We start from the raw sequence: 72,089 nt of genomic DNA, 5'->3' as shown, positions 1-72,089 counted from the left end.
CTTCCAGATTTGGAAGTGCGTAAGAGTCTTTTATTGTTTGCAAGTTCAGCTTGCGAAAGTCTATACATAGACGCACATCATTGTTCCGCTTTCTCACCACAACAATGGGAGACGAGAAAGGTGATTGAGACTCTCTTATCACACCTGCAGCAAGCAGCTCCTGCAGGTGTTTCCGGACAGCCTCAAGATCTTGAGGGTGTATAGGGCGTGCACGGTGCTTGAAGGGAGTCGGATCATTAAACTTGATGGAATGTTTCACCTTGTTCGTACACCCAAAGTCAAGATCATGAAAAGCGAATACTTCCGGAATGTCATTGAGTTGCTTGGTTATCCTCTCTTTCCATTCATGTGGAATCGGAGAGTCACCAAAATTGAAATTCAGCGGTGTCTTACTTGTGGCTGACTCATTAACACTGGTGACATTATGCTGGGACATGATACAATGGAAAGCTCCCAGCTCTGCAATGACACAAGTAGACGGGATAGTAACATCTTGTTCTGTTTCATTTGTAATCATAACAGGCACTTTGTGTGGAGCTCGGGAAGGAAGTGTTATCAAGCAAGTTTTAACACAAAGGCCACCAGGCAAGGAAGACTGAGAGGGGTGTTCAACTATGGCACACGTGTCTGCTGCAGTACAATGAACGTTAGCAGATCCCTCTAAAACTACTGTTTGGCCTGCTGGAACTACAACTGTAGCCTTGCCTGACAGGGTAACTAACCCAATGCTCCCATCTTTGTTCTGTGTATGTCTTAGTTCTAGAGTTTTCAACAGGGCTCTAAACCCGCAAGGACTAGGTAAGTAGTCAGAAGTCTTAAGGTCCAAAAATTTTTCATAAAGGACATCAAGCGTGTTTGTTCCCACCAACACTGGGGTCTGACTGTTTGGATGAGTGTCTGGAACAACAAGAGCTAAGGTTGGTATGTCCATCTCTGCATCTAAGAAGTCTTTTGGAAAAGTAATGCATGTCTCTATATAACCCAAATAGGGGACGGGCTGACCTGCAGCACCCTCCACTTCCAAAAGATCATAGAGTGGGTTAAGATTTTGATCTGGAAAGTTCTGTTTGTAGAACGACTCAGCGACTGTGGTCACTTGTGACCCTGAGTCCAGGAGACAATTTACATTAACGCCAGAAATGCTAACTACTGCTGTGCATTTAGAGCCAACCAACCCTTTTGGCAGACTATACTTCTGTGGCTTAGTGACAGATTGCTTACAGTTAGCATGTTGCATGTACTTAGTGGGACATGATCGCCTGGCTGCAGTCTCCATTTGCCCCGCAATAGAGACTGTTTTCAGTTTAACTGTTCCTTAGTGGCTGGAGGGTTCTCAACCTCCCATTTCCTCTGTTTCTCTTTAAACAGTTTGCGCTTTTCAGCAACTAGGGCTGGGTTTGGTTCATTTTCGCAGTTTGGCTTGATGTGGCCATCTTCTCCACATTGGAAACAGTACCACGGTTTGGGTGGGGTACTTTGAGTTTTAACTGTTCGTTCTGAGGGCTCCTTGCTCACTTTGTCTGGCTTTCGGTTTTCTTTAGACTTGGTATGGGAGGCATATCTGGAATTCTGCGCTTTTGATTTCGCGGTCAGCTGCACCAGTTGGGCCTGGAGCTCTGCAACTTGCTTTGAGAGTTCTTTAATTGAGCTTAAGGTGGTTGTGTCTTCATTTTCGTCTAAGCAGCCTTTGACTGTTTGGAGGTGGTATGTCGCTTTTTGTTTCGTGATGTTCAAATGTTGCTTCATTCGCATTGTTTTGGTAGCATTTTGGTCTTCTTCTGTGCGTAATAAGAGAAGCAACTCAGGAAAAGATGGGGGGTTTATCCGTTTTTGTTTTAGTTGAAGTGCGTTTAAAAGGGAATCATCCCAGCAACCACGACAGAACTGCGTGACAAGGAGTCTGTCAACATCATTGCTTAAAGCACCACCCCGTTTTACAGTGTGAGTTAAAGCTACCTGAAGGCGTTGTACGTATGACGACGGTTTCTCACCTGGATTTTGGAGGGTGTCAAGAAATTTGGCGTAAAGCTCTCCACCATCTTGAACTGTCCCATAGGCAGAATCCAACATTTGAAGGTAGTCTGCAGGTGAGCTGTCTGGGTTCAAGTGCTTAACTACGTCAGCTGCCGGGGGTAAGAGAGACTCAAGAATCTTTCGCGATTGTTGCAGTTGCGACATGGAAGTGTCACTCAAGATTAGTTCAGCACTGGAACGCCAAGTATCATAATCTGGCTCATAGGTTGGCCGGGGGTCCTTGCCAGAAAAAGCTCTGAGTTTTTGTGAAAAATGTTGCACTGAATGATCATCTCTTCTCACAATGTGCTCAACTACTACACGCTGCACCTCAGGAGGGTTTAAATCAGGTGCAGGTATGGTGGGTACACTATGAGCTGGGTTTCTTGCAGTGTGATTTGACTGGTTCGATTGCTGTGCACCATCAACACTGGGTTCAACAGCTGAAGGCTGAAACTCAGCCAAGGGAGATTCAGGTAAGTCAATTTGCTCTGATTGATCATGTTCAGGCTCTTTGATTGATTCAGCTATCTGTGACATCATGTCTTTCAGAACATCTGCAAACCCTCGGCCGCTCATTTTGGCTAGGTTTTTTAACTCAGTGAGATATGACTTGGTTGTATCATTCCCCACACATCGCGTGTATACGCTTGCAAGAGACTGTATTCTATACTTAACCCCGCTATCGGATATGTGGTTGTAAGGTAACGGCTCAAGAGCATCAACAGCAGTACCTGAATTGTACTCAACAACAACACTCGAGATAAACTCAGATTTACCATCATCTACCTTTAAGACTCTTGAGATTGACCCATACTGTTTTAGGAATTCAGTCACCTCATCAATTTGCTCATCTCCAGCTATTTCGCTCACGATCACCGAATTTGGGACTTTAACAGATTCACGTTCAACAAGACGGTCCATTTGGGGTGCGTTATATACTTGTAATCACATGAGAAAAAGCCTCCTGGCTGGCTCGCCAAGACTTACTGTAACCACTGACTCATTTTAAATAGTTTAGGACAGCCAAACTACGGACCAGTTGCTAGGTTCGGCAGGGCTACAATAGAAAGCGAGGCGAATGCAGAATGAAATGGCTGGAGACAGGAATTTGAGCAGCAACAGTTATTATTTTGCACAAAAATGAAATAAACAAGACACAAATTCCACATTGACAGTAGTAGTGATAATAACCATAACAATAAGAAGAAGAAGCCGGCAAAACAAAAATAACCCCAGAAATAGTCGTTTGAGCTCAATATTCAATTGTCTTTTTGTCTTTGGTCATTTGTCAAGTCAAAAATTCTTAGTCTAGTTCTTGTTCTCTTTCGTTTGTGGTTTGTGTGTTACCACTTGGGAGTCTCCGTCGAGGAAGAAGAGTAAGTTCCTCTGCAAAGTTCAGTCTGGGCTCAGGCTCGCCATCTCCATCCGGAGAGAATCCATTGGAATCCAAAATCTTAGTTCCTTCCACACGGACAAGGGAAAAAAACCTAGCCTGCACAACAATATTAACATTATTGTACACAGCCAGCTCCGTTTCTTCTCTTGTATCACAGCTATAGCTTTAGTTCTCTATCTCTTTTCACATCTTTCACATTACCACAGTAATACATTACATGCATGCTTTGAATATATCTCTCGTTATACATGAAATTATTTTAACCATGTAAACAACAAATGAATTTCTTGTTCTCTTTTTAACCATGAAATTATGATTAATAGGTATAACCAGCAAGATAATACATTTTTCCAATCATCCTTCGAGTATGCTAAACAAATCCTACCACAACAGCATTTCAACCGTTTTTAAACAGCAAATTACCACTCGCGAATCGGTATGAACAGAAGAAACAACTTTTAGCAACAGACTAACACATTATTAACTTTTCAAACCCATGGGCTAAACTCACCAAAATGTTAGAAAATTCCGCACGAGCTATCCGTGACCTGTCTCATCTATTTCCACGTGCGAAAAGATCTAGCTCATGTGAAATGATGGTCTGGTGTTTCGGAAGACGGGGCTAAAACCACCTTCAACCAATGAAAAAGGCATTTATCCCTTGTGATCCAGCAACAGAAAATAAAGTTTGCTAGAGGATCACACTTCCTTTTTTCAAAATAAATGTTTCTTTTCAAAATAAAATAATGAAAATACATTTATACAATCAAAACGAAAACAAGAAAAAAAAAATAACAAAAGGTAGTTTTCTCTACTGGGTTACAATTAGCAGTAGTTTTGTAAAAAAAAAAAAAAAAGAAGAAGAAGAAGAAGAAAGAGTTGAAGTTAAGTTAACCAAGGAATTCCAAAAACTGGCTAATGGAAATCAGTGAAATGCAGATTCTTTAGCTTATTTCCTTCTATCCTCTTTAAGTTTCAAAGTTTGCAAAAAAAGAAAAGAAAACACATATAGCAAGTTAATAAAAGGTAGATGTACTGTAGCTTTGTACTGGTGATGCCTTGTTCAAAGATTAAATATACCCATATTAGATATATCCAGCATATCTAATAAAAATGACAGACAGTACATCTCTAATTTCGCCCCAAGGAAAGATATTGAATTACACCATAAACTGAGTAATACTGGATATTTTTTAATCAAATCTTGTTTTATATAGGCTTTTCTTTGTCTATTGCCCACAAGCTTCCAACGTATTCAAACCACTCAATATTTGATACAATATGCCCCCAAGAAAGAAAGTGAAGCGGAGAAAAATCTGGAGGCAGAATCAAAACTAGGATGCACAAGGGGCTGAATCAGTGGTATTTGATTTGAAGAGCGATTGACCTCATGTATAATGCAGAAATTATCCCTGGTGCCAACATGATGTCATGATCTGAGAGGAGTATGTAGCGAGACTCTCGACATCAAATATTCATCATTACATGCACGTACACGCGCACACAGACAAACACACACACACACACGTCCATACTGCATGTTAATTTCAGAAGTCTTGGGTTATACAGATAAATCACACTTCTGCGATTAAAAGCAAAAATCACAACATAATTTATTTTTACAAGGTTCAGCATACACAAGGCTATTTGATAAAACTGCCTGATACCTTTTGGCTTCCTTTGTGTTACCGTGAGGAAGAAAGCCTAAAGGCAGCACAAACATTTAACTTTGATTAGAATTACAAGAGTAAAACAAAACCTGGCCGGGAGGGAAAACTAAACAAAAGCGTCTGCAGAATCCAGCCCCTCATTTGTCAGTCTGTGCACCTTTGACTCCTTGCCACATCTCCTGACCTCGTGTTTTAGTGCAGATGCGTTTAATGAAGAGACACAAGGAGAGAGTAGCCAGTGCAACAGGCATTTAACAAAATAATTTATCTATTTTTTTTCAATTTCGTAGACATGAATCGTTACAAATTTAATGGCTAAACCTAACCTTGCAGCTTTTATGCCTGAAGTTAACCAAGCAACATATTTGTAATAAATTCCATATTCCAAACTCTATCACTTGGTCTCTGGCATAACAAGTCAAGTCGAAGTTCTCTTCCGACCCGCCAACTTTCAAATGTGGATCAGAACATCAAAATATGCCCAGCAACACAAAGCGATACACTAAAGCTTGTGACTATATATCACAAACTGCCATGAATGGGTTATGATTATTATAAGTATAACAGTTGTTTGGTTTTGGTTTTGGTTTTTTTGTTTAAAACCAAAGTCAGAGGATACACATAAGCAGACATGGAAAAAGATAGTAGTAAGCAGAATAACAGGCAGGTAAACTGGCTGGGAAAGCAGACTGAGGGACTGACATGGGAGACACGGGACTACTATGAGGAGCTGAACAGCAAATGAGACACAGGTGGAAACGATTAAGGCAGAGCAGATAATCACAGAGATGGGAAAACAAAGGACCAAAGCTACACAAAGAAAGCAATTACTGAAGGAAGAATGAAAGTGATTACAAAAGAACAACATGAAACTGACACTGACATAAGTGTTTGGGCATTTTTGGAATATGTTTATTTTTTCCTTTCTCCAAGGACAAGTGTTTTTTTTCTCCTCCTGCCCTGGTCCAGATACACCTTAAGGACCAGCTTGAGCCTCCATTCTCGGCCATGCCGTCTGCTACTCACCAGTGGTAAACTCCAAATGTTGTTTTTTTTCTATCATCCTCTGTGCTAATCCTGTTTTCTCCTTGTCCCCAGTTGCTTTAGTATTCACTAATTACCAGAACTCACCTGGCTCCTCGACACTGCTCCGTTCCTTCCCACGACTTCTGTTTGGACTTGCCTACTCACTAATCACATACCTGCCTGCCCTCCTGGACTGGGGAGCATAATCTGTTGGTTTTCCTTGGCTCAAAAACCCTCAAACCCCACTGCATACCTCCTCCTGAGAATGTCAGCTCACAAGTGAACAATCATCCTTTCCTGCCTCTCATACTATAAACTATATTAATGGAACACGCATCTCCAGACCTTTGGAATTAACTCTGCTCTCCTCTTCCCTAGTGCTTTCCCTCCCTGTGACCCTGAACTCTTGTTCTGACCTCTCCCATATTAGCTGGTTTCTCAAAGTCAGTTGTTTCAATAAAGTTTTTGCATCAACTAGAGTTGCCTAGTTTGAGTCTGCATGAGTTCCGAAGTGCATAAAGGCTCTTTTGGCGAGAGAGATCTATGTAAATATATAGTGAAGTGATACATGGGGTATTTTGTCTCTTTCTGTATGGCTACAAATTGTTTTGTCAGTAGGTTTAGTTTGGCAGTCAGTATCACCCTGACCAGATGGTACAGCTGAGCTGAACTGAACATAAATGAATCTAAAGTAGTGACATTATGGAGTGCTTTGCTGCCAGGACTATAATCACATCAGGCCAAACCTGGCACCGATATATAAAGAATATCATGTGCAAGAACCCAAAATCAGATAAATTTCACAGAATAAAACTGCAAACAGCAAAAAATAAGACACACTGTGATTTGTTTGTAATTTGAGTAAGAAAACCTAAAAGAGGGGAGTGTAGTATCTGCCATGTGACCTTCTCTTCCCTCCCAGCTAACTTCCACCAAAACTGTAGCTCGTTGGCCAACAAAGACCAAAAGAAAAAAACAGTCTTGTTTATTTAAGCCAACAGCAGAGAGAGGGAGACACTATTCTGGGATGTGGTGTCTGTTATTCACTTTGCCAATTCACTGGTTTCAATTTTTGTGTTAAAGTTGAAAGTGTTAATTAGGGTGCTCAGGGATGTCTTTAGTGCTCTAGTCTTTTTCCATAGTTGCTGGGTAAATTGAGTGGGCTGTAATTGTGTGTGATGGCAGTTGATGAGGTTGTAAGCTGTGATCCAGAATGATTATGGCATTTCTGGTCCAGCCATTTTCATGCTGACACTGTGTTGTTTGAGCTGCTTATGAGAGGCAGTATTATGTAACAGTCACCACTTCTTTTCTTTCTTCCATTTTTTTTTTGTTGTTTCTTTTGTTGGGGGAAATTACAGCTTGCGATAGAAGTTCAGAATGTCTGATAAAAATCAGCAGAGATGATATGAGGGAATCTTTTCATTCATTTTCCACCATAAATTTTCTTGTAAACTTTTGCACTCCAATCATTGCAGAACATTTAATCATGTAGCTCTACAAAACAGGCACTAAAGAGACTGCAAACCAAATACTTTTCTTGTACTACTCAGGTATCACTAAACCAATCCCTCCCCAACTTCAAAATGCACTCAGCACTTCTTCTTGATCCTATGTTTGACACCTTAATTAATCTAAAGGTGGACCATACGATGGAATACCCAAATGGTCATAGCAGAGCATTCAATTCCTTGTGTTAAAACAAAAAAAGAAAGAAAAAAGGAGAGTACAACCAGCATGCCAGTACCACCATGCAATACTGAAGATAAGAGCCACAATATACAGTGCCTTCAGGATCTTAGGGAGGATCTTTTATGCCCCCAGGTGTATTGGCACTGTAAAAACTTTTTAACTAACTCTAATGGCCAGGGGTGAGGCTCTCCCCTGAGCCTCCAGATTTTGCTCCTATACTGAGGATCTGACAGTCAGATTCAGGAGTTCCCCAGACCGTTCTTTCCACAAACAGTCTGTTTCCTTGGAACTATTCAGGATACTTCCAAAAATACTCATTGGTTAATTGATTGTTAAATCCTAACATCTGTAGTTTTTATGGACATGTTTTAGTTCAGATGAAGTTTCCTTTAACATCGAAATCTACAGGTAAGATGTAAACAACATTATTCAAGGTATTAACAGGCCAGAAGTAAACCTATCTGGTTAGAATGCAAAGTTTTGCTTAGGTAATGATCAAACCTACCAGATCCCAATCTTGTTAAAAATGCAGGCCCCGCCCACCAGGACCCAAAAAAAGATGAACTGCCAGCAATCCCCTCCAAAGGTCCCATCTCCAAGCTCTGCTGGTCAGAGCTATTTGGATGCAACGGGAAAGGCAGGATTTTTAATGTAGTGGTTAATAGCTTTATGATAAACTGCCATCTAATATTACATGAGATGCTTGGTTAGCGCAACAGCTGGACTGTGACGTTAAGATACTATGGTCTATGTTAATCACCATAAGCATTCATTCATAGCACTTTAACTCAGCGCTATCTGTTACAAATATCTGTTACTCCCATTGACAGAAAGAACACACACACACACACACACACACACAAACTCACACTCATGAATCTCTTGCAGACTGAGACTCGGATGCCTCATTGACTTGCCATTAAAAGAAAGAGCCTTCATTAGTTAGGATCTCCCTCCGTAAAGGATACCAACTGTGCACATTTATGTGCAAAGGCATGCATGTGTGTATCAGAGGTTTGTTGTCTGAGGCTTTTGCATCTAACCATTCAGTCAGTTTCCAGCACAACACGTAGCCAAAAAGGCGTATTCATTAGCAAGAGGGGGACCATTTCCCGGCACTTGGAAATTCAGTAAAGCATACACGACCATGGCTGGAAGCTGAAAGTAAAAACAGATTGGGGGAGATTCAGACAAACGGAATGGAGGAATGCAAGTGGAACATTGTAGAACATTCCAGAAAGGATTGTTATCAAGAAACACTGATCCAGTCATCAACACACAGGATCAGAAATTATTTCAGCCAGAAAGCTGATGCATTTCACTGGCTAGAAATTTTACAACGAGGAGGAGGAATGACAGAAATTATGTTCAGCAGCCTGAAATAAATGTAATGATAAGTAATTTTCTATATCAAAGAGTGATTCTTACACTGCTTATCTGGGTCCAGGTCGCAGGGGCAGCAGCAGCTAATTAGATCCCTAATCCGCCTCAACTGTTTCTTTTTCGTTCCAGCTCTGCTCGTAGCCCCACTCTTATAACCCCACCTGAATGACTTACTGCATCTCTTCACCTTATCTGTAAGGAAGAGCCCAGACATGCTGTGGAAGTTCATTTCCACTGCTTGTATCCACACTCTCATTTGATGGATCATTACCCAAAGCTCGTGGCCATAGATGAGGGTATTAAGGTAGATTGACCAGTGACTCCACAGCATTGCTTTAACTGTTTAGCTCTATCTTCACCATGATAGTGTTTGTATCGCTGCTAACACCGGACTAATATAATATACTGTACACAACTGTACAGAATAGAATAGAATAAAATAAAATACTATATACAATAGAATAAAATAAAATAAAATATACAATAGGATAAAAATAGAATACAAATATACACTGAGTAAAAATACAAGTTTGGCAGAAAAGAGTATTGCACTTAGTCTTATTGCACATGTGTGGGTTTGTGTGGGTTTGATCAGCTGCAAAAGTCTTTGTTGTGGAGTCTGACAGCCGTGGGGAGGAAAGACCTGCGAAATCTCTCCGTCCCACACCATGGGCACCACAGCCTGCCACTGAAGGAGCTCCTCAGTGCTGTCAGAGTCTCCTGCATGGGGTGGGAGATGTTGTCCAACAGGGATGACAGCTTAGCCACCATTCTCCTGTCACTCACCACCTCCACTGGGTCCAGAGGGCATCCTAGAACAGAGCTGGCCCTGCGGATCAGCCTGTTCAGTCTCTTCCTATCCCCGGCAGAGATGTTGCCACCCCCAGCAGACCACACCATAAAATACGGCTGAGGCCACCACAGAGTGATAGAAGGTCTTCAGGAGTGGGCCATTCACTCCAAAAGACCTGAGTATCCGCAGAAGAGGAGGAAGCCAGAGTACCTGGAGAGAAACCACCCAAACACTGGGAGAGCATGCAAACTCCACACAGAAAGGCCCTCCAAATATATAAAACTTTCCCACTCTCCGTCCGGGGAGTCTTTTAACCCTCAAGCTCAGGTCCTCTGCCAGAAGCCATTTTCATTTGCTTATCCAACTCAAGGTTGCAGAGGGGCTGTAACCTATTCTGCTGGGTGAATAGCAGGATACATCCTGCACAGTTCAGCCTATCGCAGGGCTAACGTTGACACGTTGGATCTCTATAATGGCTGTAAGTGTGAATGTGAGCACATGTGGTTGTCTATCTCTCTGTTAGACTGTTAACCGTCCGGGGTGTCCGTCTCACCCCTCAACAGCTGGGTCTGGGCTCCACCCCATCCCCGATGATAAGTGGTTAAGAAAATGGATGGATGGCATTTCACATGAACACCCAAGAAAAAATGTACACACATATCTAACTTGGCAATTTATAACATTGCATGGCTTCGAAAGAAATTGGACTATTTTTTGATCCCCCACTAAAAACAGAAAATTACTGTTATTTTGTAGAGGCTTCAAAACAGTGTTTGTCCAGTCGAATGCTTTTAATGTTGCACAGAGGCAGTATTTTGTTTGCACAAAATATTCCATTTCCCTTAGAAGTAAGTAAATACAGTTTTATTTATGTATGATGCAAATGCATGGCAATTTAGCATTAACAGGACCAATTCATACAATCTACAACAATGTTGTGCTGTCCTAATGAACTGAGGTCTTTCCTAGTTGTGCTATTCATCCCATGTGACAAGATTATATGGCATTATGCAGAGTAACTGACTACACCAGAACGTAATGTTCTTTTTTTTAGTGTGCTTTTACATTTTGGAAGAAGTACAAATATATGGAGAAAAAGCTGCATGTTTAAACGGTGTAAGTTGTGCAAAAAGTATGCCGGAGAAAGAGAAAGTGTTAAAGCTAAACACATGAACTACTACAGGTGCATGAAAATTATCATCATGATTGTTGGTCCACCTTGTACAGCCTATCAAAACCATGCTATGTAATGATATTAAAGTTTGAGATCAGTCAAGACAACACAATTCTCAGTGCCAGACAAATCATGGGTGGTAAACAATAAGTGAATCAGGACGGTAGCAGATGTTACAGCGTGAGCTGTCCAGAAGCCGCAATGCGGTTGACAATCTGATTACATTACATGTGACAGATGCATATACGTATGGTGATGGAAATTCTGTTACACAGACACCTGTGCCCTGCTTATGCTTTACCTGAGTCAGTCAAGATGTGCTTTCATCTTAACTGATTTGATATTTGTAACAATATAATACCAGCATTAAATTAGTATTGGCTCGAGAAGCAATAATTCTATTGAAGCAGCCACCTCTGTACTGTTGTCATATTGAAAGGAACTGCACAGACAATTCCTCCTGACTATAGTCTGGCAGGGGATTTTTCAAATGTGATGGCAGAGTGGGGCACCAGGGACCAGCGGGAAAACACAAGAAAAATGGCATTGCACAGGATCCTTCTATATTTAACACATTTGCATTGTGGGTAAAAAGATATATTAATCTTTTACATACTTTTAATTTGAGCTTTTATTTTTACTAGATTAAAAATAACAGTATTGTGTAAAAAAAAAAAGAGAGATGCACAAACATGTCTAAACAAAATCCTACGTAAGTAAAACTATTAGTAGCAAAATATAGCTAAATTTCATCATCATCATTTGTATGCTAATATATAATTTTAATATTGAAACTGCTGCTGGACAATTTAATTCAATTCAGTTTATTTTTATTGCACCAAATCACAACAACAGTGGCCTCAAGATGCCTAATATTATAAGGTAAAGGCCAGTGTTGGTCAAGTTACTTGAAAAAAGTAATCAGTAACTAATTACTGATTACTTCCCCAAAAAGTAATCCCGTTACTTTACTGATTACTTATTTTCAAAAGTAATTAATTACTTAGTTACTTAGTTACTTTTTAAAAACACGATTTACAACCTGAAGAGGTGATAAAGCGATACATCTTTCAGCCCAATTCTACTTTTTCTGCATAATCCATCATACAAAATGTAATCAAATGGAAAAGTCTGTTTTTTTTAACTTGTTTTATCAGTTTTAATCTTTTAACTTTATGCATCAAGCAAAAATTTTATTATATGCAACATTCTCTGACTTGAATAAATTAGTTTAACATTTAAACCCATTTTCTGCACATTCCAGCACATAAAATAAAATATTTTTTGTGTTTACACTCACTCTTTCAAATAGATGCAAGTAAAACACAGCAGAAAATAAATAAAGTCAAAGACTCAGCGGTCCTGTTGCTCTATTTTCACATGTAAAGCAGGAGTAGGGTAGACGGAGGTTTACCCTGGTGCAGGTGTGCCGCGGTCAGTTGAAGAATCAGCGAGTTTCTCTGTGAGTTTCCCATTACGCGTTACTGTAATCTGATTACAGAGATGGGCGTTACTGCTCATCTCTGGTAAAGACCCTACAATAATACAGAGAAACCCCAACAATCAGACAACCTCATATGAGGAAGCACTTTGGCGACAGTGGGAAGGAAAAACTCCCTTTTAACAGGAAGAAACCTCCGGCAAAACCAGCTTAGGAAGGGGCAGCCATCTGCTGCGACCAGTTGAGGAGAGGCAATGTCAGATTGAAAGTTACTGCTCTGTAGATGCCCTTTTTTGTTATGAAAGTAGGTGATCGGTCGTTAATTAACTAACTAAGAGTTGGCAAGATTAATATCGAGCTATAATATCTGCAAACATGTACAGGTAGTGCAGAATTATTAGGCAAGTTGTATTTTTGAGGAATAATTTTATTATTGAACAAAAACCATGTTCTCAATGAACCCAAAAAACTCATTAATATCAAAGCTGAATGTTTTTGGAAGTAGTTTTTAGTTTGTTTTTAGTTTTAGCTATTTTAGGGGGATATCTGTGTGTGCAGGTGACTATTACTGTGCATAATTATTAGGCAACTAAAAAAAAACCCAAATATATACCCATTTCAATTATTTATTTTTACCAGTGAAACCAATATAACATCTCCACATTCACAAATATACATTTCTGACATTCAAAAACAAAACAAAAACAAATCAGCGACCAATATAGCCACCTTTCTTTGCAAGGACACTCAAAAGCCTGCCATCCATGGATTCTGTCAGTGTTTTGATCTGTTCACCATCAGCATTGCGTGCAGCAGCAACCACAGCCTCCCAGACACTGTTCAGAGAGGTGTACTGTTTTCCCTCCTTGTAAATCTCACATTTGATGATGGACCACAGGTTCTCAATGGGGTTCAGATCAGGTGAACAAGGAGGCCATGTCATTAGTTTTTCTTCTTTTATACCCTTTCTTGCCAGCCACGCTGTGGAGTACGTGGACGCGTGTGATGGAGCATTGTCCTGCATGAAAATCATGTTTTTCTTGAAGGATGCAGACTTCTTCCTGTACCACTGCTTGAAGAAGGTGTCTTCCAGAAACTGGCAGTAGGACTGGGAGTTGAGCTTGACTCCATCCTCAACCCGAAAAGGCCCCACAAGCTCATCTTTGATGATACCAGCCCAAACCAGTACTCCACCTCCACCTTGCTGGCGTCTGAGTCGGACTGGAGCTCTCTGCCCTTTACCAATCCAGCCACGGGCCCATCCATCTGGCCCATCAAGACTCACTCTCATTTCATCAGCTCATAAAACCTTAAAAAAATCAGTCTTGAGATATTTCTTGGCCCAGTCTTGACGTTTCAGCTTGTGTGTCTTGTTCAGTGGTGGTCGTCTTTCAGCCTTTCTTACCTTGGCCATGTCTCTGAGTATTGCACACCTTGTGCTTTTGGGCACTCCAGTGATGTTGCAGCTCTGAAATATGGCCAAACTGGTGGCAAGTGGCATCTTGGCAGCTGCACGCTTGACTTTTCTCAGTTCATGGGCAGTTATTTTGCACCTTGGTTTTTCCACACGCTTCTTGCGACCCTGTTGACTATTTTGAATGAAACGCTTGATTGTTCGATGATCACGCTTCAGAAGCTTTGCAATTTTGAGACTGCTGCATCCCTCTGCAAGATATCTCACTATTTTTGACTTTTCTGAGCCTGTCAAGTCCTTCTTTTGACCCATTTTGCCAAAGGAAAGGACGTTGCCTAATAATTATGCACACCTGATATAGGGTGTTGATGTCATTAGACCACACCCCTTCTCATTACAGAGATGCACATCACCTAATATGCTTAATTGGTAGTAGGCTTTCGAGCCTATACAGCTTGGAGTAAGACAACATGCATGAAGAGGATGATGTGGACAAAATACTCATTTGCCTAATAATTCTGCACTCCCTGTAAAGACTGGGAGTCCTCTAGCACAGCGGTCCCCAACCCCCGGTACTGGTACTAATTTTATTTTGTTGTATTTATCCGCGACACCTTAAAGGCCAGTCCGTGAGTTGTTTGGTACCGGGCCGCGAGAGTAGAGGTGAAATGTATGGTTTTCAGGGTTTTTATCAGTTTTCAGCGTTATTTTGTTATCGTTTTTATCGTCAACTCGATTTTCCTGGGTCTTTTCACGTGTGTTATGAATAAATCTTTTTTTCGGTACCGGTACTAGTTTTATTTTGCTGTATTTATCCACGACACCTTAAAGGCCGGTCCATGAAAATATTGTCGGGCATAAACCGGTCCGTGGCGCAAAAAAGGTTGGGGACCGCTGCTCGAGCACAACCGCAGAGCTAAAGATACAGAGAAACAAACACGTTTCCCGATTGTTTTCGTCCTTCACCAGTCACAATCTTACAGCCTTTTTAACACATAACCAGATGCAGTCAAGTCTTAAGCATACTTGTCTTTAACATATTGCACAATTAATTTCAGGCTAATTAACACAGCAGTTTGAGGCTCAGCTACACAAACATGCAAATAATGAATTGCAAACAAACAGAAGTCACACACATGTTTGCATACGCACACGCAGACAAATGCATTATGAATGCATGGCTCCTCTACCCCACACACAAGCACTAGGGAATAAGGTAAAACTCAACAAACCTTGAAAGTTATAAAAAAGTAATAACACCTTGAACATAAAAGCTTGAACTTGAAACTACAAAAGATTGCTTCACACAAAGCATAGCACAGCTCTATAATGCAAAAAGAATAAGAAAAAAAATGAAAGCAAGCTCTCTTTTCTTACTGTCCAGCTCACTGGAACTTTGTTGTACAACAATTTAACAAACCACTCGTTCACAGCTGATCCTGAAACTTGGCTAAGACCCCAGCTGTTTGGTCACCCTCTCATACTTTGCCGTGCAAACTATTAAGAACACAAGTTCTTAGTTTAGAAACAGACTGACCTGGTGAATCCAAGTGGATCTCTCTTTCCTTTTACTTTAAATCCACTCTGATAATCAAGGAAAAATGTGAGTAAAAGAGAAGAGACAGAATAAATTAGGATTAAAGCTACAAAGACATGGATGGTGCATGAGTCAGTATCTGTGAAAGACTTCTGAAACATAAAGATTAAGTCGCTCATCTGGGCATTTAACCAGAATTCTATCTGCAGCAGTCATTAGATTTTTAACTTTTGAAACCTCTGTCTTAAGAAAGCCGTCTGGTTGCTCTTCTGCAGACATATTTGCTCTTGTAACTCAAGAATTTTAAAATGTAAAGCGGCATTAACGTATTTTTTCATGAATAACTGCCCAACTGACTACATGTAAATTGAAGTACATAGCCCATATAGGCCAAGTCACAGAGCATCATAAATCCACTCTGCAATTCCTTTCAGCTTTGCACAGTTTTTCATCACCTTTTGATAGTTGTTTTGATTTAATGCCCTCAATTTTAATCTTTTGATGTAGCCTTGCTGTTCTTTTCAGATACATTTCAAGTCACTGCACAGAGCGGAAAAACCCCATGTGCACCACCTGCCCATCACTGAGCAGCACACAGACAAAGCTGATAAACACAGTGGAGCACATTGTGGAGCATTTGGGGGCTTAAGAGCTGAAGATTTACTTCGGCACTTGGTGGAGAGCTTATTATGAAGGGTGAACATTAGATTAGATTTGTCTGGTAATTAGAAAAAAAATGCTCGAGATGAAAGCTAATGTTGCTGCATGTCAGCTGAATGTGGGAAAATATTTGGTAAACACATCAAACATGTTCACCGCCACATAAATAAGGTGATTTTTAAAAAAGCCCTCCACGGAAAATCACGTTTTTAACCTTGCTAGCACGTCCATATGGTGTTTTTTAATAATCTAGGAGAAATATCAGCATATTATCATACTGTATCTGCCAAAGCCATGGCTAATCTGTTTTGCCTTGGAACTGCAGCTTGAAAACATGGATTCAGACAGATAGTTGTCTGTCCGATCCACCAGGTTGACAAAGACATCAGTAAAAGTTAGGAACACAATGTGCTCTTTTGAGTGCTTCCCACATTCAGCTACTGACAGTCAAATAATAATAAAGTTCATTTGTATAGCATGTATCAAAACCAGCATTACAAAGTGCTTCCTAGAAACAGCATCATGAAGAAATTACATAAAAGGCGACACAAGACTGCAAGATCCAATGTGATTCCAATAGAATAGAATAATGAAATCTATTCTAACTTTTTACAAAAAACCACAAAAACCTAAACAAAAAAAAACAGCTTTATGATCTAAATGACTCAAAACCAGTGACTAAAATGAAGACACTGGTGAGGCGAGCCAGATTTCCTCAGGCAGGTCATTCCACAACTGAGGAGGCCTAATCGGCAAACAGTCGATCGCCTTTTTGTCTAGCTTGAGGTGGGAATAGTTAACAGGCTTGTACCTGTGCCCTGGTTGGTACGGAAACAGCAGTTTTAGTATATATTCTAGAGCCAGGCCATGTAGGGCTTTAAAAGTAACATGTAAAATCTTAAAATTAACACTAACAGTAATAGGCAGCGAGTGCAGAGTCATTAAGACTGGTGTGATATGTTCAGTTTCTTTTACACAGTTACACATATTCAGTTTTTTTGTAAGAAATCTGGTTGCTACATTTTCCACCACCTGACTTAATTTAATGCTTTCTGATTAATACCTGTTAAAAGACCATTACAATAATCTAACCAGGTGGAAATGAAAGCATGAATGATAGCCTGATTGGGTGATCATGTTTAAGTGTTTCTCGAAGGTGAGATTAGGGTGAAATAGTACACCCAGGTTTCGGACAGCTGATTTCACTTGAACGGATTAAGGACCAGGATGGAGCTTATAGAGAAACCTTAACACTCTTAAAACTCTGGAAATAGCATAAATAAGTTTCATTGGTATGTTTGTATGTTTGACTTAAACTTGAGAAAAAAAAAGATTTACAGTGCAATGTCATACTGAAAGGGGAGACGTAGTTAGTGTAGCAGGTTGATATTTCTGTCACGGTGCGGCATGGCACACCGTGGAAGGAGTGGGTAAGGAGGACCCAGGCGTGGTACTCTGTGTATAAACAGTGCGTTTATTTACAGTGATGGAAACAATAACAGTAAATCCCCGTGCTCTCCCGTGACTCCCGTGTCGTGTCTTCCCAAAAAGTCCGTGCTCCGTGTTCTCCACTCTCGTGTGTCCACACACACCCCGTGCCTGCTGCCCTCCGATGTTCCACGCTCCTCCTGAGGGGAAAATGACAGAGGCAGCCGTCAAGACACTTAATTCCAGTAGGCATACACTCAGACTTTAACTAAGCAGAAGACTAACGTGGAGTCTCATGGAATGATCCCGCGTCGGTGGGAGCTCCAAGACTCTCTTAAGTAGCTCCCCCGACGAGGCCTGATCAGCAGCAGGTGTGTGGCTTCGGGTGTGGCCAGTCCCCTTGCAGGACCACACCCTCCAGGCCTGACGCCGCCTATAAACAGGTGCTCAGCCACACACACATATATATATATACACACACACACAAGCACAGAGAAGGGAAGCAACACCAAAATACATATAATAATACTAATAATATAATTCATAACTGCTCAGGGATCCTGGGTCGCTCAGACCCAGGACCCTGACAATTTCTGTCTAATATCACACTATAATGGAGACGTATTTGCCACTCAGTGGGATGGCGCTTAGTTAGAGGTGTTAATCACAAACAAACAACAACAGTAGTGGTCAGAAGTTTGGGCATAAAATCCAAAATAAATACAAACTTTTGCACCCAGTTCTTGTGTTTTTAAAGTCATTAACGATAGATGCTGCACAGTCATTCCTCGGCCATAATGAGTGAAGCACATTACAAAATCTATGGGAAAACAAGGCTGAATATGCTTGGGGACTGTACAAGCGTTCATATTGACATGAGTGTGAGTAATTTTTATAGCATATGTTACTGTAACTGTGGCTATTCCCATTTTGTTTCTAATATACTCATTTAAAACCTGTCCAGCTGCCTGTACATATAATCTGAGTTGGGCCTGCAGCATTACAAACAGGTTACATCCACTGGTTTGTTTCAGCTTCATTGCCATTTTTGCTAGGTGTAACACTGTTTTGCAGCCACTTCATGATGATCTACTGACTGTCTCATTGTTCCCAGCTGCTGGCATCAAGACTGTAAGCAAATTTCAATGCATACAATGACAGGACACAACCGGTAAGCCACTGGTTAAAGATTCATTTCATTCATTAAACTTAAGCCCTTGAGATGGCAGTAACCAAATATATAGTATAGGGAATAGTAGTATATTTGATCTACTGTAGCCTTATTAATAATCAACAACAGAAACTATTAGCAGTAGCATTATCTAGCAGCCAATCACAATATTTTTTTCTTGATCATTTCTTCCTTTTATATTTGAAATTACTTCTTAACTTTTTAACACATTGTTTAAACACGTTAAAATGTTCTGGTTCTGGTATTGTTTTCACAAAACATCTGATAAAACATGGGGTTAAATAAAAAAGATTGATGTTTAAGTAATGGGTGCTCTCATTGTGTTGAGTTGATACACTTGGACCACAATGTGCACCTCTAACAAAAACAAATTTGTCCAAATGTATTTATGTACAAAGTCTCTGATGCTTTTGGAATGCCTGAATAGTTAAGGCAACGCAGTTTCTGCTAGTGAAAATCAGCTGTTGATGTTGTTTCCATGCTGTATCGTTCTTGCTTAATTCTCATTTTTTTTCCACTTCTTCACCGCAGTCATCTATTTTTCAGCTCAGTGTAAGCACATTTCTCTTGCCTCATGCTTACATCCTTTGTGCATGCATTACCATTGACAGTTTCTCAGATAACACTGTTTTCTTCCCGCCTCATTTGATCAATTTCTCTTATGTTGCTAACTGTATCCTTCTTCAAACAATTTTACTATTGAGCGTGTCTTATCGAGAAATTGATATGCCCATAGTGTGTTTGTGAGGGTGGAGCTTCTCAACAAGACTGCCCATAGGAGCTAGTGCAGGAAGATTTACGCTCAGTTTCCCCATGACTTTTATTATTTCATAAACGTTTGTGTGCAGAAACGTACAACTGTGATTTCTTTTATTCACTCACGTCAGATAAAAGAAGAAATAAAAGACCTTTCTGTCCATGACTGATTGCGTAAACTAGAAGTAGTATTGGTAGTATTATTCTAGTAGTAGTATTCTATTAAAACAGCATGTTTCATATGGCATGCTGCCGTGCATACTATTAATACATTATTACTTGGCTTCCTATCAAGCGAAATTTGGGTCCTTCTGCCCCATGTTTTTTTCCTGTCTGTTTACACATGCACACTTTAAATAAACCTGTGTTCTTTGGCAAGAGATTGGCTGCTCCTGACTCTATTTTTACTGCTCTGACATCAATTTTGACTTATCACTGTTATGATTCATCTGATTTATGATCTTAACAGTTAAGTTTTTTCTTCTTATTGACCACCTTGGCTACCTTGACGTAGAAGAGTTAGAGTGTTGTGTGATGAGACTTCATTAGCACTTTAGCAAGAACAGCCTTGAGCACATACACATTACAAAAACATGATTTTATATGATGTATTACTGTAACTGATTCAATTTAATATCCATCCATCCATTTTCTTCCGCTTATTTAATTCAGGGTTGCGGGTCTTTACCTCACTACACGTACAATTTTGTACGTGTAGTGAGGTGTTTTATTACTGTGGTATTACAACTTTTACTAAAGGAACAGTTGTGCAAAGTTCCTCCACCACTTGTCATTGTCAGCTAATGCTAAATATTCTGATGAGTACTTTCGAAGTAATAAGATTTTACAGTTTTTCAGGCATTCATGCATCTGCAGCAAGATGAGGCAGCCCGTATACATAAAACAATAAAAGACCAGTGTCACAAAATCATGATATGTTGCAATCCGGTCTGTTTTGCTTTGCAGCTCTGTAATATTACTGTGTACTAAAACATTAGCTAGACTAGGTTAAAAATGGAGATCAAGTACAACCTCAAAGCAACAAATAGTTCCATTCTTTTGTTTTTGTTGAGATTTGTGAGGCCTGCATTTCCGTTCCTCTGAGATCTATTAATTCTCACGGCAGTGCGCTGCATAGATCTACTAAGATCTTTATTTGTATCTTCTGAGAATAATAAATCCACTCTCTGTCAGATGTAAAAAACAATGACCCCAGGTTCAATCTTCAGATACCTGAACTTTGACCTTCAAAATGCCAGTCCAATTAGAAAGAGGGGTTGTGATTTACTGTCATTTACAAGTGTCAATATCTGCGTGGTTAAACATTCATGGTTGTGTTTTAAATGGGTACTTCAGGGCTTTTCTAGGACACTGAGATAATTAAAACGTGTTGGAAAAAAGGGTGAAATGTTGTCATTAGTCATTACATTACAACCCCTCTGATATTAGTTCCTGTTCTGTCTCCTAAAAGAACAGTTAATTTTGTCTTGCCACCTCGGTCAGTGGCTCAACAGCCTGTAGAACAGAATGTTTTCAGCACAATATTGAGCTATCCTTTAACACTTATTGATGAGCTTCTGTTTGGGGAGTGCAGACAGCACATGTGAGGACAGCTTGACCTTTGTAATAGTGATGGGGGATAGATAGATCAGCAGATGAATAATAGATAAATTGAAGCTGTACTCCCGAACCTATGTTCAGAAATGATCTCTTCCCTGATTCCACAAATGCTACAGCAAAGCCTCACCCACACAGGCACACACATGCACAAATGGGTGCACACATACGCACATTCAAAGTTCAGATAGAGAGGATGCCGTCATCTTCTTTGCATGTCCTTCTCGCCTGTCCGCTCATTCTCCATATATCAGCCATTTCATTTACTTTGATTTGGTTTTGTGTATATAGTATTATCACCCCCACGAAGAAGATACGCCACAGTGTGGTTTCCTGCTGCGATGTCCAAATAAGTTGCAAAACTCATCTCCCTGTAAATCTGTATCACGAATTTCAACCAGCGCACTCCTCTCTTTTTTTTTTCTTTTTTTCCCCTCTGTGTGTATCAGCAAGTCTGCAAGCAAGGAAGGTACCGTGTGGACAGCGTTAGTGTACAGACAACTGTGAGAAACTGTCTGCTGGTATCTGTGTCTGTGGAAAACAAAAGCTCATTTACAACATGCACTCCGAATGAACCTGCCTCAATCTATGAACTCCTTCCTGAACATCTCCCCTTTGAAAATATTAATGGGCACATGAAAAAAACAAGAACCGCCAAAAATCGTCACAAAAAAAGACACACAGGAGAGAATATGTTCACATCACAACATTGAAAAAAAACAACCTTTCTTTCATCTGATTTGACATAAAAGAAAATTGCACTGATGTGGAACCCTTATAGATGATATCATATCTCATCACCTTAGTTACTGAGTCACCCTGTTTCCATGGTATCTCAGGGGGAAACGGTTTCAAAAGCAGATTTGATTGGCCGCTGGGACCACTTCTCTGTGTACTGCTAATTAGCACTTTCATGGCTTTCCTGAGGTCTGTAATAAAGTTGGTGGGACAAGCGCTCTTTACCCTGAAACACATATACATGCACCCTCACACACACACGAGGTAAACCCAGACAAATAAGTTCTCACTCCGGTTTGTATTTTTACTCAGTTGTATATAGTATTTGTATTTGTATTCTATTTTTATCCTATTGTATATTTATTTTATTTTATTCTACTGTATATAGTATTTTATTTTATTCTATTCTGTACAGTTGTGTACTGTATTTATTCTTATTGTATTCTAATTTTTGCCTCATAACTTTTGCACTGTCCACTTCCTGCTGTGACAAAACAAATTTCCCACGTGTGGGACTAATAAAGGTTATCTTACTCCGGTTTAGGGACGTAATCAGGGAAATAGTAAAAAACATGTTTAAAAATGAAATAAATAATAACAGATCACCAATTAAGGCAAAATGAAGAGGAATACTGTAAAGCAAGACAATCCTGGAAAATAAAAGAGTCACTCTCCCCACCAAAGCTGACTCTGTTTACCAGCTGCTGGTGTGGCTGTCGTTTTCATTGAGTGAGCCTGCCTCAATAAATAAATGTTCTTTGGGACACCCACTGAAAAACAGGCACAGAACTTTGCAGGTGTGTAGTTAAGGAGAAATAAGAGTCACGGGAAACTCAAACCCCTTCTCCCCACTCTCTTTACACATCCTTTTTTTCTTTAAATGGGAGCCATATCAGCTTTTCCTCCATTTTGCCTGCTCTGTCTGGCTGGACAGCTTTTTTGTACTGTTCCTGATTTTTGTTAGATGGTACCTGAATCTCCCCATTACGCAAAAGCCGTCCTTTGCCGGTGCTCCTTGATGCACTCTCACAGCCGAGAAAAAAGGTTCTGTTTTAGAGATCTAAAAAACATATCAGTGTTAGCAGGTTGGGGAGTCCTTTGTGTGTTTGCACTTTTCACTTTGTTTTCATATTTTGTTGCTTCCACTGGTGAGGTTTAGGTCGACTGAAAAATACCCCTTTCCAACAGTAACCCTGCATGTTGACAAAGCATGAGCCAGGAGTGACAGACCCATCTAAGGAAAGCTATAAACCAGAGCGTCAGGGTGCACTGAAAACAAAGGACACCTTGTGAGTAAATAAGGCACGCTAGCGGATCTGACAAAATAATGGGAATGAAAATAGGCTGGCCGTGTGCATAAGGATTTAAGGGGGGGGGAGCTTTGGTCTGGTATCTTCTGGCATCTTATCTATTTCAAAAAAAAGAAAAGGTAGGTTGTTGATACTTGAAACAGTTGTTCCAACAGAACAATGACTTGAAAAACATATCAAAACTGGTTTTGGAATAGATAAGACAGGCTAATATTGAGCTTCTGGAGTGGCCATCCAAAAGCCCCGACCTTTACTCCGTCAGATCCATGGCAGGAAACTAACTAATTTAAATGAACTCTACTAATTCTCCCAACATGATCGGTCTAATATCCAGCCAGAACGTATTTGTGAAAAGCTTCTTGACGGCTACCAAAAACACCTGGTCAAGGTGAAACTTACTAAGGAACATTTAACCAACTATTATCACTCGGCTGTCAGGGTTCGTTTAGCTAATCTGTGCAGGTGAATGAATTTACCCTGACTAAAGAAATCAAGAGAAACGCTCCGGGCTACTCAGTCACTAATTCCTGTTACTGTACTTTTATTACAAGTATTATACTGTAAAAGCAACAGGCTGCATCCAATTCATGTTTGTTTGTTTTTCCATTAAAGATGAATGCTGTACAATCATTCCACCCTGGAAAAAGAACAGTTCAAAGAACTCATTAAAACATTTATTATTGCGATGATCATGCCCATGATGAGTGGATGTAAACTTCTGACCACAACTGTAGCTAACTAAAACACAGAAATACTATATGTTAAAAGCTGGTAGTCCTGCAAATACTAATTTGCATTGCAATTCCTCTGTCTGTTAAATACTTAGAGTTTACAGATGGTACCACCATGCAAAATATAAGACTTTCCTCCTGATAACTTCATTAGCATCAATTAGTGTCAGTGGATCTCATTTCAGAGTGAAAGCCTTGGCAGACATTAAAGGCAGAGCTCAGTCTAACAAACAAATTCACTGAAGCTTCTTTTTTTAAACTCTGATGCACTCCATTGCATCATCCTGTCCTTCAATCAGTGGTTATAAGCATCACACAAAATAAACTGCCATTCTCTGTGGGGGTACATGAAACAAATCAATGTCTAGTATGATGAAATTCATATTCCAAAATCAATAAGGGCTTATACATCAGGGTCCAACAGCTTCTTACTCTTGAAATTCTGCATGCTGTGGATGGAGAATTCAAGGTCAATTTTTTTTTCTTCAAAATGAATTTGAAAACACTGCAGCAGAGTAGAATTTGTGGGATGAGAAAGAAAAAGTGGAAGATGCAAAGAATCCATATGTATGCTTTAGAACAAACAGCTGAACCGATTGTACGAACACAGGGATGGCGGTTACAGAATGCAGTGAGAGGAAGCAAAATCCAGAGATGTCGACCGGCAAATGTTCTGTACGTTTGCCTCTGTTACATATACGGCAGGTAAGAGAGATAATAAAGACAGGGCGGGGGAAGAAAAGTGAAACAGCAAAAACGATGTAGACAAGGAGATGGATGTTTATCCTCCCCGTGATCATGTAGCCGTCTGTCTCTCATTTAGCCCAAGGTTCTGATTAAGTCGTTTGTGTTTAAAGAGGAGGAAGCCTCTAATTCCCCTCCTTTCATCTAATTTAATTATGTGCTGACATTCTCCCTTTCTTCCTTGGAAGGATAAAAGCAGCTTAAGCTTTTATGTGGAGCTTTAATGACAGCGGCGGGGAAACTTTACTCACTGATTGCTTAGCCTTAAGTGTGTTTAGCCTTAACACAGCGCTGCACCAAACACGCTTGTATACACACACACACACTGAGTTCCACATGGTCTTCCCACATGGGGACCCAGCAGCTTGCATACAAGCTCGTAGAAAAACACAAAAAGTCTTTTTATGTTTAAGTATAGTTCAGTCAGGGAGACAGAAACACTATGTTCTGTTTAAAACACAGTTGCATTACTGCCATGGGGTTCATTTTTACTCCTGTGTTTTGAAGTTTTTGGGTATGGTGGTTCATCGGTTAGTTAAAATCAGCTAGCGAGGGGCTTGCTTGTCCTACATGGACTACATGTTCTCTGTGTGTTTCTAAAGGCCCAAACAAAGCATTTTAAGTAAAAGAACCAAAGGTGTGAATGTTTTTGTGCCTGTTAGCATGCCAAAAGGGCCAAACAAAGCAATTCAGCGGCAGGATTTCAAATTTTCACCCTCTCCAATATCTGGGAATCCAGCAAACAAAACTTCTGCGAGAACATCAGATACACTGCATACCCATTCACTACCTCCACCACCTCTCTCTGTCTGCCTTGCTACATTAAGGGCACACTACTTCCTGTATTCTCTCTGAACTATCACACCCACTGAATGGAGCTGAATGTTTCATAACAACATGAAGGGAAAGTTGAAATTACATTAAAAGGAAGCGGTGCGTGCAAATGTACAAAGCAAACAGGAGTATTTCAAAACAGCTGAGACTTGTACTAAAACATGATGGAAAATAAAAGGTCATTCTCAAGCCCGTCTCAACGTTTCTCTTCAGCAGCGGTAAATACAAAATGCATCCTTCAGAACTTTTTGGTGAATGCTGCAATGAATACCATGACTGTAAACTTTGCCCCAGATTTCACCAAAATACTAGTACATGTAAAAAAGTAAAATAAATAAATAAATAAATCTTACTTTGTTCTTAATTTCATTCACAAAGATTAACTTTCATATGTTTTGTATTAATTGGACAGAAAGCAAAATATTTCAACCCATGTTTAGGTTTAGATGTTGAACTGTTTTGATTATAGTTTATAGCTTGTGAAAATCAGAAATCTAGTATTTTACATTCAAACAGTGTCTCTTGGTGGGCTTTGGCACACTCAACTAAAATTATGGCGAAGACTTTTGATCTGGCAGGTTTTACAAATGACAATAATCGACGCCCTCGACACAGAAGGTAAAAAGCAGTTGTGTGCAATACTGCCAATTTTGGATAGAGATTCGATACCAAGTAAATATAGCGCCAGTATCCAATATCTGCATGCTTATAAAGGGAGCTTATGCATGGGAGAGCAGTGTGTCATAATTTACAAGATTAATCTCATACAAATGCCAAATTCTGAACACATTTTAATCACTTCTAAATTAGTTAAGACTTTGGGTCAACTTATGTTGTTTAGGGCTACGACTATCGTCTATTAAAAAGTTTTAAAAAGCGACAACCAAAACAATAAGTACATTTTTCATAGTGGATGTTTGAGGTATACTAAAACTAAACGAAACTGATTTAACCTTAATTCAGTGGGCCACATACTGAACTTGGAGGATAAAAACAAAGTATCAATCCAGTCACATACCAATGGCAGCGTTGGTACGAATATTTAGATTAATTCGCCCACTTCTACTGAAAAGGTTGGCAGTTAGCTGACATGTTGTATTTAAGTGTATTACTAGAGAGCTGACTGGAAGGAAGATGTTCATTAGAAAAAGGTGTAGAAGCAACAGGCATGACTGCCTTTGGAGGATCATCAAGAAAAGTAAAGTGAAGAACTTGAGAGAACTTCATAAAGAGTGAACTGAAGCTGGTGTCAGTGTATCAAGAGCTACTACACAGAGACATCTTCAGGAAAGGGAATTCATTCCTAATATCAAAGCACTCTTGAACCACTGTCAGATGCATCTTACCTGGGCTAAAGAGAAGAATAGCTGTTTCTCAGTGGTCCAAAGTGTATTTGGAAATTAAAGTCCGGTCTGTGGAGAATCCAAAGAGAAATTCAGCATGAAGTTTTTTTGCTGGTATTGGTGATGGTTGGTGCACTGTCCGAGTCAACGCAGCCTTCAAACACGAGATGTCAAAGCACTTCATGTTTCTATCTGCTGACAAGCTCTATGGAGTTGCTGGTTTCCTTTTCCAAAAGGAACTTCACGCCTACCCACAGTCTCAAAACTGCATTCAAGCAGTTTGCTGACTGATCGGCCAGCCAACTCACCTAACCTAACCTGAACCTCAAATAGAATCTATGGGGTATTACCGAGAGGTAAGCTGCTCTTAAAGCTTGCTATGCTTCAGTAACACATCAGCAATGCCACAAGCTGATCACTTGATCACTGCCATGCTACACCACAATGATACAGGTAAGCTGAGGTAAAGGAGTCCCTACTAAGTATCAGGTGTTTAAATAAACATACATATTTCTCAGAAGTTGGACATTTCTGTATCGTAAACTTTTCTTTTCTTTTTAGATGCATTAGCACCATGCACACAACAGTCAGCTCACTGACCCATTTCTAAGGCTTTTGTAATGATTATGCTACAATGAATTTGACCAACTATAATATGCACGTTTTTCTGAGAAGCATCATAAATGACAAAATCAAAATCAAAAATTAAAATGGCCTTAAATATTCAGTGTCACTTTTATATTTTGGATACAGCAGAGATTTCTTTATGGTTTAGATTTCAACGACATTTTTAGTTTCTTCTTCTTCAAAATCTCCCAAAAGTTTCCTGAAAGTTTGTCAAATCCAGGTGGATCCAACTATGCTAAAACATCTGCAAGAATATCAAGGAAAGATAATAAAGGCAACAAACACATACAGGTACACAAATACTCATGTGAACTATCACAAACGCTACTCTGCACACAGAGAGACGATGTATATTCACAGGGAGCTTTGTTAAAACTCTGGGAAGGTCTGAACTACACAAAAGTAATCATTAAAAAGTGAGTTGCAAAACATCAAATCATCAAATTACTGTAGAATTTCAGCTGAACAGTGAACAGCATAGACTGTATTGTAAGTATCAGCTGTATAAACAGCACTACACGGGTGGGTCCTGCCAAATCAGCAGCTATATCTTTAATTAAGATGAAGGGAATGGATATAGTAAGAACGACAAACAAACAAGTCATTAATCACCTCATTGGCAGTCTCACACACACATAATTCTAAGTGGCAGACTAGAGGAATGTGTGTGTGTGTTTGTGGGTATGGACTAGGAAAGAGTCAGAAAGGCAAAACGAGCAATTGGAGACAAATCTGGACCATAACAGTGAAGCAATGCAAGAGAACACATTTTTTTAAGGCCACAAATGAAGGAATCTGAGGGACTAAAGACCAAATGAAGATTAAAATACATGATTTTGGGATAACTGGTAAAAAAACAAAACAACAAGTGAAATGGTGTGAAGAACAACAGGAAAACTGAGAAATGTTGTTGTTTTTTTTGTCTTTTTAAAAAAAAGCAAATCGGAAAATAAAATAAAATGGAAAAAATACAACTGAATCCATCATATCAGTATTGTGTCTGATTATATTACACAACCCTCAGTGTTGTCATTTTTATCAGAGATGGACATGGCCAACATGGCATCGCACTCAGGTCAATGAAGACTTCCAATGTGGATCTGGTCATCACCATCTTGGTATTTTGAAATCAGATGTAATGTATTGGACATCACACAATAGGCTCATACAATATTGAGGGTAAGCCTACCTTATACTATGTACATTAATAAATTAAAAGGATAATGTTTTTTTAAAAGAACATTATATTCAGTAAGGTAGGATTGAGGCGGAACATGTGTTGCTTCTTTGGCACCATCTTTGCTGGCACGACTGTCGTAGCAATAATAACCAATCACCACAATGCAAGCTAGTCAGTATTAACATATCTCAGGGATTTTAAATATGTCACTAAACTTCTTTACACTGACAGAGAGAGGAGTTTCACTAGTCCAGCACGTTTAAAATCAAAATGGGCTGCATGTGGCACATGACATTAAATGAGTTTGATCCCCCTCCTCCAAGAATATTCACATAACAGGATTTCACTGGCCAACAGCCGTGCTAGACCATCTGAATAAACATGATTTGACTAGGTGCTCAGAAGTTTAATTCCTCTTGATTTTCAGCGCAAGCAAAGCAGTCGATCCATAATTTAGTTCAGCAACAGGCTCTGTTTAAAATTAATGAGAAGCAAGGCTGCTGAAGCCTCAGACGTGCTCCTGTGAACCCTGCCTAAGAATTCAAACTAGCAACTGAGACCATAAGCTCATCAGGAAATTGTTAACTGATGTCACAAAACAACTAAACCAAGGGTCATATTCCTATAGACTTTTACACAATCTGATTTCTTCAGCTTCTTGCCCCATTTGCTATTAGAAATAATGCATTTTTAAAGAAATGAATGCTTATATTTAACTTTTCAGACCATAAGTCCCATCTTTCATATACAACACTCAACACTGGTAATACCAGTTTCCCCAGAAAGGACCATTTTCTTTGGTAATATGCTACAGCTCTTGTTTGTGTCATACAGACCAGCATTCAGCAGCATCATCACGCTGAAGTTAATGAACCCAACTGGCTTTGGGAGGGATATGGAACATCATACCCAATATATCAGTCAGTCACACACCCCACTGTTTCAGTCTTGACACACTCATAATAACACAAACAGTGACTTGGAAAGAATGAAGCAATTGCCCATTACAAATTTCTCATTGAAAAAGTAATACCTTAGGTGGTTGTTGTTGCCAATTTCAATGATTCTGTTATTATTTTTGAAGGGCTCTACTGCCCCCACCCCACAACCCTGAATTGGATAAGCAGTTAGGAACATGGATGGATGGATGTTCTCATGCTTTTTATTAACATTTAAGCCCTTACTTCTCTTTTTCCAATATGAGCGCTACAGACTAATCATCTTTTTGACATTTAGTAATGATGATGAGACACCACTGTGATGGCTTACAGGTACACATGATGAATTAGTTGAACATATGCTAAAAATAGCCGCAGCTGTGCATAACAGACCCTTGTTAGTCAATCTCACATCCATTCGTGGATAATTGTGGCAGTGGAACTTAAGCTTCTGCACATGTACCCATTTCCACAAAGAATGAGAGTCTGATTGAACACAATGAGGCATATCTGCAGCTTTATAAATCTAATAAAAAGGATGCATGTTGATATTTCTGTGTGAGTGTGGAGACAATGATACTTGACCAGGCTGCAGAGCTGAAAGGAACATCATCATCATTGTTCTACAGAGGTACAATGGCTGAAATGTAAGCATTTCCCATTCTGCAGAATATTCTTATTGTGTTTTGATTGGGTGAAATATTTATTTATTTGCTGAACATAGTAGTTATTCATTTAACCAAATATTGGACGAATGAGTGGCACATAGAAGGTGTCCTGCATTCTCTTGGAGACGTGAAAAAGCCTGAAAGTCATGTCCTACACAGTCTGGATAGGAGTGAAATGTCTTTTCAATACAGGTAATGTCTGCATTGGACTTGACACCAGGAGTCCACATTCTCTCTTGTTTTTGTGGAACCTGTCTCCCCACACATCTAGTCCTGTTGCCAAGGTAAAATCAGCCTGTCCACTTAATGCAGAGGCTAAACTAAACCCTCCATCAAACTTGAAGCTTCACTCAAAATAGCAAAGCAACATAATGTTCTTTGAATTCATAACTGTGGTATAATTGCTGAATTTCAAACTTTAATCCCCAACACTGCTGGAAAATATAATCACTGTTTAAATACACAGCTGTACATGTAGGGAAAGCAATTACATGCATTAAAACGCCGATACATTTCCCATTTCCCCTCTCACATAAATAAAAACAACAGCAAATACACTTAAACCTTCCTCTACTGCAAAATCTCATGCATATGCACATCCCCCCTTTTTCCTCTTGACATTTTTAATTTAACATTATAAACTAAAACTTTTTTACCTTTTGTATTCTACACTTGGCAATGTCATCCTCAAAACTGGATCATTTTATAAATGAATGCATTATAATTTATCAGCTTACATTAACACACATACACGTACGCAGACAGACTTTGCAGAGAGAAACTAGTCTAATGGGGTCTGAGCAAGGGATGCCTAACGAGGAGCTCTAACAGGTGTTTCTCATTAAAGCCAGAAGAAACAAATCCACTGCAGGAGAGAGAGAGTAAGAGAGAGGAGGAGAGAGAAGCAATATATCCCCGTGTTATTCATTAGTGTCTTATGCTGCTGATATTAATGATTCACTATCCATAATATCTCCCATACTCACCACATACACACACAAAAACCAAGCCCGGGCTCATAAACACATTATATCACCCAGTATCACCTCATCTCTCCTTTGCTCTCTGGCCTTCTGTACTCTCTTAACATACACTCACCGTCCTCTTCATTAGGTATACCTGCTCATTAACGTAAATAGCTATTCAGCCAATCACATGGCAGAAAACTTTAAACTCTACTTTAGACGCGGTCAAGATGACCTGCTGAAGTGATGGCTGCCTCCAACAGGATAGCGTGCAAATGTCACAAAGCTCAGATCATCTCAGACTGGTTTCTTGAACATGACAAAGAGTTCACTGTACTCAAATGGCCTCGACAATGATGAAATAAAAAATCTTCATCAACACGAGGCTATTATGTTAATCTGTTAATAATATGTTAATATACCAACATCTCTTAGGGTCTCCAAGGAATGTTTTCAGCACCTTGTTGAATGTGTTGCACAAAGAATTAAAGCGTTTCTGAAGGCAAAACTGGGTCCAACCCGGTGTACCTAATGAAGTAGTAAAAGAGTGTAGTTGTCTTTCTGCCCTCTGGTCTTGTTGCTTGTTGCCTCCTGGGAACACGAGGCGGGTCTGGGCCCGCGCTGGAGAGTCGGCGCAGTGGCAGGATGGCCGCTGTGTTGCCTGGGATTACTCCTTATCCCCTACCCAACCCTGTTGCTGGTCACGTGCTCTATAATGTTGTACTGTGGACATTTATGTGCTTTCTGTGCAGAGGAGTTTTTTTTGTTTCCTGTTCTCATGCTGTCCTCCTGTAGCCCAGCATGAGTAGAGGTCTCTTTTTTTCCTCTTGTACTTTTCCCATTGTAGTGTACATTTCAGTGGTTTTTCTGTGATGCAACCGTTCTCTGACTTGTATCCCCATGTGATGTCTGTGTTGTGTGTGTAAGGTCGGGGGGCGGGTTCATTTCACTGCAGGGCAACCTGCATGTGGCGAATAAAATTTGAACTTGAACTTGAACTTGGTCTTTACTTCATTATCATTTCACCTTACTTACATCTGATATTTTTTTAAAGATCCTCCTGCCAATACTCTGCTAATGGAATCTTTCTGAACATCAATTCCTTTGTTTCACTTTTGCTTAATGTGATTCCCACCATCTGTGATGGGCGAGCACCCCTTTTTTCTAGCGCAGGACCAGGCTGAAGACAGAACTGAGTGATGTTGAGTCAAAGAAAAGCTGTAACTAACAGCACATACAGACAGTTTGCACACAAGCACTCACACACACATACATTTCTAACTTCTGTCTGGCACATGGTTCTTTTCTCTCAAGGCCACACATTTTACATCTACCCTTTACCCATTCTAATTAACCAGCTGGACCAATCCTTCACCCAGAGAGCTTCTCAGATTAACCCCAAACACCTTCAATCTGCCTTCATCCTCCAAACCCACACATTTCAACTGTATCATCTCCTGTCCCTCACCTAACAGTGGCAGCACTTCGCTGCACATGGATGCCTCCTCACCATTAACCACTGAACTGGACTGCACCAAAACCCACGTGCAAGGCGGAGGAGAGAAGGGAGGAGGGGGTTGGAAGGGGGTTGGAACTGCTCGTTAAACACTTTGAGGGTCGGCAGAATTAATTACAGTGATGTATCGATTTGTCAGCGGGTCCCTGTGGCTCAACCACTGCACCGGGAGACTGCCACCGAACTGGGGGGGGACAAATGGAAGGATTAAAAGTAAAAAAGAAAGATGATGTGGGAAAACAAGTGGAAGCAATAGAAACCAGCCTAAGGAAAAGAGAAATAAAGGAGGGAGAGATGGAAGAAGAAACCATGGTGATGGGTGGGGAGGTCTGACTGGCAGTAGTTAGGGAGAAATGGCTGTTCATGGAGTGATGGAATAAGTGTAAGAAGACAAGGGCCAGGCGGAGCTAGAGACAGACAGAGGGAGGAAGAGAAGAGTTGAAAATACATTTCCTTATCAAACTGGATGGCCCTCTCCCTCCTACTGCAACCCCCATTTCTTTCATGTCCTCTGTTGACCTTTCCTTAATTTCTATCCTCTACCTTCTCAACCCCTCTGTTCTTTATATTTTCTCACTTCATCTCCCTCTCTCCTCCCCTCCATTATAACTTCCTCTGGCTGAACCTTTTGTCCAGGGCACACTGTACTTCCATCTCTAGCATATGGGGTCATTTAAGTATAGATGAGGCCCATAACCTTGAAAGTTATATCAAGGCACAACTAAGTTAAAGCTGGGCGACATGTAAGGACATGGCCACGGAGAAATAATAACACTATCCAAAGAAGAAGCAGGGTTTGGGTTAAAGAAAATATGAGCATAAACAAGATTTATTATATTCTGCTATTTGCCTGCAAAGTTATTCCATACCTGTGCTATGTGACATCCATTCACAGCCCGGGACTAATAGCGTAGGCACATACAGCCATCGATACAACTTACAAGCTATGAGGCATTTTTTATGTTTCACAATGACAACACATATTCTCCTTCACCTGTAATGAGGTGGCACGACTGCAACCAACAACATAGGACAGGATTAGATGGCAAATATGCCTACGGCCTGACAAGCACAAAAGTAAAACAAGCTGCTTGTTCATACAGCTGCAAGCTACACAGCATACTTGAAATATAAATGAGTGCGCTTCATTTCTTTTTTCGGGGGGGTCAAAGGTGACCGTGGTGGTTAAGCACTCTCTGCATCAATACATACATACACAGACACAGTGCCAGACCTGGGGGTTAACAGGATATAGTCATACTGTTATTTTAATATTACGTAATGCAGGAGTATTTTATAACCACAGTAACATGCTTTTGTTTTTTTTGTCTTCCTTTAATCTAGTCACTAATCATCCACATTAAATCCACTGAGGGGTGAAGTGAAGAGGACTCATACAAATACGCTGCATTGTTGGGAAACATGGGTCCTGGCACCAATTTGGATGCTTTCAGACAAGATTGCTGAAGACCCTTCTAAGTTTCTTCTGGGATCATAAATTTTATGGAACAAAACCTCATAGATGGTAAGGATGTGTTGCTGCCATCCTGTCGCCCAGTCCCTAAGTTTATTCTCACGAGGAAGGGCATCTTTATAAAAATTCACCGTGCCTAGCCATCTATCTTCGGTAAGTCTGATGTAACTCTCCAACACATATTCTCAAGATCAGATAGGAGAGACACCATTTCAGGTACAGATTAAGAAACTAATCTCAGAGGATATTCTGTCAGTTTGACACCTTTAAGGCTTTCAGCAAAATGGAGAGGCCTCCTCTAAATGCATAATCCTCTACACCTACAGGAGATTTTCGACTGATGTGTTTGACAGCACTCTCCACTACAATCATCAAAACACCAGATGATGGACTATCATTTAGAGGGTGCTTTCTTCCCTGCAGTAGAGTTCCAGACAATCAATGTCAATGTGCAACGAAGCAGTTTTGGTAGCAGCTCTGGTGGTGAGCCAACACCTTAATATATCAGTTTCTGCTGTTTTTTGCTTTAATCTGCCAAACGTCTCATTTTGTACAAAAGTAGCATCCGTGACACCAAAGGGCTGCACGTGTGGCTCACACCAGTTTACTCTTATCTCACTTTTAAATCTGGGCTCACGCCTCCTTATTAGTTTGTTCAATGACTGTTCAAAATAACATTCAGGGAACACTGGTAATGTCACTAGTCCTTTAATTGGCTATTTAGCTGCAACATCCTAACTGGTAAACACAGACAAGTATCACCTTAATTTGTTTACATGCCAATGCGCTACTTTGAGGCAATTCTTCACTACCACTGCTAACAGCATTTTGTCTGCCCATGACATTTTGGCAATAGGGCAAGTTTATTTTATCAATATAACTAATTTATTGTCAATAGCTTTTTAAAAACTTTAAACGCTGAACACATTCAATTTTTTTTTTCTTCCTAACTGTCATTTCCCTGATTGTATACTTCTTTTTCATCCTTCCTTGCTGACTCTTCCCAACCCCAATCTAGATGACCACAGAACAATTAAAAAGAAATTAAAGACTACATACGTCAGCATTTAATATTACAAATGCGTCCACTAACACTTCATAAAAAGTGGCGAATGAGTAGAGTAAATAACACTCTTAAATATTAGTGCCTTTTCTGCAATTTTGCCCATTTCTCAGTTTCTTTGTGGACTCAAAATGTTGCTTGCGTATGCAGCTGCCATCCTTCGTGGCACAATAAAGGCGACTTGTGAGACTCTGTAAACAAGAAAATCTTTTCAGGGCATTCTGGGTGAGGAAATTGGAGTGGGTTTTCATCAGAAGACAAGCGAGGAAGATATCTGGAAGCGGATCAAAATTCTTCCACGGTACAACCCAATGAAAATAGCCACTAAAACAACAAAAACATGTACACTTAAAGAAGAAGAAGAGACAGTTAAAGACGGGGAGGGAGAGCTGTAGCTGAACCAGTGACCAGTTTCAACTGTTTTTTGGGTTAGAGCTAAAGATTGAAATTAGTATTAAAATAATGTATCAGAAGTCAACGGGAAAACAAAAGAAAAAACAAAACTTGTGAATTTACCCCTAAGAATTATTTAAATGATGAGTTACTTTCATATTCTGGCATTTTGGTATTCCTGTTTTTTGTAATGCACCCAGTCTGAACTCCAGTTCCTGAGAAGGGTCAGTTAATATAGTGGAGTTAAATGTCAACTCCTCCAGTTTCACTGTCTTTCTGACAGCATCAACATCACACACAACTCCAAATCTTACAAAGGTCAGCTCTCTTTTTCGTCTTCCTGTTTGCATGCATGTGTGTGTCTGTGTGCGAGGGAGAGGAGGAAGAGAAAGAGGATCGAGAGGAAAGGAGTGCAGAGATCTCAGAGTTGTTTAAACCCAGCCTAGCAGTTCGATATCCATCAGATTTATGTCTCTGTTATTTTCCTCTCCTAAACAGTAAGTGATAAACTCAGTGAAGGACACAATAACAAAGATCTACCTTTTCACCTCTCTCTCCTTGTCTATCTCTTGGTCTCTCTGTCTTTCTCTCTCTGTCCCTGTGCTATCAATCAGCCTTGCGGTGATTGCTGTTGGATTACAGGGCTTTTGCTGTCTGCTCCCAGCGATTAACGTCAGGACAAATAAAATAGCCCTATATCCCTCCATAGTGACTGGAGTTAAGACTAGAGCCGTGTGCACAGAGAAACGCATTTGCACACACACACACACACACACACACACACACACACACACACACACACACACACACACACACAAAATAACATGCAGTGCAAAAATTACCCTTCATCCTAAATGCCATCAAAGTTAGCATCTATCCACAGCGGCTATAGATCTCACTAGGTGTGTGCATTCATTCAAACGTACATCTTGCAAACACAATTAAAAGGAAAATAAAATAACTCCTCCGCTGGGCTAAGCTACCTACAGCCTGCTTCCAGAGATGCTGACTGCCCACCCTTTCTTTTGGAAACACAGAGCTAGGCAGGCAAACCACTCCGCTGCACATAATGAACTCTGATGGTTGTGATTATCCACACAGTCTGACTGCTTGTCAAAAATCCCACGCTCAAATGGATAACCTGCTCCACTCGTGTATGAAACAGAAGTGTTGAGTGTTCTAAATATTAGAACAAACAACTTTGGTTAACGTTTTGCTGTATTACGCCTATTTTTAGTCGGGGATACAGAAAATTGTAATCCAGCATCTGGCATCAAGCCACCAATCATCAGGGTTTTGGCCATGCGTGTCCTCCATAACATTTCTACAAGCTCATACAGCAGGCTAAAAAAAGCTTTAACATCGACTGACATTCTGCTTCTCAGTTACAGAATGTATTTGGTAGTATTATACAGGCGTGATCTTCTGCTGTATCTACCTGTTTGTCCTTGTTTGAACCTCACACAAATATCGGCTGGAGATGAAGTAGTCAATGGTGGGTTGTGAACTCAGCTGAGGACAGTGGCAGTCGTGATAGATTGGGACTGGCTGTGGGGAATAATAGAAAACAGCAGAGCTGCAGAAAAACACAAACATACATACTAACAAACACCAACGGCACATGTACACATTCACCATGGAGACAACAAACCAGTTCCAGCAACTCGTGTTTATCTTCTCCCACTCCTGCACACACATGCAGAAACATGGCAGCAGTGGGCATTGACACAGTTCCTTATTCCCTGCCTTACAGACATTATTTATCACCTGCAGGAGTCTCCTCTGTGTGTGTCCATGTGCAGACAGTCTGACCTGATCTAGTGCCACCCTAACCTTATTAAGAAACAAAGTGATGACAACAGAGAAAAATGTTCCTCCTAACCCCTGCAGGTAAAATTGGCACCGCAGCAAACTGTCCCTCAATGTCGGTCCTTTAATGCACATCTCAGACAGCACACGCACACACTCTGACAAACACGCCATCAAAGGGATCCAAGAAGACTCCTGCTGAGAATAAAGCCAAAGTCACCATTTATCTTCATGTCAGCTCCCCTTCTGTTGCCAGTCGCATTGTTTTTGTACCTTTAGCTAATCCATCCACAGGAATGCATCTCACAGCTGCTGTTCAGTATAAGAACTAACATAAACATGGTGTATGGCAAACAAGGGCATACAAAAAGAGACAAACAATAAATCAAACAGCATTTATTCATTGCTCAACAAGCATTACATTTATATTTTTTCATATTGTTGCAGAAAAGTTTAGACTTATGCGTTTAAGGGTGTCTACACCAACCTTTAAGTGTAATGAACACAATTTAAAAATGCATCCACTGTGGGATTTCGCTTGCATGACTGTCACGCACATGTGTCCGTCAGGGTAGCAAGAGGACACTCTGTCGATCTCTCTTCACCTCCTCCTCATCTTCTTCCTCCTCTTCTTGTTCAGCAGTGACCCCGCCTCTGCAAGACAAAATCCACCAATCAAGGGGAGAACGTGTTATACTCATAAAACTCAAATACCTGCCTATGATCAAAGAACAGATGTGCTATTCTTTTTCTAACTACTTTCAGATGTGGATATCAAAAATTCTCCTCTGCCAGATAAGATTTGGAAAATGTAACAGATGGACAGCTGAAAGTGTAGCTTGTGTGTTAACAGGCATCTGTCATTGCCAAGGTGGAGTTTGATCAAATCTGATTAAATCTGAATCCAGTCTAGTCATTTAAAAATCTAAGTTGTTTGATTTGTGTGAAACTTACTAATTATCAAGTGAATAAATGGCTACCGTGGTAATAGAAATAAAACAAATAAAAGAAAACCAGGACCAAGGAGTAAATATTTTGATTAAGAAGTTGCTGGCCATTTTTTTAAACACTCATACTAAAGTGATACAATTAACCCCTCCAACTGTCCGTACACTCTTCCTTTTTTTTGCTTCAGGCATTTAGGAGAAGCGTTTCCCGTCTGTATTCAGCTACGACGACACCAAATTACCTTGGGAGTCATAAAAAACACCGCCCACCTCCAAATAAGAACGAGTCACTCTATTGATGCCATCTCAGCCAGCATGTGCAGTGTTCTTGATTTTATTGTATTAGCTAACTTCAAACTTCGAATAATATAGCAAAATAGTTGTGACATAGCATTATATGCAGTTACAGCATCAGTTAAATGTAAGCGCAAAAGTAGCCTAGGTACTGTTTTCTCTAAAAAGTTTGAGTAATAATTATGATATCTTTGACTGTACAGCACTTTTTAAAGCACACAGTTACTTCACGTGCGTAAATACAAGTCATTCAGATGTTTCATAATTTTGCCAACACTTGGAAGAAGTCACTTGAATGACAGGAAATGGATTTGTATGTTCCAGAAAAGTCCAGAAATCACCACAAGGCTCAAGCCTGCCATGAACTGGAACACCAGCATCACAAAATTTCTTCTGGAGAAAAATTTTATGGTCAGACAAGATAACATTTGAGCTATTTCACCATAATAGCAAGAGGTATGTTTGGAGGAGTAAAGATGAAGTTTTCAAACCAAAGAACACTGTACCAGTTGTCAAGCATGTTTGGGTGCTGTTTTTCATCAGTGGCACTGGTACATTCCACAAAGAGAATGGAATAATGAGGAAGGAGGATGACACCTAAATTCTTCTACTTCACATCAACAGTAAGATCATTGAAACTTTGGATATATGTATATATTTGAGCCTGTTTATATACTTTTGACCCTGTGTAGAATTAGAGAAAAACAGCCATTAAGCTGTATGAATTATACAAAAATGTGCTTCACACTTTAGTTTTACAACAACTTTGTAACTCTAGTAGAGGCTGTGCAGTATTGTCACATAACAAAACTAAAAAATATTTTCTACCTGGGATCAATGTTCCCTCTAATTTTTCATGTGTCTGAGCGAATGCACAAACTCCCTGAGTGATCCCTTGAACCACTGTGAGCAACAGCAGACGTGTGCACTGTGGTCACGCCAGCATCGAATCCATCCAAGTTACATGGTTTATTAAAATAATCAAATTACAGCATTTACATTTATGTTAGACTACTTTTAATTAGCTGCTTTAGCCCACTTACAATGGCATTTAAAGAAAATCTTGTTCATGACCTGTGTAGTATGGTAACACTATTGGAAGTAAAAATAACTTGAACTCCAATTTTGAAAAAACAACTTTCTTTCATTTTTTTTTTATAAAGCTCTGACTATTATGAGTATGAGTCTGTGGTCTGGGAGAGAGTCCTGTAACTCTGACTGCAAAATACAGTATATAATGACCAATGTTGCGCAATTGATTATTTAGTTACTTCTTCAAAAAAGTAACTGAGTTTTGCAAACAACAACGTTTTTTGCAGCTGTTTACCTAAAAATGCAGCCAAGGCGTTTTTTTAAATGAAAATTTCAAACTATTTACAGAACAATCAGGTGTTCTGCATCAAATTTGATGCCACACCTGATTATTTGTGCCACTCCACAAAAATTATTTCTGTCCACTATGAGATAAAGGAGAACAACACCTGCAGACCTGACAACAGGAGATGTATCACTCCTGTAACACCTGTAACATTCAGCAGTCGCCTCATTGTTCTGACACACACAACAAAACTATTGACTACACTACACACTAACTACATAAGATTTGTGCTAAACTATGGGCAGAAATCTGTGCCATCAGAAACTGAATTTGAATAAGTTAAATTTGAATTTGAATTGCTCAGATTGAATCTGAATTGTAACTTGAATAAATGCTTTTAAAAACTGAATATGAATTAGCCTAATTTGAAATTCAATTTATTGGTTTGAAAATGATCATCACTAAACTGAAATTGAATTTTATAGTTTGAAAATGAATTCATTTGCTTTGAAACTGTATTTTATCCTTTAAAAATTTAGCTCTCGAATAATTTCAGATTCACTTCTCACCATTCAGTTTTAGTTCCAAAATTCAGTTTTTTGGGACTTACATCCGGTTCTGGTTCAAGTGCAGATTAATAGAACTACGTTTTACTAGCGGACCGAAAGTGTTACTGACGGGAATCTACAGCGTCTTGAGCTGAATTAAGACTTCAGAAGTCATTCGTCATGTGGAATGACCAGCGGATAAACTCTCAGGTTGGTAATAAATGTATTACATGTATAAGAACAAGCGTCATGTTAACAAATGATAGCCGTACAGTAACTTTTATGCTTATTGTAGCTGTTAGCTCAAAACGCTAATTTAGCGTAGTTTGCCCTGAATTCAGCTTTGATAGCGACACCTTACATTTATGTTCCCTCGTGTGCACTACAATGAAACAAACCCATATGTGTCTAAGAGCAAGAGCAGGGTGTGCGCCTCTGATGACAATATACTGCATAAAAAGGGAGCTACATAAAAAGAACCACTGACAAAACACAGTGCTTTGCAAAACATGCATGAAATATAATAATTTTTGATAACTGTTGAGTACAATCAGGCTATGAAAGCACTCTAACGGAGATACTAGCAGTTGGTGAAGTGCGACCCAAAAGTAAACAACTGAGAGTCACTGTAGCCCTTGATAGCTGTGCTTCATATGACAGGAAGAGCTAAAGGTGAAAGGAAATTACTGGTGGGTTACATGGTTATAAAGGAGGGCTTAAGTGGTTAAAAGCTCGACCCAAGATACAACATCCCAGGCAATGTTCCCTCTAAGCTGCGCGCGTGCGCAATTGCGCACTGCTGGCACGGTCTCTGCGCACAGAAAATCTGCGTTGCGCGCAAAAAAAATCTAACCTGAATTGCAATTAAAATTAAAACTTTAACAATTCTGTTTTGCAGTGTTAGTCAGTAAGTGACTGGCTGCTGGGATTAGAACGATGCCACCTTATCCCATAGTGCAGCCAATGATGCGATTCACAATCGTATATACGCAGCTAATCAACGTCATTGACAGGCTATGACAGCGTCCTTATGCACGTCAATGACAACGTGTACAACCATTGGAGATGTGAGCAGGACAGACGGAACAATTGACGGAAAAAGTGTGGACTTTATACCAGTTTTTAAATTGTGTTGACAGGCCACGTAAAACCAGAGTTATCATAAAAAAATATATGCAATGTTTGTTTTTGCTGAATACTATCGTTGTTTATATTTACTTCGGGAAGAAACGGTTAAACGGCGTTTTATAAGGAAAACGCTCGAAGGCGCTCTCCGCCTGGGCGGGGGGAGGGCGGGGGAGTGACGTCGGTGTTTTGAGATGTGAGAGATTTGCGACGTTTAGTATGGGCAGAAATCTGTGCCATCAGAAACTGAATTTGAATAAGTTAAATTTGAATTTGAATTGCTCAGATTGAATCTGAATTGTAACTTGAATAAATGCTTTTAAAAACTGAATATGAATTAGCCTAATTTGAAATTCAATTTATTGGTTTGAAAATGATCATCACTAAACTGAAATTGAATTTTATAGTTTGAAAATGAATTCATTTGCTTTGAAACCGTATTTTATCCTTTAAAAATTTAGCTCTTGAATAATTTCAGATTCACTTCTCACCATTCAGTTTCAGTTCTACAATTGACCCTGTGCACGAGAAAATGCTAACTTCCTGGTTTGAGACCGGATGTGGGGTTGTACATTTCCGGTAGCTTTACTTTGCGGTCAATCGCTACTGCAAAGATATACTCCAAAATCATGTCCAAAACTCGAAAACGGAAAGATCGCGTTAAGTTACAAAGAGCAGAAGGTGGGAACACTCACCACTGTTGTGTCACAGAAAATCTAATGATCACTTTTGACGTTTAAAGAGTTTAGATCGATCAGTTGTTTACATCACTCAACACAAGCAGAACTGCATCACTGCAGCAGAAGACACATTTCACATTCAGAAGCACATCTCTGTATAGTGACTGGTCTTATGATTTAAACAGGCAAATGTTCAGCATTCAAACTACAGGTGAAGAATAGTCAAACCAGATGTTTCCCCCATTATGTTGATATCAGCTAGTCAAGTACACACCTACACAGCATGTTAACAAACCGTGAAAAAAGCCACACAAAAAATGAATGATTGCTGGTAACGGTTTCTATACATTAGTATGTACGAAGAGTATGTTGTGACTTACCTTAAAAATTACAGTGGTCCCTCGCTAATAACGCGGTTCACCTTTCACCTCGCTGTTTCGCAGATTTTTTAGTGCAAGTTTGCATGCTTATTTTTTTTTTTTACGTCACATTGTGTCCTGCGTCCTGATCGCTGCAGACGATCTCCTCCGTGACGTCTCTCATGTACAGTACAGAATCGCTGCATCGATCGCTAGCAGTGTGACTCTGAAGTGCAGTACTGTATGTCCACAATGTCCAGGAAACGTTTTGCACCGTCAAAAAATAAAATTGGCTACTTGATTTCACCTATCGCTGGTTATTTTTAGAACATAACACCCGCGATAAACGAGGGACAGCTGAGAAATATAACATTTGAATCCCTTTTCTCTTTTGCCCTGAGGTGCAGGGAAAAAATATCAACAAGTCGATGAACATCATTTACAGATATATTGGGTAAATGCCCAAGACATCTATAGAAATGTAAATCGCCGCTTGATTCATTCATTTGCTTAACTTGTTTTGGACCATAAACCAGGCACGAATAGGACAACGGAAACAAAGCTCCCCACAGGAGTTTCCGCACCGGAAGTAGCATATCCTAACGTGCACACAGTCAATTCAATTTTAGTTCTAAAATTCAGTTTTTTGGGACTTACATCCGGTTCTGGTTCAAGAGTAATCAAGTGCAGATTAATAGAACTACGTTTTACTAGCGGACCGAAAGTGTTACTGACGGGAATCTACAGCGTCTTGAGCTGAATTAAGACTTCAGAAGTCATTCGTCATGTGGAATGACCAGCGGATAAACTCTCAGGTTGGTAATAAATGTATTACATGTATAAGAACAAGCGTCATGTTAACAAATGATAGCCGTACAGTAACTTTTATGCTTATTGTAGCTGTTAGCTCAAAACGCTAATTTAGCGTAGTTTGCCCTGAATTCAGCTTTGACAAACAAATATGATCGACTGTTTCTAGTAGAATTCCAAAGTTGTCATCTTGTACCCTGTCAGAGCCCTGTATGCTTGCAGAGACCCCTACAGTAGGGAAACATGCAAAACGATGTCCAAACCTTTGTATTTCAGCTTTATTTATGTCTTACACAGCATCCCAACTCTTTAGCTAACTTGATAACTTTAGCTAAAGTGAATAGTTAGTGTAATTCATTAGTGCAGCATTACTGGATCACATCTGTTTGAAGTGATATGATATGTGACTGTCACTGTGTTTAACTACCATAATAATTCTTAGGGTACTGAGTGCATGCTTAACTAGTTTTTTTTTTTTTTTAACATACTGCTCCATTGCTATGTTTGACAGGCTGAAGTTGTCGGGTCACCTCCTAAATCGACCATCTTTTACAGGTGTTTTGTGCCAGAAATGGAGTGTCCACTGAAGACTGAAGACACTGAATCTCTACGCCTTGCCATTGATCCCTCTTGTGCCTTCATCTAGACAAGAGACAAACTTAACCACTCTCACATGCTCTGTACCTACATCACCTTCCCTGACAGTTGTAGCTTGGCTTATCTGAGGGTGAAATTATAAGAATGTGTTATTTTGCAAAGTGCTCTCTAGGGTTCCTAAATAAAATATGGCATTGAGGTCATTTCTTTTGAATTAATCCCTTCTTCTGAAATATAAGAACCTCTCCTGGTTTTAATGGCACTTTGGATTTCCTGACTTTCTGTTCCACTCCCAACCCCAAATAGATGCTGACAAGCTGACACAGTAACATGGAAGAGGGAAAGAAGTTGGAAAGGACTACTACAAATAAACCTAATGCCTAAAAATGTAAAATAATAATAATAATAATAATAATAATAATAATAATAAAGGCAAAAGATGAAGTAACAAGTTTTTAGTTTCTTGGTTATTCCAAATGATCATCTAGATGTCTGTGACATGTGATGACAAACACCATAATGGAAGACCTTTGTCATCACATGCTTAAACTCATCATATATTTTTGCATATGCTGAACAGGCAGTCAGACATGCTGTAACTGTTGAGTAGAAAACTGCATGAACACCATACGGCAGGGGTCTCAAACTCCAGTCCTCGAGGTCCGCTGTCCTGCAACCTTTCCATGTGTCCCTGTTGCAACACACCAAGTAGGTCATTAGGAAGACTATAGAACTTGACTGCATGTTGAGTTGGCAATTCAGCCATTTGATTCATGTTACAGCAGCTCATGAGTGAATGAACATGGTGCAATAAAAGTATTTTTAGAAGTATGTGTTTCCAAATACATACATTTACTTAAATTTACTTGAGTAGGATCAGGGGTTGCCACCTCAGCATGCAGTCAAGTTCTATACTCTTGCTAATGACCTACTAATTGTATTCAGGTGTGTTGCACCAGGGACACATGGAAAAGTTGCATGACACTGGCCCTTGAGGACTGGAGTTTGAGACCCCTGTCATATGGAATATGACAGGTGTGGTTGAACTGCATGAAGACTCTGAAGTTTCTCTTCTCTTCTGGCAGGACAGGAATGTGGCCTTGTCCTGTGAGCCACCGTAAGGATGTACTTAGAGTAGAACTGGACTGTCACCGGCCTCAGGCTCTTCACCTTTTCAAAGACAAAGCAGTCATTTAGATAAAATATTAGATATTGTTTACCTGTAAATGCACAAAGTAAATTTAGAAATGTAATTATTGTCAAGAGTGAACAAGCACTGATAGTGTAATCTACAGCTGTGGCCAAACGTTTAGAGAATGAGAAGTGTTGTTTGTTTATTTACAAAGTTTGCTGTTTCAGTGATAGTTGTATATCATATTATATCACTTCAAACAGAGATGATCCAGTAATGCTGCACTAATGAATTAGACTAACTATTCACTTTAGCTAAAGTTATTAAGTTAGCTAAAGAGTTGGGATGCTGTGTAAGACATAAATAAAGCTGAAATACAAAGGTTTGGACACCGTTTTGCATGTTTCCCTACTGTAGGGGTCTCTGCAAGCATACAGAGGGGGTACTCTGAGAGGGTACAAGATGACAACTTTGGAATTCTACTAGAAACAGTCGATCATATTTGTTTGTCAAAGCTGAATTCAGGGCAAACTACGCTAAATTAGCGTTTTTAGCTAACAGCTACAATAAGCATAAAAGTTACTGTACGGCTATCATTTGTTAACATGATCTTGTTCTTATACATGTAATACATTTATTACCAACCTGAGAGTTTATCCGCTGGTCATTCCACATGACGAATGACTTCTGAAGTCTTAATTCAGCTCAAGACGCTGTAGATTCCCGTCAGTAACACTTTCGGTCCGCTAGTAAAACGTAGTTCTATTAATCTGCACTCACTTGATTACTCTTGAACCAGAACCGGATGTAAGTCCCAAAAAACTGAATTTTAGAACTAAAATTGAATTGACTGTGTGCACGTTAGGATATGCTACTTCCGGTGCGGAAACTCCTGTGGGGAGCTTTGTTTCCGTTGTCCTATTCGTGCCTGGTTTATGGTCCAAAACAAGTTAAGCAAATGAATGAATCAAGCGGCGATTTACATTTCTATAGATGTCTTGGGCATTTACCCAATATATCTGTAAATGATGTTCATCGACTTGTTGATATTTTTTCCCTGCACCTCAGGGCAAAAGAGAAAAGGGATTCAAATGTTATATTTCTCAGCTGTCCCTCGTTTATCGCGGGTGTTATGTTCTAAAAATAACCAGCGATAGGTGAAATCAAGTAGCCAATTTTATTTTTTGACGGTGCAAAACGTTTCCTGGACATTGTGGACATACAGTACTGCACTTCAGAGTCACACTGCTAGCGATCGATGCAGCGATTCTGTACTGTACATGAGAGACGTCACGGAGGAGATCGTCTGCAGCGATCAGGACGCAGGACACAATGTGACGTAAAAAAAAAAAATAAGCATGCAAACTTGCACTAAAAAATCTGCGAAACAGCGAGGTGAAAGGTGAACCGCGTTATTAGCGAGGGACCACTGTAATTTTTAAGGTAAGTCACAACATACTCTTCGTAAATACTAATGTATAGAAACCCTTACCAGCAATCATTCATTTTTTGTGTGGCTTTTTTCACGGTTTGTTAACATGCTGTGTAGGTGTGTACTTGACTAGCTGATATCAACATAATGGGGGAAACATCTGGTTTGACTATTCTTCACCTGTAGTTTGAATGCTGAACATTTGCCTGTTTAAATCATGAGACCAGTCACTATACAGAGATGTGCTTCTGAATGTGAAATGTGTCTTCTGCTGCAGTGATGCAGTTCTGCTTGTGTTGAGTGATGTAAACAACTGATCGATCTAAACTCTTTAAACGTCAAAAGTGATCATTAGATTTTCTGTGACACAACAGCGGTGAGTGTTCCCACCTTCTGCTCTTTGTAACTTAACGCGATCTTTCCGTTTTCGAGTTTTGGACATGATTTTGGAGTATATCTTTGCAGTAGCGATTGACCGCAAAGTAAAGCTACCGGAAATGTACAACCCCACATCCGGTCTCAAACCAGGAAGTTAGCATTTTCTCGTGCACAGGGTCAATTGTAGAACTGAAACTGAATGGTGAGAAGTGAATCTGAAATTATTCAAGAGCTAAATTTTTAAAGGATAAAATACGGTTTCAAAGCAAATGAATTCATTTTCAAACTATAAAATTCAATTTCAGTTTAGTGATGATCATTTTCAAACCAATAAATTGAATTTCAAATTAGGCTAATTCATTTTCAGTTTTTAAAAGCATTTATTCTAGTTACAATTCAGATTCAATCTGAGCAATTCAAATTCAAATTTAACTTATTCAAATTCAGTTTCTGATGGCACAGATTTCTGCCCATACTAAACGTCGCAAATCTCTCACATCTCAAAACACCGCCGTCACTCCCCCGCCCTCCCCCCGCCCAGGCGGAGAGCGCCTTCGAGCGTTTTCCTTATAAAACGCCGTTTAACCGTTTCTTCCCGAAGTAAATATAAACAACGATAGTATTCAGCAAAAACAAACATTGCATATATTTTTTTATGATAACTCTGGTTTTACGTGGCCTGTCAACACAATTTAAAAACTGGTATAAAGTCCACACTTTTTCCGTCAATTGTTCCGTCTGTCCTGCTCACATCTCCAATGGTTGTACACGTTGTCATTGACGTGCATAAGGACGCTGTCATAGCCTGTCAATGACGTTGATTAGCTGCGTATATACGATTGTGAATCGCATCATTGGCTGCACTATGGGATAAGGTGGCATCGTTCTAATCCCAGCAGCCAGTCACTTACTGACTAACACTGCAAAACAGAATTGTTAAAGTTTTAATTTTAATTGCAATTCAGGTTAGATTTTTTTTGGTTTCTGTGCGCAGAGACCGTGCCAGCAGTGCGCAATTGCGCACGCGCGCAGCTTAGAGGGAACATTGCCTGGGATGTTGTATCTTGGGTCGAGCTTTTAACCACTTAAGCCCTCCTTTATAACCATGTAACCCACCAGTAATTTCCTTTCACCTTTAGCTCTTCCTGTCATATGAAGCACAGCTATCAAGGGCTACAGTGACTCTCAGTTGTTTACTTTTGGGTCGCACTTCACCAACTGCTAGTATCTCCGTTAGAGTGCTTTCATAGCCTGATTGTACTCAACAGTTATCAAAAATTATTATATTTCATGCATGTTTTGCAAAGCACTGTGTTTTGTCAGTGGTTCTTTTTATGTAGCTCCCTTTTTATGCAGTATATTGTCATCAGAGGCGCACACCCTGCTCTTGCTCTTAGACACATATGGGTTTGTTTCATTGTAGTGCACACGAGGGAACATAAATGTAAGGTGTCGCTATATCAAAGATATTACCATATGACACTTTTATATCGTGCCAAAATGCATACTGGTATTCTCATGGCTATGATATGGCACAGCACTAACACAGACTGTTTCACAACCTAAAGCTGCTCTCAAAGACGAGCATGACTCGTACATGCTGCTGCATCCTCATACAGCTGCAAAACGTGAAGTAGTTTTTTGGTTTGGACTCATATAGTGTAACTACTAATAAAGCAAAAGCAGATATTCAGTTCTCACAATCCACCAACTGTGGTGCACTTCTGCCAAGCAACCAGAGACAGCTGAGTAAAAGCAGCGCAGATGATAAATAGTTGTCTATGCACACAGACCGCCCATAATATGCTGTGACAGCATTCGCTATTGTGTTGTGTGGGTGTACCTTGGAGTGTACATACTGTATACTATTACTGGAATATTCACTAAAACAAATGCATATTTTATATGCAAAAATGCACTCAAGTTTTCCTGATTATACCATTATTCAATATGTTTTGCAGCAGAATCTACATTACAGCTGAAATCCATTTACATACATTTACTCTGAAGTCAACGGGGTCTGAAAGAACAGCATCTCATGAAGACGGTTCATTGACCCTATACAAAAAAAAAAAAACTTGCTGAGTTGAACTGGCAAAACACACTGTACCTAATAAAACAATAATGTTACAGCTGTGTCAACTAACTGCATGACAAGATCCTGTCATCATGAAAATCCAGTGTTTCTGCATACTCAATAAATTGGACAATGTCACAAGAGTCCAATCTGCATATTAGGAGGAAAACCAGGTGAGGGTGGAAGCACAAGAGCTGCCTATAAAAAACAAAAACAACATGATACCTGTGAAGCTGAACCAAAGTAGCCAGATTAAGTCCATCCTAAGTGTGTGTTTGTGTATGTTTTAGGATGTAAGGAGGTGTTTTGGGAGCTCTCACTGTAGTATGCGTTAATCCGTTTATTACACGTCTCAAAGTGATATTCACAGTGCTCCGCTCAGCACAAGGCCTCTAGCGCAGATTATGCCCGCTCCACAAACACAAAAAAACATCAATAATGCACAGGCACACACACTCAGAGTCAGTTTCTGATATACAAAACCACACTGACACACTTCCTCTTTCTTTTCACACGCATACTCACATTAAGCAGCACATTAAGGCTGGATACCCAACATGCTGTCAAAGCTAAAGTCGTTCTGCTGCTAACGATCCATTACACACTCCACATATCCGACAGCGAGAGGCATTGATGCAGTACCAAAAAAAAAGAGGGATTACCCCCTGTCGTGGCCACTGGATTGGTAGTGGTGTGTGAGAAAGTGTAAGGGGTGAGATTCTAAGGTGGCCATGGTGAAAAGACACAGACACACAGTATGAAAACGGGAAGGTACGACACTTCACTGTTTGATTCGCACACTGGAGAAACTCACATTTGCCTTTCAGGATATCAACATCAAATGGACATTTGAACAACTGCCTAAGCATTTCTAGGTCAACTAACAACAAAAACATATACCCTCTTTATGATAAGCTCATCCTTGATGTGATCCTCGCACAAATACAATTGAAAGGCATGAGGGTAATCAAATTTAAGGATGTGTGTTACAAACCGTTTGGAAGCGGGATTACTGCATTCATCCTGACTTCCACTGTGTTCTGTACCAGTACCTGGAGTGCCTGCTTGGGATGGAATATTTAAGAAAGGTTAAGAATTAATGGTTTAAATCACTCTTGTAATTCATAATTCATTCAAACACTTACTGTATTATTTTCTATGATCATGATCTGTAAAATAATATACTGATCACAGATAGCTATATCATGTATATGTGATTGCATACATGAAGGTTTTTGGTCTGCGCTCTTGACCATGAGTCTTAGCTCCTGCTCCAGGCTGCTCAGAGCATGTGCAGTTGTGTCTATCTCCAGGTCAGGGTCCTCACAGCCCATCTGGTCCACATTACAGATCTCCATGATCTCTCTGGCTGCTTGGGACAATGGACAAAATACTGGCGAGAATTCTGAGTCCACTGTGGGAATAAAGAAACAGCGAGAAAAAGGAGGGGACAAGGAATGAGAGGTTTGGCAACGGACAGTGCGAAATAGTTAATGCATACTTGGTAGATAGCCTGAAAGCAGATATGGAATAAAAGCCAAACAGGGAAATGGGTAGAGAAACGCATAAGCTGTGAATAAGGAAGGATGGAATGATGATCATGAGGCTGTACAGTAAAAGGTATTTTCTGAAAACAGCTACAGAGAGAGTGAGTGTAAGAAGTAGATAAGAACAGGTGTAGAGGAAGAATGGAGAAGGTAAGAAGAAGATGGTATGTTGCTCAGGATTCAAGAAAAAAGGGTCGATCACAACTGTCAGTGGAATGAGTGGTGTCTCATCCCACTCCTGTGTGAGCCACATCAAATTGAATCAGATTGAACATCCATCTCCACCTGCTCACAGTAAATTACATTGAGGCCCCCACTGAGAAGCTATGATAGTGTGGGTGTGTATGTGTGGCTGCAGCACACTGATTCCTCATGCTGCGTGCTGTCTAACCAGTTTCAGCTTCAGTGTTAAATCTTTCAGTCTTTCAATCTTCCATTGTCTCCTCACCTAGCCCTCCCTCCACCCACTCTCAGTGCCTGCCTCTGTCTTTCAACTGGCACAGAACCTCCACTTAGTGCTTCACAACCACCTGCACTGTCAAACTAAGCAGCATGGGAAGAATGATGCATGCAGGGGAGTGCTTCTAACGCATGTGGACACACACATACCTCTAGACTCGATTTATTTCAATTTTAAAGCAGATGGCGCACACATATTTAGATTTCTGCTACTGATAAATCTCTGTGCCAGATTTAAAATGTATGAAGTGTAAAATGAAGAAGACTGAACTTTGATATCACTCAAGCGTTCCTTTGGAAGGTCAGATTTGAATAATTCCATTCTGCATGGACTGTATGTGGGATATGTTAATAGCCTTAAGACAAATTGAGATGTAATACCTAACATATGCATCTTTTTCATGTGATATATTATTATAATTGTACTGTAGGTATAACTGCTGTATGGAACACACTACAGTAAAGTATGGAGGGGAAAAAAGGAAACCAAATGCTGTGAACTTTAAAAAGAGTTCCCCACTTACAAACATGCTCAGGGGCACAATGCTATTTTAAAACATTAATTAATGGCACAAGGGAGCCAAAGCACAGATGTTTTGGCGAGAAGCCTTCTTCTGTGTGCTGTCAGACAGCACATTGGAGCGGCACACTGACAAAACAGCACAAGGAAGCACTCTGAGAGGGAACTTGCCGAAACATCAGTGCTTAGGTTCCCTTGTGAATTAAAAATACAGAAAAAATGTCGCACACTCATTTTGATAGAATAGTTAAATATGTTTCAAAGTTGTTTTTATTTATTGTTTTTAACTAACGTACTCCTCCAACTTAAGTTTAAGCATTCAATCTGACAAGACTATTAATTGAGTGTAGCTTATGTGGGCCTCAAGAGTTGGAACTCTTGGATAAGATTAATTTAAAAAAAGACTTATGAAAGCAGGTTTAAATACTTTGACAACATGGAAAGAAGTGAGTTAGGCAAAATAATACAGAGAACTGATCAACACCGAGAGGGAATTAGAAATCTCACTGAATAAAACAATTTACTCTCTGGTCTTTCAGGTTTCTATGTGTGCAAATATGCATCAGCATAAAGAGATTAATGCACTGTTTCGTGTATCTGTATGAAAGGATGTATTCCTGGATCAACCCACAGTCCTGCATGTGTACGTGCTCAGTATAAGTGGATAATATGTCTGTTCACAACCAGCACAAACATTGAAATAGTGTTTCTATATGCAGAGATATAGTGTATTAATTGTGTCCACAATAGAATTCTGTGTGTGTAAATAAATAAAAAGCACAAAGAACTCTGTGTACCTGAAAATCTTCACATAGACACAAACAAAATACTCACAAGCACTCATGACAGCGCAAATACACTTCCACTCACCAGATGTTCCCAGTTCATCTGCTGATACTTCTCCTGTCCTGGATGAGTGAATCTGAATTCCAGTTGGCTGCCTGTGGTTGTCCTTCATCACACCGAAAACCAGGTGTTCCTCATTTAAAGCTCTGAAGCTGCTGCTTAACCCATAACTTTGTAACCCTAAATGAGTTAAAGGAAAAGTTAAAGACGGGTCATAGCACACCTCACCCAGAACAGCCATGCATACAGGGAGTGCAGAATTATTAGGCAAATGAGTATTTTGCCCACATCATCCTCTTCATGCATGTTGTCTTACTCCAAGCTGTATAGGCTCGAAAGCCTACTACCAATTAAGCATATTAGGTGATGTGCATCTCTGTAATGAGAAGGGGTGTGGTCTAATGACATCAACACCCTATATCAGGTGTGCATAATTATTAGGCAACGTCCTTTCCTTTGGCAAAATGGGTCAAAAGAAGGACTTGACAGGCTCAGAAAAGTCAAAAATAGTGAGATATCTTGCAGAGGGATGCAGCAGCTTCTGAAGCTTGATCATCGAACAATCAAGCGTTTCATTCAAAATAGTCAACAGGGTCGCAAGAAGCATGTGGAAAAACCAAGCCGCAAAATAACTGCCCATGAACTGAGAAAAGTCAAGCGTGCAGCTGCCAAGATGCCACTTGCTACCAGTTTGGCCATATTTCAGAGCTGCAACATCACTGGAGTGCCCAAAAGCACAAGGTGTGCAATACTCAGAGACATGGCCAAGGTAAGAAAGGCTGAAAGACGACCACCACTGAACAAGACACACAAGCTGAAACGTCAAGACTGGGCCAAGAAATATCTCAAGACTGGTTTTTCTAAGGTTTTATGGACTGATGAAATGAGAGTGAGTCTTGATGGGCCAGATGGATGGGCCCGTTGCTGGATTGGTAAAGGGCAGAGAGCTCCAGTCCGACTCAGACGCCAGCAAGGTGGAGGTGGAGTACTGGTTTGGGCTGGTATCATCAAAGATGAGCTTGTGGGGCCTTTTCGGGTTGAGGATGGAGTCAAGCTCAACTCCCAGTCCTACTGCCAGTTTCTGGAAGACACCTTCTTCAAGCAGTGGTACAGGAAGAAGTCTGCATCCTTCAAGAAAAACATGATTTTCATGCAGGACAATGCTCCATCACACGCGTCCAAGTACTCCACAGCGTGGCTGGCAAGAAAGGGTATAAAAGAAGAAAAACTAATGACATGGCCACCTTGTTCACCTGATCTGAACCCCATTGAGAACCTGTGGTCCATCATCAAATGTGAGATTTACAAGGAAGGAAAACAGTACACCTCTCTGAACAGTGTCTGGGAGGCTGTGGTTGCTGCTGCACGCAATGTTGATGGTGAACAGATCAAAACACTGACAGAATCCATGGATGGCAGGCTTTTGAGTGTCCTTGCAAAGAAAGGTGGCTATATTGGTCGCTGATTTGTTTTTGTTTTGTTTTTGAATGTCAGAAATGTATATTTGTGAATGTGGAGATGTTATATTGGTTTCACTGGTGAAAATAAATAATTGAAATGGGTATATATTTGTTTTTTGTTAAGTTGCCTAATAATTATGCACAGTAATAGTCACCTGCACACACAGATATCCCCCTAAAATAGCTCAAACTAAAAACAAACTAAAAACTACTTCCAAAAACATTCAGCTTTGATATTAATGAGTTTTTTGGGTTCACTGAGAACATGGTTGTTGTTCAATAATAACATTATTCCTCAAAAATACAACTTGCCTAATAATTCTGCACTCCCTGTATATTGGATTCATAAAAATGCATACTTCTTGTTCTCTTGCAGTTGCTCTTTAAAAAAATATATCATCTCACACTTTCACATTCTGATATTGTCCTTTACATGCTTTTAAAAAGGACTCAGAATATCTGGATCCAAAATGTACAAAATACAAAGAGACAGATCATTCACTGTCACGCTGCTATCAGTTGGACATATAGCAGGCAATTGGAAACTGCAATGGATTTTCTTCGCTATCTAAGTCTAGTTTGTGACCTTTCTACAGCACTACCACATGGAAAAACATTTTGGCTATGACTGAATATGAATGCAGCAGACTATAAAACTTGCAAGATGACAAAACAAAATACAAATATTTATTTCATTTTTGTTTGATAATTAAAGTAAAACTATTTTACACTGTATTTGTTAAGTATACAAATCACTGTAATCATCAATAGTTCATAAAATGTGGTATTTCAAAGGTACTTAGTAGTAGTTCATAATAACAAAAGGATGCTGAATCAATTTTAGGATTTTTATGAGATGTTATTCCACAAATATTGTCACATACACACGAATGAGCCCCTTCAAAGGCTTCTGCAGATTTAAATACTCATTCAAGTTAACAGAGCTGACAAAACAAGGTAAAAAGAAACACACACACACACGGCTGTAAGGAGATAACATACTCTATTAGCCTAAGTGACTTATATAGATTAATTCAAGTAAATTAATTTGATAAAATAATCCATTTGTCTATTTATCAGCAGAAACTGTACTAAACAAATATTGCTTAACAAGCTGCTCAACCAGTCCTGACAGCTGCAATGCAATTACTGCTGTTTTCAGCTCTCTCTCCTGTGGTCAGCTAATTAATTAATTGATTAATACTACTGACTGGAGAACATACTTACTACTCAAAATCAGCTGAAAATAAATAAGAGGGAAAGGGCGAGCAGTCGCATAACAGTTTGTCATCTCGAAAGAAAATGGAAAAGGCTGAAGCTAGTTTGGAAAACACACATAGATTTAAAGGGACCATTCTACATGTGTGGTGTGCGTGCGTGTGTGCGCGCATATGTGTGTGGGTCATTATCCTTCCTATTTGCCTGCCTGACTCTCTCTGTCTTTCCTTTTGTTGGACTCGATGCACATTTTGACAGAAACTGCACACTAACAACCTAATTTTCTGACTGATGAGGTGACAGGGAGTACGGAAAAAGGGACAGCAGGGTGAAACTGTAGAGCAGCAGACATATAAAACCTGTTGGATTGCAGTCTTGCCAACGAAAAAAAGGAAAGAAGATAAAAACAGAATAGACAGATGGAGGGATGGAAGGACATAAATGAGTGTGAAGTGTTGTCAAGGTGATATTCCTCCTTTCTAACCTTTCTCTCTCATTAACTTTGGAGGTTTAACGATGGTGGCAGAGACAGAGCGGGTTTTGACGAGAGGTTGGCTGCATGGTGCGAGGAGGCTAGCGGTGCCCTTGTGGGAGTCTCTCACCGTCAACCCTATTCATTTAACGCAGGCTCGACAATGAAACTGCGGAGAGTTGGCCGTTTACGCTTCATGAAGGAAAATGTTGATGGGGTCATTCTGGAATAAGCAAACAATGCTTGCTGAAAAACACTGACTCCTGTTTGAAATGCAAGTATACAAGGTATACTAAGAACTATGTGATTTGATAAATGGCATTCAAGTACTGTATGTGGCTGCTAGACTTCCATATGTTATGATGTTCAGTGCGAGGGGCATAAACACATATCCAATTTACAAATTATTAGTTTTGAAGCATTTCAAATGTCCATTTTGCAATCACAAATAGAACATTAATGCTACGCTCAGAAGGCAGTTTTCTCAGTGGCTACAGCATGGTCTACCACCTGCAGTTAATGTGCAACATTCTTAAAGCCATTTTGTTACAGAAGGGAAGGTGTAACAAACAAGAAATAAACACCAAAAGCAGGAGATAAAAGTCCACATCATCTCCCAAAGGCAAATGACAGCGATAGGTAATAAGTAATATACTATTACATACAAACCTTACTGCATACCATGACTATGCAACCATAACTAGTTAGCCACCATATTAAAACCACCTGATTAATACTCAGTAGATTGTCTTGGTTCCACCAAAACACCTCTGTCCTGTTAAGGGGAGGTCTTGGGGTATCCTACAGAGTCTTGCATCATTACACTGGCAGACGATAATTTGGTTCCTCTGGGTTGTGGTTTGTTACCTCTGTTGGTGTAGAATCTGATGAATCAATGCCATGACCATTTCACTGTGTTCCTTGAGTGATTATGGGAGAGTTTTTCTAGTGTGATGAGCCACATTGTCCTGCTGGAGGCCAATGCCGGTGTGTATTGATGTCATTGTGAGGGGCCCAACAGTTCTAAGGTGGGTGGGATACATGTTACAGTAACAACTACATAAATACCCAGTTCCATAGTACCCCAGCAGGAAAATACATTGTCAAAAAATACAAGAGATGATCACTTCACTTGTCAGTAGTTTTAATATTGTGGCTGTGTGTATTTGAACAGGATCATACACTTTAATTTCATTTGGATGTAACATTATCACAATACGTAACCTTTTTTAGCTTTCTGTGTTTTAAAGTTCCTCTTAAACTAAAGTAAAATTTCTGTGATGTGTCAAGGATGCAGGCTTTATTACTACTTTGTGACTTGTGAGTCTTTTGTGATGAAATATCGACATTTTAGGCAGGTAGAATTAGGCGTGAGCCTGTGTTTTCCTAAAGTTAAGAAAAGTGAGGAGCTAAATATAGGTAGAAAGAAGCACAGAGGTTACAAAGCATTTGAAAGCAAAGGCTTGCACACACTCACATACAACACAAAACAAAACGGCATCACAGGAAAGCTCCCTTTGGACCCACCAGCAGTAAATTATCAGTGTTGTCCCCAATCTCTCGTTTTTCACCAAGCAGCCAGCACTCCTCTGGGTTTAAAACTCATTTTCGTGTGTCTTGTAAGCTCTACATTTTTACATATTTGTTCTAAATCCTATTATGAGGCCTTAGTGACATGAATAACTCTCGCAAATTGGAAAGTATCTCCAGGCAAAAGCTGGACACAGAGGTAATCTTCACAATCTAATCTCATGAAGCACAATAGCAGCAACCACACTTTCTGATGTCGTTTAAAGGAAAAACAGGATGGCAATTGAAGAAATTGAAGCATAAAATCTCAAGCACACTATTCATACACATTAAAAGACTTTCCCTTTTTAACCTACCTGTTGGGTCTGAATCACGCAGTGGAGACTGGCATGTGTGAAGTGGGTCACAGTGTGCATGTTCTGGTGTCTCAGGTTGACCGGCAATCATATCCAAACCTAGAGGCGAAAACCCATGCAGATCACAGAAATGCTCTGATCCAGACCCAGCACTCTGGTTGTGCATTACCTGAGGGTATACACAAACAGATGGAGGAACACAGGAGAAGGGGGGATGGAAGGAGGAAGGGGGGAAGCAGTAAAAAGGGGAATGACAAAATGAAAACAGTGAGAAAAAACAGGTCATGTTAGGATGAGATAGTAAGTTGATACACGCAGAGACATGGAAAGAGAGTAACGTACAGTGGAATACAAAATAAAAGCTTGCTCTTAAAACTATCTGTGAATACAGTCCTTCCTGAATCAGTCCAAAAAGATAAAACAAGAGAGCAAACAATATTAATTTAACTTCAAGCTAGGTAAGCATGTTAAATTTGTATTTTTCTGTTTAGAATGTGCAAATACATATAAATGAGCTAGCTACTGTTCCCTCTCTCATCCAAACTTGATGAATTGATTTTTAATTAACCCTTGGAGCTGGCGAGAGCATCTCACAATAGTGTGGTGGGTTCGCTGTCGTCCCTTTGCAAGTGTCGTCCTGTGAGACAGAAGAAAATGTGGAAGCTCTGTTTAGATAAGATTAGATCTGATGCATTAGCATGCTAGCCTTGCAAGACATTGCAGATGGGCTGGGAGAGTATAGAAAGAAAGGCATGTGGGAATAGTGCCACACAGAGCAAGAAATGAGCAAGGATGGAGAATGACAAGAGGAAGACGGGGTAAAAGAAAGGAGAGGCAACACAACACAAAGAAACAGCAAGAGACCAAATACAATGATAGTGTGCTGCAAAAAAGGAAGAAAAAAAACCTTGAGATCTCTTTGTGCAGACCAATAGCTCCTCATAATAAGAAGGATGATGACTAGCTGCCTGAACTATAAAACTAGCCAACTGTTAGTAAAGTTAAAATAAAAGAAAAGGGCAGAAGGAAAGAAAAAGATTGAACAAAGGAAAGAGACAGAGAGAAAAACATACACAGAGGACCAAAGAGGTGGGTCCAGAGAGAGGGAGTGAGAAAAAGACAGAAATACCATCTAATCATTTTATGAGCAGTTTGATTCAGGTCCAGAGGCCACAGATAACCACCACCTTTACAATCATGAGCCTCATTTTATTCCAGCTTTTTAATAAAGCACTACCCTCCTTATTTTTTTTTCATTCCTCTGTCACAGTATAAAGGATTCATACCATTAAATGGCTGATAAGTCATTTGGGACCATTCAAGCACTGCCTTTTTAATCCACTCTGTTACTCTTTTCTTCCCTCAATGGTTTGCACCTTTAACACCACAGCTTTAGATGTCTCTGAGCTATAGATGAATAATGTAAAGTAATTAGTGTGATACAAATGTTATCTAATAGATCAGGTCAGCTACAATAAGAAACTCTAACTGTATGTCGCTGAAGCCTTCTCATTCAGTGCAGTGATTATGTCTAGTGTAATGAACTTCAAAAAGTTTTATTACTCAGCTTCAAGATATTTCCCAGATAAAGTTCAGTGGATGACTAGAATGACTCATTTGTTAATTCAATCAGTTATTTGTCAGCAATGAACCACTTATGCGAAGCAAAGGAGGTCATACAAGATTACTCATTTTGTGCAGTAAAAATCTCTGTGCGGCTAAAATGAGAGATATGCACCTCTGCATCAAAAACTTCTCACTTAATATTGTGGCTGAAAAATGTCTCAGTTAAGGTCATTATTGGACAATTTAAATGAGTCACACAGAAACAATGGTCGCAAATAGAATGGTTAAAAAGTTAATAGGTTAAGGTTCAAGTTACACCAGCAATAAAGACAAATCTCTTTTGTATTCGTTCCTGATTGTCAATTTGGCAGCCACTTACGAAGTTCAGCCATTTGCAATTTGCATAATATTCCTTCATTAGGAGAAGACTGATTCAGAGAAAATAATGCAATGACAGCTCTGTAATCCAAGGCTCCCTCTTTCAAGAACCAAAAGCAACTGGGAATACAGTAATATGTTACCATGGATAGTTCTGGCAGCTCTTCTGACTTATCAGTCTGCATGTCTTTTGTTGTTTCTGTCTCTGCAGGAACAAAGGAATCTTCTAGATGAGATATGGCAGGATTCTCTTCTCTGGAGCTCCCTCTCATTAAACGCCCTTGCATCTGTGAATCTTCATCTGAGGTATCTTCTTCAAGTGGATCCAGACCCAGGCTATCACTGGACATATCATCGCCACTGTCTTCAGGCGAAAATCCAGGAATACATGTTTAGAGAATGAAAGGTTTATTTTAAGTTATGATTACAATAAGTTGTTTGTTGTTTCATAGACTATGATTGTTGACTTTGATCTAAAATGCTATGGCATTATTATTATTATTATTATTACAGAATTATTGTCATCCAAACAATGTTGGACTAAAAACTGTTTATTATGACTCAAACCACAGCAGCAGGATTTTCATCTCTATGATGCAATGAAAACTACAACAGCCCTTTCACATGGCACTGCTCTGGCTGCTGCATTCTGGTTGTAATATGTCATTTTTAAGAGCACTCATAGTCTTTACGTATACATTAATTTTGCATTTCTATGGGCCACATGAACGTATGTCACGCTATGTTGCGGTGACAACGGCATGCACATGTGCCCAGCTGGTGCACTTGAACTGTACTTTGTTCCATGCAGCAGGAAACTTGGCTATGTATGGTGCAAACCATAGAAAAGAATGGGTCTCAGAACACAAGGGTGCCTTTATCATGTTTCATATGAAAGGGCCTTAAAGCTTTAATAAGCTGAAGAAGCAAGCTTTTAGAGTTACACCAGCTGAGAAGCTACAGTAAGTGGCAGAAGGATCCAAGAGGAAAGCACAGAGGAGATGGATGAACAGGCAGGTGTGAAAACTAAAAGTAATACCAGGAACAGATCTGACAGAACAAGCCATTATGAACTTACAGCCCAGACTTTAGTCAAATTCAAAGTCTTTTAGTAATGTTTTTTTCTGAATAAAACTGCACTTAGCAAACCATAACCATTACATACACATTCAGGACTGGGACCGTAATGTGTATGCAAATAGACCCAAACAAAAAGAGTAAGGAAAAAACTCAAATAAATACTTTACTTTTGAGCTGTGTAAATACTACCACACAGCTCAAAATACTCCTTTGAGCACAAATCTTTGATTGTTCAGTTACAAGAGTTAATTGGCTAGTAGTAGTACTAAATGTTTAGTGATATTCATATAAATGTACACAGCAAATAAAGTCTGTTCCTATCTTTCCAACCATTTGTTTTGGGCATACATCTGTACACATTGAGATGCATGACATTAACTATGAAGTTCACTGAAAGTACTCTAAGAGGGAAGGGCAATTCTCTGCTGCGTAATTACCTTCCTGTCTGTTCTAGCTTTATGTCAGGTATTTACTTAAAAACTAAACATTAATCAATACTAATAAAAAGAAAAAGAACACTTTTTATGGCTGGATCTAAATTGGCTTTGACAGCCCAGTGGAATAAAAGAAAGCCATTACTGCTAAGATCCACAAGCAGTTTATTCATATAAACTGCCTGACCAGTGAGAATTGTGTTCAAACTGTGGCATGACAAAGTGTTCTATTAGGAATCACTTTACTGCAAAGACCTGTGCTTCCCCATCCATAAACATGGACATTTCTTTCTCCTATTTTCTTTCTCCTATTTGTGATCCAAATTTGACTCCCCAGACATTATTGTCTGGTCTCGAGAAATCTCAGCAAATGCCTTGAAATGCAAAATGTATCAAATCAATTTATGAGAAATAGACTTCATAATAGAAGTATTCTCTATGTACAAATTGTAGCTATGCAGTGGAAAGAATATTTAGGAAGTAGGGCATATAGAGATGTATTTGCCTTTGCATTCAGGCAGACTTTAAACTACTAACAGAAATATCAGACTATGTAATTATTACTTGCTCGAAACAGTTTCTAACCTCTATTACCCGGTTATTTGGAAAGTATTTGTTACGCATGCCCTTTACCTCTGCTTTTCAACCTTGTTAGCGAGTGACCTTGTACCAAACCCTCCTTGGCCATTAAAGCTGAGGTGGAAATGTCATATCATATGATCTAAGAGTTGTTAATTGTATGAGGTGTAAATTGGCAATTCTTCTTCACAAGATAAGGTAACAATTAAATCTCTCATCTCATCTGCATTTTGTTAGAGTGAATCTAGAGTAGATCTGTAGTTAAAGCCAGACAGATCACCGCGGAGTAGTTTGCCAAGTTAATTTATAGCTGCAAGAATAAAAACAAAAGTGACATGACATGATAAGCATGTGAGAGAACTGAAGATGAGCTGAAACCACACAAAGACTGTTTTCACCAACTGTTTTGTCTTTGACAGTAACAAAGAAGCTTTTATCAGTCACATTGTGAGTCCATCTATTTGTAACAAAGATTTCTAACAATGTAATGTAATCACACAAAAGCAGTTTAAGACAAACCACTCTTAATAAATAGTTAATTTAGCACCCATTAACAAGACTTTCATTACAAAAACAAAGTAAATATTGGGTCTAATTGTTGCTCATCACCATCAGTACGCCCACAGGCACACACAAAGATAAATACCAGAGTGGGCACATTACTGCACTTCACTTACCTACTGATAACCTCTCTTCTTCATCCACTTTAACAGGAAGAACGTTATTTTGGGTGACTTTTAAGAGAGATAATGATGGGATATAATTTGTATCCTGTGACTGAGTTGACTCTGTTTCAACAGACCTAATAACTGGAGCGTCCTCAAATGTTTGAGTTGACCTATATGTAGAGTGTTCATCTGGAGGGGTCGCATCAAATAGAGATAACTTTGACAGGGTTTCTGAAGCCACAGCACTTATTTGTGATTGAGCTGGTTCCAAGTATTTTGCTGGTGAGTGTGCACTTGTAGTCTTAGGGGACAAAGGCAACTGGAGTTGATTATCTGATAGAAGAGATTCTGGGTCACATAAGAAATACTGGGATTCCTTTGGGGACATCAGATTGCTTCTTGGTGATTCACAAATCTTTGGGGAGGAAATAGGCTCTACAAATAACCGGGAAGATTGGGGTTGATCTGGCAAGAGAGCTGAGTCCGAGCATTTCTCTAATGGGGCCGGATGGTTCACTTTGGGCAATAAAGTTGAGTCAGTAGAGCTGGATGATGAAACTGTGAAAGTAGACCTAAGGGGAAATGATATGGATGGAGGAGGGGAGAGATGCTCATCTGAGATTGGCGACCTGCTACTAGTCGTAACTGAAACATCAGCTGAAGATTTGGGAGCTTTAAGCTGGGAATGTGGTAACAAGGAGATATGTTGTGGTGCTCCACAGTCAGCTGTTGATTGGGGAGATTGGCGAGGTGACTTTGCAGGTGATGTCTTGATTGACGACTCTGAAACTGTTGGATTCTCAGCAGTGGGGCATGTTGACAGCTTGTTTTTAGATAGATGTGCTGTGTAAAAGATACAAATAACATTCAGTGCATTGGTTGCTTTTGTAAGCATGAGTTCAGATAATGTTTCATAAGCATGGCTTAAAGAAAAAAAGGTTGTTGTTCAGGATTTTCAGACAGAACAGCATCACTATGCTTGAATGCAGAGCTCCAGTCACTTTTCTTGTTCTCCTTACTTTACTAGATCAGTGTATTAATATTTATGCACCACTTCCAAATTGCACAAGTCTGAACTGCAGCATTAATGGACATATACAAACAAAGAAACACCTGAGAAAACAGAATTCCAATAATCTGCACAGGCTTTTGGCTGACATGGACAAAGATTTTAACAAGAGAGACCCTGTCCACATCCAGGAGCGCAGGGAATGTGTGGAGAGGGTTTGCAGAGAGAGAAAGAGTATCACAGACAGCAGCGGGCCACGCATATGACAATATGAGGGAATATACAGGAGGCTGTGAAAAACCTCAGTGCAGTTTTGAAACAGATGTCCTTTTTTTCTCTGCCTTCACAGCCACATTTCAACACAACAGAGTGTCACTGCAATCCCCTACTGCCTAATACCTGGGGAATTGCAGATGTACTATGCTTTCCTTTCTATGTATGTCTATGTATGTGTGTCAGAACTGAATAAAGTGAGAAATATTAATGTAAAAGTGACCTACATCTAAAAGAAAACTTGCTGGCTTCTACAGTCTGATACAGATTAAAAAAGCATGTCATTTACTCTTTCGCTGCAAAATAGAGAGCTCACATTTAATCGAGGGCCCAGCTTGTGATGTCTGAGGCTTAGATGGTTTGAGCTTCTGAACTAGTCTGGACTGTAGTGATGCAACAGGCGAAGAAGGGCCGACTCTTAAGGATCCATCATTTAGTAGGGCTGTTTTGGGCACCACCGAGTTTCCTTTCTGTGAAATCCACTGAACAGTATGGACCCTGAGTGATGAATAGAGAAAATTTGTGAATCTATGTCCATTTTTAAAAGTCAATCAGAGAGACACAAACAGCACTCATATGTTTTAATAATTAAATAATTAACATTTTTGCAAAAACCTTAATTGACTTTGCTCCAGTGTTTCCTGTTACATGTTGTGTAATGATATTCCTGCTAGTAAATTAACAGTTAAGGCCTTTACACACCAGACGTGTAAAATCTGTAAAAATATTTCATGAAATAAATATTTCATGCGTTAAATGCAGCTGTTCACAGCAAGCACATAAATTCACTTGACGAATCTGTACCATTTCTGTTTTTTGTATTTTTCTGATCAAAACAATCAGATCTGAACAATCAGACTACTGCATTTGACTTTAAAACACACAACAGTACTGCATATAGAATAATATAGAAGTAAAAAATATACTATTTTACCTCAGACACACAGCTGGACATGCTCCAGGTCAATCGGCTCTCTTAAATGCTTTCTCTCCCTCAGACCTGCACACAACTCTAACTAACAAGAGTTCAAACTGCACCACTGACATCCTGAAAATCTTGAATGCAGCAGTGATACAGCTTCAACTCCTGGATCAAACCATGAAATTCTGCCCGCTGCTGCCTTCTCCTGAGAATTGTATGAACCCAGTATCTCTTTTTCTTCCTTTTCTAGTTTAGAAACATCAGGACCAGCTCATCATCGCTTGATGTTGGTTTCATTTTCTTTCCGTGTGTTTTCTGAGGACGAATTTGCTGTAAAAACTCTGATACACGTTACAAGGTAAGCTCGGCTCCAGAAAATTCAGAATTTCGTGTTGTTTTTTCGCAAAACGCGCTACAGTAGATGTGTAACGACCTTTACTGTCACAATCTTTGATGACTTCTATCAGCTTCCACAACATTTTCATTTTTAGCCATCCAAACAATGCTTCTGTACTACAATGTATTTAATAAACATTTACAACAAGTTGATAACTAACCGACCAATAACATTTACAAAATAATTAGTAAGCTTAAACAACTATTATTTAGTGATGATGGTTCCTGTAGAATGTTACATTTTCTTTTTTTTCTTTGAGCCTTACTCTGGGCTGTTGTCTGCCTTCTTTTCAGCAGCACTGAGTCCCCTCCTGTCTCTGCTTGTCTGTGGACAACAAATGAGATCAGTGTTGTGACACATGATTTAGACGGGAAAAAAAGAGAAAGAACAAATATGTTAGTGTTGTAAAGTCATGTGCACAGGTGTTAAGTTTTTGTCTTTATTTTTCCTTGTTTGTCATGTGTAGACATGTGGTCACTGAGGTGTAATCCTTTAAAATAAAATACTCCAGTTATTCTCACCTCATCCAGGACTTCAATGCGGAGGCATGACTCAGGTGTAGTAACCTGTGGCTCAGGTCCACCCATGCTGACAGGGACAGCAAACAGTGATGCACAGTAGTGGCGAAAATCCTCCTCCTCAGCTACGCACACACACACAATCAAAAGAAAACAAAAAGAGACAGAGCCGTGCTTTCTGATATGTTGTTGATGGTGTGACCTGAAGAATCAGTTGCTTTTCTTTCTGCTTTGTTACAGCTTATACTTTTTACTTATAAAGCTACTTCTAGATGAACATAAATATAAAAGGTGATTTTTTTCTGTACTAGTAGATTTCTAGTCACTTAAAGTGCAAGCCATTTATTATTCATCATTTGCACTGACAGAGAATTTACTATTAAATGTACAGATTGTCTTAAGCATCGGTTACAGACCAGGCCAAAACTCAACTCCCAGGTTAACTCTCAGTTTTTGGCAGTTAGCTTGTCTCCTAAAGTTTGGCTTTGGCAGTCATGCAAGTGAGCTAGAGAATGACTAATGATGGATACAAAGTGTTCTTTCTGTCAACTGCAAAGAGCAGAAAGTATCTGACTGTCTGATTTTGGCAGAATGGCTACAACCATAAACATATAGCCATAGGCATGAAGAAGTATCATCAGCAACGTGTTGATGAACGTGCCATGATAACATGATACCAGCATTTCATTTCTAATCTCTTCCTACATGTAAAGGAGGCCCCAGTGATACAGGTGAACACTTAGGTCTTCCTATGTTGCTGACACAGCAGGAGCTGAGTAATGCTCTCACTGCTAAGGAAACTACTTTCCCATTCAAAAAATTACACCAGACATTTGTAATAGTCTACTATCTCTGGGACAGGTTTTAATGTCAAGCAAATATTTACAAGCTATTACCGTTTATATGGCTATTTATGCAACATACAAAACAGTATACCATGTTATACTGTTATCCTATCATGACCAACACAATTGGCACATGAATATACATGAAATTTCCTTTCCTATCAGTTAATTTGCCATTCTTTCACTCTTGCTAATGATGCTGTTCTGAATTCTTCTTCTCTCCCTCACTAACAATTCTTCTATCACATCACCACATGGGTTTGACAGCTCACGAAAATGAGAATTTAAAAGAAGGGGGCGCTCCCAACATGCCGCCAGAAAACAGCTTTTATTATTCATGGACACACACAATGCCCTCCCTTTTATATTCAAAGACAGGAGAGGAGGAGAGATTCTGCAACCTGTTGTAATTTGCATGCATTAGAAAAGTTTGAAGCAGGTGGAAGGAATAGTTTATCAGCTGCTAAACAGCTCGACATTTCCCAAAAAGAAAAGGAGAAAAAACACTGCTGTCTTCCTCACATCTGCATATAACCGAAACAAAGTATTAATTATTAAATTGTGAGTAGAGAAATGAAAGCTGTAGTATGAATAACTGTTTTATTATTTTAATAACTGTTTTATATTATAAAAGGAGTTAGAATATAATTAGCACTTCACTGATTTGAGAGTATGGAAATGATGAAGGAATAATGAGTTGTTTGACTCTCTATTACAAGCAGGTAAGAGCTGTAAATAAATGTGCAAATCTAAGTCTATCAATATGTAAGTGTAGATCTTGAAAGCTCTGTATCATTTCCTACAACAGCGCATCAAAACAAAATAAAGTTTACATAAGAACAGTCCTGTAAAATAAGTGCATGTATTTTCACATCAATAACTCCAGTTGACTAACATTTACATGGCATTCAATTGAAATCTGAGGGCAAAGACATTCAGGAAGAAAAAGCTTTTTAAAACGTCATTTTGGGCAAAGGCTACAAAATACTTGTGGTCGAAACGACCACTGAAATTAACCCTTTCATGCGTGAATTATGGCAACCTCAATTAGGACTTTTTATTCATCTTTAGGCATGAACAAAAAAGATTTTTGAACTTCATTTTTTAAACATGGACTTTTCAAAGAGTTTTTTACATGTCCACTTAGGTGGACAACATACATTTTGAGTGGGCGGCAGGGTATGGAGTGATACATCAGTGTCAGATGTAGTGGTTTTTGTGCATGTTTACTATCAACACTGACACAAATACAAGAACAGCCTTTGAATAGCTGTCCACTGTAGTGACCACTATGCGTGAACGGGTTAAAGCTTATCTAAAGTAAAATGTATATACGCTGTTTCAAAAGTCCTAGAATCATATCAAGATGGCTAAAAGGCTGCCAGACATGTTTCTAGAAGGTCTTTGGCTTTAATGTGCAGTTTTGTTGAGGCATAACTGAGTTTGTATTGGTTTATTATGATTTCATACATTCAATAAAGGGATATGCAGTCAATGCTATTCTTTTATATGAAAATTATCAACTATTTGGCTTCATTTTTGATTAAAAAAGCACAAAAAAGTGAGCTCTGGGATAAAGGAGGTTAAGAAACCTTCTGTTTGGGAAGTTTATTCAAGGGCAGGGCATTGTCAAATAGACAATTTGTAGCCACAGTTAAAACCACTTGGATACAGTGGTGTAATCCCCTTTAAAATAAACAACTAAACTCTCAGGGTCATAAACACCAAGACCTGACCTGGTCCTCTAATAGCTTTCTAAGCATTATAAAGTAAGGGCAGTTCCTGTCTAGCAACAAATAAGGTGTGCAATCAGGTTCTCCTTCAAAATAAATTGTTCTGGGTTATTTTGATAGTAAGAATGTACGTTGTTGTAAGAATCACTATGTGGGCACAGCAGAGAGATGCTGACATATTTATTTCTGAAATGCACTCTTGTTATTAAACACATTTAAAGAGAATTTGAGTCACTTTTTCTTATCAATCATTACTGCTGTAAACACAGGAAATTTTGACTGAAGAAAGATTTGAGATAGACAGCTATTCGGAAAGGGGGGAAAGCAAGGACTAGCAGATCCTAACCAGGTCAGGTTTAGAGTGAATCTTGATTGATATGATGAGAGGCAGTTGACAGCCTCCGAGTCCAGAGGTTTGGAAGGGGAGAGTTAATCTTGGTATATGTCTCCTTTCAGCCTCAGCTGGGGGCAAAAAGTCAGGACACTAGTACTGACTGATGAGCTCCAGATCGTGTGCTCCACACTACAGGCTGACTTCCCCCTCACCCCATTCCTTACCCTGTCAGGCTTGAGCCACCTCTAACAGCCCTCTGCCCACACAATCACAGCCAGTGATTACCCGTCACAGTGCCACAGTTGGATGGGCAGGTACTGATACGTCTGACCCATTGAGAGGGAAAGATTTTGCCATTGTGTGTTTCTGTATAAGTGTGTGTTTGGAGTGTGTGTAGATTTGCACTTGTGTTATCTGTCAAACTACTCAGTCCTGAGCTGTTTATTTGTTTGGTAGAGAGCCTGGTTCTGGGATGTATTTCAGAAAAGTGATGTGTACAGCAGAAAATACACAATTCTGAACATAGTATGATTGTGTCCCTCATTTGTTTGTCAAAAGATGTTCATAGGCTTACAGATGTACTTCTTTATGCAGTTACATATTAGCATGTTTATTACCATTAATACTGCTTGGAGTCTCCTCAGCGGTTGTAGCAGGCAGACATTTTTGATCTGCAGAGACGGCCTGAGATGATGGGTATATTTCAACTGGTGTTCTGAAAACACAGAAATCATATTTAGAACAGTGAATAAGGATAGACCCCAGCCAGAAAAAGTAATTTAAGTAACAATTTAAGTAACTTATTAAGTGTCATGTTTTCCTCTTTCCCTTTATCACCTCATTCTGTTGCTGAATGATTGACAGATGCATACCTACATATGTCCAACACACTATTCCCTTATGTTTTGTGAAATCAGCCTGCTGCATTCTGATTTTTTAAAAAAAAGGAAAAAACACACACTAATACCCCAACTTCCCACTGCAGGAAATGTGCGGCAGACTTTGTAGATTACTTTATTTAATCCTGAACACTGTTTGCCTCTCCTTAGTCCTCCATGGACCAAGCTAGCTCTCTTCTTCTTGCAAACAGTACAGTACTTCACATGATGTAGCCTCACTTACTAGCCTTAGGCTGTTTGCACATTTAAGCTTTCGCTAGAGAGCAGTAAAAAAAAAAAAATAAAGATAGAGGAGAAAGCCTTCAACCAAGTGATCCGCAGTGACCAGCCCTGATAAAGTGTTCCTGCAGATGATCTCTAAAAATGATTTTCTCTTTTTTTATGTATGAACTAATAATCTAATGGTTTTGTCATTATCACCCTATTTTAAATTATACAAAATAAGAAAGCCTGGACCAAACTGCCTGATGGTGCATAAAGATAATATGGTGTATGAAATATTTCTTTTTCTTTTGTACTTTGACAATGTAAAAGTGCTTTAAAGCTACTTTTTGGGATTGCAATAAATCTTACATCAAGCCAGGCTCAGGTCTTAAATTTTGCAATCATCTAGCACAGTTAAACCAGCCAGTAAATGCAGGTGAGGGTCAGTTCAGATGTCAGTTCTATATAAGTCTGTGCAGACTTTTATTTCAGGGTTCAGTGCTTTGATCACAGATACTTTGACTCTGGCAGCTGATGGAAGAACGAGCATTCACTTACCCTGACCACACCGCCTAGCCAGCTCAGGAAATCAAACTGACGCACCCCCCCGGTCACAAGCTTGCTTTCTGTAACCTGCAGGCCATGCACAAATCTACCAAGATGGTAGAGTTATGACTCTAATATAGCTGAGCACTTCTAGTGAATTCTTTAAAGCTCTTTCCACCACTAAACTCCTTCCTTCCTTCAGTCTTTTTCCCATTATTATTGAAGCTTGTTAAAATTCAACCTCGACTTTCTTTCTACCAGCCAGTCTCTTTGTCTCTCCATTAAGCTCTTCCACCATCACCGCTGCAGGCTTATTGCACTCTAGATTGGCTCTCTGGTCTATTCCACAGTTAAAGGCTGCTACAGCTGGGGACTTAGAGCGTTCCTGCTCAGGCAGTCGGAGGGCCCAAAACTGCACTCTTCTTGCCTCATCCCTGACCTGCTCTCCAGTGGACTACTCAGCCCAAAAAGAAGCTGGTTAAATAAAGGCTGTAATAATGGGACCTGCTGAAGCCAAGCCTGCAGGCGGTGTACTGCACAATAAGTAGTAAGAAACTGCTTTATACACTGGTGACTGATATCGGCTGGTTATGAAGACCACAGAGAAGCAAGAGAAACAAGTTCCGTGGTAACAAAAAGTATCATAACAAATCTATGTATGTGTGTGTTTGTGCACAGCGTGGTATACCTCTGACCCCTTACTGGAGGCAGCAAGAAACTAAGGGTGTATATGATGCTACAAGGACAAGTTGACGTAAAAACTCGATCGTGTGGTTGTATCTGCGTAACAGAGATGTCATCAGATACATGTGAGACATCTATCTGGTGACAATGATACGTCGGTACCATAGGTATCATAGGCAGCACATGTACCAAGTAGCTTAGTTATAAAATTTATACTCTAAATAAATTTATAATTTATTTAGCCATTATTTAAGGAAAAGTCACAGCAGTTGGTTATAGCATTAAAAGTTGTTGCCAAATACACGATAACATAAATAAATCAAAACCAAAACTTTGAGCTGATACTGCTTTTAAAGCTCTTAATCATTCTTAACAATAAAACATTTGCAAGGAATAACGAACAGGGGAGAAGCATAACTTTTCACTGAACCTACTGCCTGAAGCTCATGACAGAAGCCTCAACATGGTTTTGAATATTAACTATATGTGTGATGCATGCACATTTCTATCTGTACCTCCGGTGCTTCTTGAGCAGCAATCTGTCCATGTAGGTAAGGCTGTTTTTTGTGAACTTCACCTTGACAGGAACCCTCTCTCCCCCCCTCCTCTTCTTTGTCCTTCAGCTTCTCTGTCTGGAGGGAGGGCAGTCTGGGTCGCCATAGCTGACACTGATACTGGAGGGAAATGGGGAGAGGGACATCAAACAAAAATAAAGTTAAGATGTAAGAGGTGGAAAAAAATGCCCCAAAGGAAAAAAGATTCAGAAAGGTAGAATAGGTAGCAGGAAAACATAATCCGGCAGCTTCTCAACACACTCCCCTCAAAAAGTGAGAAAACACCTTGTCACCATGCCAAAAGTGCCAAAACACAAACAGACAGGAGAGAGCCCTGTGGGAATAAGAAAAAAGATGTATTAAATACTAAAGGAACATAGTGAGCGCATGAGAGAAAATAAAAGATAGAAATAAGAAGGAGACATGTTATGATTGTACTCCAGACACTTTGGCAGTCCTCAGTGGAAGCTTTAAATTGGGCCTGGGTGCCATTGGCCTGACAGAAATAATTAGGGCTAGAGGGGCTAGTAGCAATTTGCAGAGCAGAGCGAAAGGAGAGAGGAGCAGAGTCTGTTCACGCAGTAAAGCAGAGAAAATAGGAGGTCTAATAAAAAGCACAAACACCTAGACACATATACAGAACCTGGAATAATAGTGCTAATAATACACACCCGCATAAACCTGAGCGCACAAACATTATTGCAGATGCAGATACACAATATCTGCGAAAAGACACAAAATTGCCTGGAACACTTGCGCGTGTACACATACGCATACACAAAGCTGAGGCGATTAGTGCTGTGGTGTGGAGTAGGGCACCCCTAACACTCCTC

General features: G+C 39.6%; 1 protein-coding gene and 1 long non-coding RNA gene across 5 annotated transcripts in view; both read right to left on the bottom strand.

Moving 5' to 3' along the window:
• The window catches only part of LOC113018037 (uncharacterized), a 7,934-nt gene extending 4,431 nt beyond the window's left edge, over window positions 1-3,503 (bottom strand). For both annotated transcript variants that reach the window (XR_013901276.1, XR_013901277.1), the window contains exon 1: window positions 3,364-3,503. This is a non-coding gene — a long non-coding RNA (uncharacterized LOC113018037). The remainder of the gene's footprint in view (window positions 1-3,363) is intronic.
• Window positions 3,504-37,908: 34,405 nt separating this feature from the next.
• LOC113036767 (zinc finger, B-box domain containing) lies at window positions 37,909-71,374 on the bottom strand. 3 transcript variants are annotated; one of them, XM_026193240.2, is made up of 13 exons: window positions 71,218-71,374; window positions 68,987-69,084; window positions 65,461-65,582; window positions 65,205-65,263; window positions 63,937-64,118; window positions 62,348-63,181; window positions 59,721-59,941; window positions 58,202-58,270; window positions 57,634-57,802; window positions 52,622-52,777; window positions 50,451-50,639; window positions 50,220-50,289; window positions 37,909-38,182 (listed from the first exon to the last, which is right to left on the bottom strand). In XM_026193240.2, exons 1-13 carry the CDS (start codon window positions 71,247-71,249, stop codon window positions 38,095-38,097), a joined length of 2,289 nt encoding a protein of 762 aa, XP_026049025.2. In that variant the 5' UTR covers window positions 71,250-71,374; the 3' UTR covers window positions 37,909-38,094. The 3 variants fall into 3 exon arrangements, with proteins under 3 accessions (XP_026049025.2, XP_026049023.2, XP_080144661.1); XM_026193238.2 differs by having other exon boundaries at window positions 50,220-50,286; XM_080288535.1 differs by lacking the exon at window positions 58,202-58,270.
• Window positions 71,375-72,089: the final 715 nt, after the last annotated feature.

The sequence above is a fragment of the Astatotilapia calliptera genome, chromosome 14 (genome assembly GCF_964374335.1).
Source record: "Astatotilapia calliptera chromosome 14, fAstCal68.1, whole genome shotgun sequence".
Taxonomy (NCBI): Eukaryota; Metazoa; Chordata; class Actinopteri; order Cichliformes; family Cichlidae; genus Astatotilapia; species Astatotilapia calliptera.
Note: the sequence above shows the minus strand (reverse complement) of the source record. Positions and strands in the feature narration are given on the sequence as shown.

What these genes read in the sequence shown, in the direction of transcription:
- LOC113036767 (XM_026193240.2), bottom strand. Translation starts at nt 71,249, where the DNA reads ATGGACAGATTGCTGCTCAAGAAGCACCGGAG. An exon ending in CTGCTCAAGAAGCACCGGAG is followed by an intron (nt 69,085 to 71,217) that starts GTACAGATAGAA and finishes CTGTGTTTTCAG; the next exon opens with AACACCAGTTGAAATATACC. An exon ending in AAGGCAGACAACAGCCCAGA is followed by an intron (nt 64,119 to 65,204) that starts GTAAGGCTCAAA and finishes TTCATCACTCAG; the next exon opens with GGTCCATACTGTTCAGTGGA.